Below are 58,538 nucleotides of genomic sequence, written 5' to 3'. Positions count from 1 at the left end.
AAAAAGTACATCCACTTATGAAAGTAATTATTTCAACCTTCATATACATATTAGTAAAGGCGACGGAAAAAACCTACGGGCCAGACCGATTTTCTGTTTTTAAATTTGTTTTTTAAATTTGCTGTATGCATGTGAAATCAAGAATAAGTTAATTATGCTCGAAAGAAAAAAAGCAAGGTGCACTAATTTGATGTGGGGAAACAAGTAAAATGCAGACTATATAGACAGTATGCAGGACAAAAACAGCAAATGTAGGCAGAAGTAGGCAAAGTTCGATAGCCAAAATTTACCAGTTCCAAGGCCCACAGAAGTAAGTGCTGAACCTGCAAAAACAACAAGGATCAATGGTAATACAAAACTGCACTAGAACAAGTGATGAAAATCACTGTGCATATAAACGGACACGCTAAACCAAACATCCAGAGTAGGCACAAAACAGGCAAAGTTCGATGGCCAAAAATTGCCAATTCCAGAGCCCACGAAAGTGTCAGGAAAACAGTACACTGGAAGTGATTAAAATCACTGTGTACATAGCAGTCAAACACTAAACAGACAAAAAACAATTATTAATTATGCTCATTTTAAAAGTGACGAAAATTTAGTTTGTTTACAGTAGTTTTATGCCTTTCTTTAAATTCCACAAAAAAAACCCAGCTTGCTCACATAATGCAGTAAATTATGTTAATGCAAATGGACTTGCTTAAAGGAGTATTTTGTGATCATAGCATCCTCTTTTTATGACATTTTTCGGTATATATCCACGAAAAAAGCTTATTCCCAAAATTTCAGTTGATTCTGATTTTGCGAGTTATACATGATAATGTGTATTACACTGCTCCATAGACAATGTGTTGTAATTACGAAATTCTAATGTTACAATCTTTGCTAAACGAATTAATCTTCAAGAAATTTTTTGAACATGAACATTATGTAGCCAGAGGCTTCCAGTGATATAAAAATGTCAACTTTTTTTGAGAAAAGTGGGGGTATGATGCTGTGGATCACGAAATGCCCTTGTAATTAAAAAATTTTGATGTTCGACTCACATTGTCATCGGAAGTAGTCTGCTGTTGCGATGGAAAATTCAAAGTTGCATTTTGTGTTACTTTAAATTTGTTTGCATTGTTAGCAGTGTACTGGAACTTACAGAGTTTGCTAAAGTTTGTTCAGCTTATATAAGGCGAAAATTATTCGGCTTTTGTTACTGCGCGCAGCAATCACGTAAATTCACATATGTGTCGGTTACACAATATGCAACGCACAACTAGAATGAACAAAATGAACAAAGGCTCACATATTCAGGTGTATTTCTATTCTTTTGTTGAACAGAAAATATTTTATTTATACCATCCCTCCTGATACTATACTACATGTAGTTGCATGCTATGTTTATGCAAATAAAATTATTTAAAAAAAATCTCTATAGCATAACTCAAAATAATAAAACTTAATTTGGGTACAAAATAATAATAAAACTTCATTTGGGAACAATAATAGAACTTTCTTTGGGTACAATAATAAAACTTAATGTGGGTACATGTTTTTTTTAAATTCAACTACTTTCATTCTGCTTTGGTGTTTAAATAATTCATAGATATTGCATATCAAATACAGGCTGTATCAAAATGATTGGTCCATATCAGTTTTGATGTTGATTGAAAAACCTGCTTCTCCCAAATGTAACATTGAATCCTCTTGAAATGGTCACAATTTATAGTTTTATGACCATTTATAACATTTGCTTATAAATTAGGTGAATCTGATGTTGTATTTTCATATTGCAGTCTTCTTAATATAATAAGTGGTAACTCTTGGGTACCAATCATTTTGATACAGCCTGCAATAATAACTTGACACACAGATATCAACACTATGTTTCCTTTTTAAAGGTATACAGGGTGTCCCAGAAAAAATTACCGGGCAAACTAATTTGGCTGTAAGTTGAAAATTAAGCATCCAAATCAAAATATTTAAAAAGCAGCGTGTAGCCCATTTTATTTTGCATCTGACATGTTAATTTTTCTTGAATCGGTTGACCAATTGCGAAGAAATGAGCGATTACATAATGCATGCGTCAATGCAGTTCATTCCAAGTTTGATCAACAGGCCCTTTTTCATATTCGCTCACCTCTTCCTAAGTTCTGTGTATCTCATTAAATCTAGTCCTCGTATCTATTTTATAATCAATAATGTTTTGTTATTCATGCTTTCACCTTTGAACGTGGACGACCTGAATTCAGTCAATGAATAAGGGTAAAGCTGATGAATGAAGACATTACATCTCAAAAACTAACAACAAGCCCAACAACTCATCCCGTATTCCAACAATGGTTTTTGATATTCCGACAGGTTGGTTGGAGTGGACATTATTTTATAAATGATGGTTTAACAATGGGTTTTTAATTAACATGATAATAGCTGGACAACCAGCATATAGACCTAGCTGTCAAACTCAGATTGTACTTCACTTATAGCAGCGCAGTCTATGCCCATTGCTTCAATGTTTCTTGTTAAACATGGTTGGCGAATAGTTTACTGCCCGTCAAAGGGCCTTCGTTGTCTTAAGATATGCAGAAACACACAGTGCTGTGCAGGCCCAGCAAGATTTCAGACGGCTATATCACAGAAGGCCTCCTTGTGAACAAACAATCAGGAACAATTTCAAAAAGTATCAGGAGAAAGGTACGAGACTCAACCTGAATAAGGACAGGTCACTGAATAAGGACAGATCAGGGAGACCAAGAACTGTACGTACTTTGCACAACATAGCCGCTATCAGACACGCCTTCCAACGCAATCCCAGAATGAGTGCAAGGCGGATCAACATAATGTCCAAATCCTCATTTAACAGAGTTACTCTTCTGGACATTTCCTTCAATCCCTACAAGATTTAATAAGTTTGTATTACCATTTTATTGGAAATATTCCAAAAATAAGAAAGATATTTTTAACCAGCTCGAATTCATTCTTTATGTTGTCCAATATGTTAATATTTTCTAAACGAAGAAAGATATTTACAAGTACTGAGTATCATGCAAGGTTTCATTTTAATATTGTAAAGTTTGTTTGTAAGAAACAGATTGTTTAAGAAGAACAAGACATTTCACAAAACAAAATATAAAACATGTTAAACACTAGTGCATTGTGTTGAGTGAACTTTCTTGCAAACTTGGAATGAAGTGAATTTGTGCATGTGTTATGTAATCGCTCATTTCTTCGCAACTGGTCAACTGACTCAAATAAAATTGACATATAAGATGCAAAATAAAATGGGCTACACGCTGCTTTTTAAATTTTACGATTTTGTTGCTTAATTTGTAAGTTATGGCCAAATTAGTTTGCCCGGTCATTTTTTCTGGGACACCCTGTAGTAGCACAACTTACAACTGATTCAGGCAACATAATTCCTTTGACCACAGATTCATTTCACTGACATTTACGACGTAGTATAGTCTTAAAAGCCCATCGTAAGTCCAATACTCGTCACAACTTTTTATTGAGCATTATTTGACTACTTGGCACTAAATATATATATATCACAATATTTAGTCATTTGAGTAAATGTATGATTATTTGCTGCTAATGTACAACTGTTTCCCGTCTTCGTTATTTTATGATTATTTCAGATGCAGGAAATGAATTAAGAATACAATATATACTCTATTATAATATGATCTTATTTCCCCCGACTCAAGCGAGGTGTAATATAATAATATAATGTCATGTTGTAATAGATGCTGCAACCGCAGAGGGAGGGTTCCTAGGACCAAAGTGCTCAACCCACAACCACCCATCCCAAGTCGGGGACAGTTGCAGTAGATTGAGAGAACTGACAACAGGATATAGTATAATCTGGGATTGATAATTCTAACTCCTTCAAGACTGTGCATGAAGTATTAAAAGAAATGTTGATGCCGATCAAGTCAGGCAGCGGCCACACCCGGCCATGGTATTCAATCTAATATATATCTCACTTTGAAATGGATGAAATATCAACATTAAATAAAATTAACTACTAACCTTAAGGGCAGAGTAATGGGAGAGAACATGGACCTTTTCGAGCATCATTATTTTTGAATTGTATGTCTAAAGTATATAAAACTATACATTTTTGGAAAGGAAATGAGTCAAGGAATCCCATGGTGACGTCAGATTTGTTCAAAAATCTCGAGTTTTTGAAAAAATCACAAAAATGCACTTTTTACCCCAATTTTTTTGTGACAACTTAAAAAAAATTCCGTTCGGAGTAAAAAAAATTTAGTTACTTTTTCATGGAGAAGAGACATGAACTTAGGGAAGGTTTTTTATTTTTTGAAATTGCGTCTTATTTTTGAAATATTGCAAAAACATGTGAAAAAGCAATTTTCTCACTCTATTAAGCTAAAAATTGCACATAATGGTGTATATTTTTGTTTAAAACAAATATTTTGAAAAAATGAGAAAACATTCCCTAGACTTTGATTTGCTCTAAACGATAGTGCAAAAAGTTTACCTTTTTCTTTCATATTTTTCGAGTTATCTTGTCACAAAAATCGTACAATATTGTCAAAAATGAACTCTGAGAAATCGATGTTTTAGTAAAAAAATGTCAAATTTATGCACAAAACGTCCTTATATTTTTAAACGGCAAGACTTTCACGCTTGTAAAAGCTGTATCTTGTGCGTGGTCTAAATATGCATCTTTTTGCACCAATGAATCTATAATGTCTGCTTTTAGTGCGCCTAAATCCAAAAAAAGTCTCATATTGACTGATGTCATGCTATGACACAGCAGATAGGCCGCCCTCTCTAATTATAAATCCAAAATAATTAAAAAATCTAAGTGGCTTTTTCACTGCAAATTTTTGTTTTGTTTACATCACATTTGCTGGCGTTAACAACATACCGAATGTGCCTTGACTGCGTTGGACATACGCGCAGAGTTGCGCGCGCGTAATTGGCAGTAATCACAATATTTCGAATTCGCGCATTTCTGACTCATTATTTCCCGCCAATTTACTAAGCCGTCTTGAGCCATGTGACTTTTTAGAGTTAAAAAGAGTGAAATAAACTCAAGCAAAAATACGAATAAATATTAGCAAGTTGTGTATTTTATCAGTTTCAAGTGAAAGAATACATCTTAGTGTTGATAAATATCGAGAAATCTCAAATTCGGGCGTGGACGAATGTGTCTTCCATTACTCTGGCCTTAATATGTATGCATTCTTTTACAAGTCACCAGTAAAATATTAAAATCCTGTACAGTACAAACAAAATGATGACATTCTTGCCACTCCAAAATGAAGTCACATGATGGAGAAATGTTTTACCTCTTTAAGAAGAATTGACTCTGCTACATCTAAAGGTTAATGATGTTGATGTTTCATCCACTTTCAAACCATGGAAGAAAGAGATGAGAAGGAACCACAACAACTTCGATCGGCCAAGTTTTAATCCGCTTATCTATTGACGCATGAAAAGAAAAGCTATCAATGGTACTTACTTTCATGTATGATCCATTTACCGCGATCGATGCTTTGCAAAATCATTACTGGAAAAAATTTATAACAAACCCATCCACGAACAAACAAACGCTACCCAGAAGTAAGATTATGGAATTTCACTGATGCTCTGAACATGTATAGTAGCTTTGTTTTGGGATCTACAGTCAAACTGTTTTCTTGATCGTGTTGTGTAGAAAATGTCCTATAAAACATCGAAAAGGTAATCAAAATCGGCCGTTTTTTTGCTGAGTTTCATCTTTAGCAAATAAGGTAAGATTTTGGTGACTTTTTCGATGAAAAATAGATGTAAAATGTTCTTAAATAATACACAATGTTCCAGTTGAGTCCGGTACATAAAACCTGTTTAATTTAATAGTTTATATGTGTATAATCGTAACTAGCTAACTCGTTTCAGTGCCAAAGATTGAAATTTTTAGAAAAAAAGTCATCAAAGTTCGGAAAAATTGGGCAAAATGGAAGAAAAGATGTAGGCCATCAATGACCGATGATCACGTCACCAAAGAAAATCCTATAGGGTGCTTGCACGGAAGGTCATTAGTTCAAATCATCCTTCACACACGCTCCAGAAGACATGCAAATACATGGAATACAATACCAATCACCTATTTAACGCGGGCTATTGATCAAAGTAAATCCTCATGAATAACAATGTCAACTAAATGTCGGTAAAGGGAGTGGACAAAGTGAATGCGTTCGTTGTGGTTCCTTCTTATCTCTTTCTTCCATGTTCAAACTAAGTTCTACTACAATCCCAATCAATAGTATATAGTTGGAACACTAGTGTAAAATTAGTACTGTTTGCAGCTCATGAAACTATCGTTATACTTAACATACTAAAATTTCACTTTCTTTGGTGTAAAGTTTGAAGCCTTGCCTACTAAGACCCTCCCCCCTGCTCCCCCAATCAATGCTGGGATCCATGACCAAATAAACAACTGACAACATTAACCGGGGGTACTGGGAGGGGGGCATATTTGAAGTACCCATATCAAAGTGTTCCAACCATTTTGTCCGGGATTGTAGCTACAGTATATACCATCAAATACGGCCTTATTTCCAAGTATTCATCTTGTTGATACAAAAACTATCAATCAAATTAGCTGAAAACATGTAGGCCCTAACTCACAAGCTTGCAAAGGAGATCATGATTGGGTTACACCTGAAGTGAGGTAATACACATACCTGCTTATACTCAATACATCACTAAATGCATCCAAGTAGGGCCAATGTATTCACTTTTATAATATACTATTTATGCATTTTGTTACATGATGATGCAGATTTATACAAAATTATGTAGTTTCTGTTATGTAATCCAAGTTATAGTAACATTTTACTGACATGGTTGTCAAAATAAAACTGCACTTGTGACAACACTATGAGTTTCACAAGGTAGTATATTTATTCAATTATCCTATAGTCAAATGCAAAACTGCTGGGACACTTAACACAGTTAAATGACCCTTCCTGCTCCCCTTATTCAATGTTGTATACCAAATGCCTCAATTTTGTAATGTGCTGTGTTTTTCAAACATTGGTTGGTGGGGCGGGATCGGATTCGAAATATAGATTAGAAACAATACAAATAGAATATCATATGGTGAATTTCATGGACGGTTTTATCTAACCCTGAGCGTGAAAAATGGCCAAAAATCTTTCACTGGGATCACCGATAGAGCCTTGGAAATTATTTGAACACATAATATGATCAATCTTGGGACCATAGCTTGGTAGACGCACTCTTAGTTGGAGAAATCAGTAAACATATTAAGGATACACTAGATTTTGATATATTCTGTCCACAAATGAGACCATGAAGTGATGAAAATTTTTATGTATTTCATAAATTTGCAAGGAAAAAAAAAGATGTATTGATGAAAAATATGGTATTACATAACCTTAAGGTTACACATGATTCTTTTAGACTATATGGTTTAGTGCATTTAAAAAATGTGAATTGTTAACATATGTGATGCGATCAAGCAAAATCAGTCGGAACTCGGAAATTGATTTTGAGATATATAATAGCCAAACAAAGGATATATTTACCTTAGCCAAATGGCATTTGGCTAAGGGTCTCTTTTTCTTAGATTCTGATTCTTTCTTTCTTTCTTTCTTCTACCAATCACATAATGAGCCATCGTAGCCATATGCATTTGTCAATTTTGATGAAATTTGGTCATTATGACCATTGGGGGGTGCCACAAATGTCACGTGAAAATGTCTGGCGCAAATGTCATGTCAAGGTCATTATAGCCCAAAACGTGTTTTTGACTTAAAATGCTACCCCTTCCCCATATTACATAGCACCGTGGCGTCACTGGCACACATGCATCGTCTATAGCCAGTGTCTAAAAGTTGTACACAGAATTGGGGTCAAAGGTCATTTAGGGGTCATTTCCGGCATGTAACCAAATACCTTTTAAAATCGGACATCGTAGCCATATGCTTTTTGCCATGTTGACCATAGTTGAGCACTAGGACCATTGGGTGGTGCCACAAATGTCATGTGATCATTTGCGGTCAAAGTTCTTCCACTTACGGACAATGACCAAAAACGTAATTTTCACTATAATTTACTAGGGGGCCCTATGACCCCCCATGATTAGTCTACTGTAGTAGACCATTTAAATGTATTATCCCTCTATCCCACCATGGAAAATACACCAATCCTGTTCTGATCCAACAGCTATCTATCCTTTTTTCTCTGGGCAGGGCAGTCACTGGGGATGTGGATGTGTTGTGTTTTAATGCATGGAATGGTATGAATTGTTTAAAAAAGGAATGTAAAGCAGTCTACCCCATGATAGATTTGCACACAAATATATCATCCATACAGCAAAGATATATAGTCCTTACAAGCCCATTGTGATTCAATGAGCCATGTAAACTAATAATTGGGCTGATCATTCCTCATTATGTGTACTTTAAAGTATACATTATAGTAAGAATAGGTATGTCCTTGCCAGGTTTTGTAAAGATAGGTAAACAATCTTTAACAGAGCCTTCAAAGGATATCTGTGTATTTACCTAGCTAAGCTAGGTCTTGTCTTTCTGTCTGATTCTTCTTCTTTCTTTCCCCAAATACTTTCAAAATGCTGCTGCTCCCGTAAATTACATAGTAGCCCTACAATGTCGTCAACACCATGAACCATAGGCTGGTGGTACAAATGTCACATTTTTTATTAATCTCTTTTATTGCTCATATCTTTGGAACTGGTTGCTCAATTTCAATGGGGTTTTCTGCAAAATGCAGCTTTGTAAATGCTTTTTAAAATCCTATTAGAAACTGAAAATTTGATATTTCCGAGTGCCGACTGATTTTGCTTGATCGCATCACATATAACAAATGAATGATGGCAATTATCTAACATACAAGGCACATGTTACATGTATGCTACAACAGAATATTACATACATGTACACCTTACAGACAAGGAAAACTTTTCGGTGTTTTTACTAAAAAAACCCAGTATACATAAAAATGTGTAAATTTTGATATTTAAAAAACATGAATTGGGCTAATTCATATAAAGTTCACCCCCCCCCCTGTTGAAATAGTTTTAACACTGAGAGTAGGAATTTAAAATGGAATGAACACATTAACCGAATCTATATGAAACTGACCCTCCCTCTGCTCAGAGGGTGTATGAAATTCAAATGGCGCTGCCTGTAAAATGTGCTGAGGCTTGTGGATCAACGTCTAGGCGTTGTGCCTGTGGGTAGCGCATTATAAATCACTTTTTCTTTATGTATTCATTCCATTGAAAATTAATACTCCCTGTGGAAGATATTTTCTAACATCTTCCCTTGGGGTAGTATGTGTATTGGAATAGCCCATTCAGGTTTAAACCTGAAATTCTTGCATCCTACATCTTGTCAAATTCATAATGCCTGACGTATACCCTTTGGAAATTTGGAAACACTATCATTATCTATTATTATAAGACACAGGATCCTAGTGTAGTGGAATATTAATTTGTTGGAATATCACAATCAAGGTTGTGCTTAAATACAGCAATTACGTTATTAGTCTTGGTCATGCATGCGTACAGACCATTTATGTGAGTGCCCCCCGGTAGCGTGTAACTTCTTGGTCTAGCATGGCAGATAACATCTCTGTGATTAATCTTAAATTGCATAAAATACACCTTGCTAATATCAATAGCTTACTCTATGAAATTATTTAGAACAAAAATTTGCACTATAATAAATGTCACAGACTACTACAGACTATCAACAGTCAGTTTCCATGCTTTGTGTGCTGTGAATTCTTGCATATTCATGACGGCTGGTTGTTCTATCGTGCATGTCTAACAACCACGCCAGAATTGCGTGCCTTCGTGTATACGTTATAAGAGTGTTGGGTGTCTTCGCGTTTACGCGAAAGACCATAAATTTATGCAGTATGTGCGTAGCAGTTTTGACTTGCACTTTATGCAATGATCGGCTCTCATTATCAGGTGATGCCGAGTCTTTGACTGTTGTGGTTAGTTTGTTAGTCTGTGGTTTAAGTGTTGTTCACTTGGGAAAACCAGTTTTCCTTTTATGAAAGTGACAGACATCAATCTATTGGCTTGAGGCTCTTCAAAATATGAAAATAAAGTAACTGAAGTGTTTGTACTAAACTGCTCTGGCTAAAACAATACACAACACATGAACAGCTTTAGTTAGAGTCCGAAGTTTACCGTTTTCGAAAATCCATTTTCCGTGTTGTAATCCGTGTTGTAAAATTTGTAAATCCGTGTCATGAATAAATACTTTAAATGTATAAACAATGATATTAATATCACAATAAAGTGTTCAATATCGCGATCAATATGCTCTGATTAGAATATTCTCACGATAATAGGCCGACTCTTACGATGTTTGGAGGGATATAGGGGTTCATGCATGGTAATATACCTTTATTTCAGTATTATTAAACAGTATTTTTATCATAAAAATTGACATACACAACTCATGATTGTTTTTAACATTTATTTCTCTTATCTTTTAATAATTTATGTCACATCATACAAAAATGTCATTTTCCGTGTTGTACCTCCGATTCCGTGATTTTCTTCCGTTTTCCGTAAAACGGAAAACTTTGGACTCTAGCTTTAGTGCATATACCATGTACAAATTTTGGTAAGTGACAATGTTATACATTATGCAAATGTTAGCACTACATTGCTGCAACTTAGTTTACATACACCATGGCATAATTATATACACCCTGAGTCTAAAAAGAGTTGCCTAAAATTTGTTCTTCTTGTGAGGAATCCATTCATGGATAATATCCATGAATGGATTCCTCACAAGTCTCACTGTATCTTAATTTCTGTCTGAAAAAAGATCAGAAGCCTGATGTATACCCTTTGGAAATTTAGAAACACTGTCACTACTATTAGAAAGGTCATACTTTAACCCTAACTGAAGCAGGTCTCACTAAATCTCACTATTAAAACCACTGCTCGTACATGCATTACACATGATGCGATGACGCAATCAGGAAGTCATATATACCCCGGCCAGCGTCACCCGTGTGGCTACATGTCAGTGATCTTCTGCGTGGCATGCGAGGGGTCCGAGATTCGAATCCCGGGGGTACCAAGTGATTTCTTTGTTCATCTTCTCTCCTTTTTCCTTTCTTCTTTCCCTTCCGATGGCAAAATAACCTTGTGTTCAGTTAGCGTTATAGCTTTCAGCAGAATTTTTTATATCAATGTTATCCAAATCCACACCCATTTGAACAAAGTAGCCAATTTTTGAAATTTTTGGTTACTCATTCACAATACACTGATATTTGTCCTGTCTTTTAAAGGAGGATTTCGTGATCCTATCATCCTCTTTTTATGACATTTTTCAGAAGATATTCACGAAAAAAAAGCTTATTCCCAATTTTCAGTTGATTCTGATCTTGCGTTTGCAAGTTATGTAAGATTTAGTGTATTACACTGCTCCATAGGCCACTGTTGTAATTTCGTTCTGGTATAAACTAAATTCAAATTTGGTGACATTTTTACTAAACGAATTAATCTGCAAGAAAATTTTGGTACATAAACATTATGTACCAGAGGTATCCAGTGGTATAAAAATCTCAACTTTTTTTGAGAAAAGTGGGGGGATGAGGCTGTGGATCACGAAATGCCCTTTTAAGTTGACAGCAATGTCACGTTGGATTTTGCAGTGGCAGATTCCAAATGCGCATGCTAACCTAGTCCAGTGTTGAAGTGAGATTTGTCCGATTCAAATCAATCACTGTGAAATCCACCATGGTGTTACTCTCAACTTGAGACGAGACACGCTATAACATGAGTCAACGTAAGATTCAACTGCAAACGAAATATGCCAAAAATATGAAATGCCTTCGATCAATAATTATATAAAGTACAATAACATGATATCTTTTAATGAAAATGATTAACAGTGCTATACAATGAACTACTATTATAGCAAATCATACAATATTTTTTCAACTTTAAGATATCACAATGTTACCCTTCACCAAAATAAAACTTGATGATCTTTCTAAAATCTAGCTATACTGCTTACGTCATATATAAGCTATGTCCTTTTTTAAAGACACACATACATCCATACAACAGTATACTAGCCTAGACATACGTTATTAAAATGGTGAAATGTATTTGTCTTATACAATCATGATCACATTTGCACAAGTTCATCTGTTTTGATACATTATTTGGAAGTTCCTTATACAAAATCCAGTACTAAAATATGATCCACTTGCTCATAAGCATTTTCTGTAAATTGATCATCATTACCAAAAAAAAATGGGTGTGGCTCAAAAATCACGCCGACAAAAGCTAGAAAACATTTTTCAATGTGATGGCGTACCTGTTGAACACTTATTGCTTGGAATGGTTTGGGCTATTCCAGTTGAAATCCATACACCCCAATGAAAGACATGACATTAATCTTCCACACAGGGAGTGTAAATTTCAAATGTGGTTACCTGAATGGTGGCTCCATCTGAAATATACACTCCCTGTGTGGGAGACTAAGGTCATGTCTTCCATAAGGGATAGATTTCAGCTGAAGTAACCCATTACCATTATAAAAGCCTCTCTTTTATAAAAAAAGATTTGGATACATGCATGATATATAAATATGCTTGGTGGCAGGATATGTTGTTTAAGATATATGTTAGATGTATTAGATGCACAAATCATTAGAATAGTCGCAAACTGCGTCAGCAGTACAGCAAATGAAAGTCTATTTCCAAAACGTTTTTCAATTTGGTAGTGACATTTTGGCATAGCCCTTCATTGATAGCATACAGCATTAGGTTTTTGTTAATATATGAATGATACTGATATTTTGGCATAGGCCTTCATTGATAGCCTACAGCATTAGGTTCTGTCAATATATGAATGACAGTGATATATTTTTAAAGCATATGGGCACAACATAGACCATGTACAAATGCCATGGTATGCTCACTTCTTTATGCCGAAAGCTTGAACAACTTATTTTATCAGTTTGTACACAGGTATGAATGAACATGGACTTTTGAACATTTAGTCTCCTCTCATTACGTGTGCATACTCAATACCAATTGCGTGTTTCAATTTTGAGGATGCTATAGACATGTGCCTTTGTGTGTGCCCAACACACACTGATTCTTAGTGAAATAAAGGAAAAAATTATGATAAAGGACTATAATGCCAGGTATATCTGTTTTCTGACTCTTCTACAATATGCAGGATATCAGATAATATTTCACATAGTGTCTCCAAGTGAACACCATAAGTGTTAAAACATTTCCCTGTATAAGTTTAAAAAAGTAGAATTTTACTGTGGGTACTGACCTTTATAGTGAATAACTTCTGCAAGTTAGGTACAATTTGTTATTTGTTATCTGTCAATATACAAAAAAACTTCAATTCAATAAATACTAATAAAATAGGGGATATTAAGATTCACATTATTTATTGCAAAATGTTGAACAAAAATCGACTCTTTTGAGAAGCCAAAGTTTGCATTATGATATGTCATTAATGATTGTAATATAAAAGACTCGTCCCCACAAAATGAGTTGTAAAATTTCATTTCTGAGTTATGGCCTAATTCATAAGATCACAAGTTTTAAAACGATATAGGACATGTCAGTTTTTGATTTTTCACTTTGTGTTCAAAAGTTCGACTGCTCAGTGCTAGAAGTGGTTAAGTGCAAAAGCTGCCCTGTGAACATTTGGCAATTTACATACAGTATATTGTACTCATATAGCACATGATAGCAATACATGGAAGCTATTGCATATATCCACTTCTGGCACTGAGCAGTCGGGTTGACTTTTCCTTGAGCTTTTCTTTTAATTTCTGTTGATAATGTATAATGGCCCATATCTTCTTATAATCTGGCGCCTTTTCTGCTCATTTTGTGGGAACAAGGTCTCATGTGCTAACTTAATTGATCAATCACTACTATTGACCACCATGTTTTCATTAGCATCTGTGCTATCTACACCATTACTCTTCAGTTCTTTCCACTTCTTATGGCGTCTTTGGTCTGACTCTTCGTGTTCTTCAACCTGCGATTTAAACGAATCGGGGATTTCGTGTTTCGTCTTTGATTGCACTGGGTGAAGCAGACCTGGTGCGTCTTGTGTCCCGTTGGTGATCCCGGCGCACGCTTTCAACAGGTCATAGTTGATCTCCTCTGTTACGACCGAATCGTACTGATACTTGGGGTGATCTCTGACAAATTCCCTCATCCAATGGGCAGTGGTCATTAATTTACCTGATTACAAAGACATAAAGAAAACAAACAAACATTAATGACATGAATTGGGCTATTTCAGTTGAAATCCATACACCCCCTATGGAAGACATGACCTTAATTGTCCACACAGGGAGTGTGAGTTTTAAATATGGTTATCTGAATGGGTGACTACATTTGAAATCTACACCCCCTGTATGGGAGATTCAGGTCATGTCTTCTATAGAGGGTGTATAGATTTCAACTGGATCGGAATAGCCCATAATCTGGTTCATTTCTGAAGTATGTATATGAGCTACTTAACCCTAACGTCCACTCCAGATGGTGTTTTTGCTATCATGAAGGGAGAGAAAAAAGGTGAAGATGAACAAAGAAGTCACATAGTACTCCCGGGATTCAAACCTTAGACCCCTCGCCAAGCGGAAGATCAGTACATGTAGCCACGGGGGTTTCGCTGGCCAGGCCAATGAAAACGTGCATGTGGGATGCATGCAAGCTTACAGGTTTTCTGTGTTGGATTCTGTTGGATTGGGCAGTGGTCAAGGTTAATGATCACAACCCTAACACTAGGTTAGTCGTGGATGGTCACATTTGTACTCATTTTAATGCATTTGTCACACAGCTTCCAAATATGGCCAAGAAAATGTACAAAATTGAAAATGTTGAATTAAAAAAAAACACCTGGAACTTGTCGTCTGCAGTCGTCGCCCGTGTGGAGATTGTTAAATTAGGGGAGACTGATCTTACTTACCAGATGCTCTGTCTGATATGAGTTTGAGGTACCTCTGCAAGGTACACATTGTATCCACATCTGTGCTCTCTGCTGTATTCAAGTATTGCTTGACAAGTGGTACCAAACCAGGAAACTCTTGGCCATCATTCAGGGTACCACCATTGAATATTGTGTCTATACTCATCAGAGTCACTTCTTCATCTATGTCGCCACATGTAGGACCTGCAAATATAAACATAATTGAGGTTGTGAAAACGCTTGTCTTTTAGGTGATGACAAAAAAAGAGGTCCGACCAACCCAGATTTTGCATTGAAAAACAGCTGTTTTTTTGGCCGAAGTGGATTGATTTTAACTGAAATTTTTGAAAAAAAAATCAGCAACTTTTCAAAACTTATAAATTTTTCAAGATTTTCTGTGATTTTTAAGGGTCATTTAGCTTCTTCCAACAAAAATACCAACCACCTGCAGAACAGGTTTTTTTTCTGGAACCTTAGTAAATCATGAGAAACAAATTCCAATCCAACATTGTCAGTCAATTTGGTTCTTGTAACTTTTTCAGTACCACGATGACAATGAAAATCAATTCATGATCCATTTTTATTGCGTTTTAAACTGATAAAGCAACTCTGAAAAAACAGTTCCCGGATACGGCATCTTTGTGTCTGAAGTGTTGACCCCAACACCCTTCGACTAAGGAAGAATACACTTGCTCAGATGCAGAGCACATACTACTAACCCAGTGACCGTGTGTTTTCTTACACTACTTGTAACCGTCAACCACATTTTTATCTAAACTGATACGAATCTCATTTCTTGACAAATAAATGTGTCACATGATACTGGACCACTATGACAGACAAGTGACTAAACTTGTTCTACATCAAGTTATTTGATGTCTTTATCCTTCCCCTTTCAATTTTTTGGTCATGTTAGTACCCATATGAAACACCTGTTTCAAACCTTAACCCCTTCATACTGAGGCAAATTTTGTAACACAGACTAAGAAAGTAGGGGGTTCTTGCAATCCCCATTTTTCTATATTAAACATCACATACTGTTATGATTGGTACCATTGTATAGCAAAGGATCTTCTCTATCCAGTGATAACAAATAAATGTAATCATACCCCACGTAATGTTGCTATGACGGCATAAAATGAGCACCCTCACAAAATTGGGAAATTCTGAAGTACAAACTTCTATGTACACAACTATATAATCCGAACATCAGATTTTCACCGAATTTTCTGCTAAATCTGAACAGAAATTTCTATGTTAAGGTTTAAGTTCATATCCCTTAGAATAATATTTCACACGAGCAAAATAAAAATCATGGATTTTACTTTAGCGATACATGTTGGGCTTCATCCCCCCTCCCGGTCTACTTTGATGATCTGTCTTACCCCCAGGTACAGTGGTGGCTTAACATTTTAATTACTATTACAGTGAGCACTGGCACTAATCTATGATTAGCTTAAGTCATTTGGGTGTAAACATGAGCATTTTTATGCCGTATAAAAAACATAAGTTTCAATAATGTTATAAAAGATTGTTTATCATTACTTACATGCTCTAACATCTTTGGTAAAGTAAAATTTGGATTTCCTGACTGCATCTCTCTTCTGAGCAGTCTTCATGTTGGCATCAACCTAAAAAAAAAAGGAAGCAAAACTTTTCAGAAAGTTGCTCTCTGAGCTGTCAGTATTCGCAGTAGAAGTGATGTAATTAATCGGATTAACTACCATAGCAATAGATGAATACAATTTTGAATATATCGCCCTGCACTACTACGTTCACACGGTACCTATGCATTGAACCATAGATGTCCAAGAAAGTCTGATCATTTGCATCTGTAAGATTAGTATCTTTGAAAAGAGCGGTATTGTATTCAATCTGTTTGCTGACATACACAGGTGATTAGGGCAATCTGATTGTAGTGCAGGGCGATCTACTCAAAAATTGTATTCATCTATTGCTATGGTATATTTGTGTATATTCTCAGTCATCCAGGTAAATAAAATATCAAGTTGATTTAAATTAAATCTAGTCAACTGGACTTACTATTTATTGACTGGCGACGTTTCACATCCTGTCCTGGATGCTTCCTCAAGCCGTCTGATATTTCGGCGGCGATTGATCAGTGACCCGTAACGGGGTCACAGAACTGAGACGTCGAGGGATCTTTAGGATAGCAGAACTGTAGGCCCCCGCCAAGTTGTTATGGTAGGCCCCCGCCAAGTTGGTATTGCTATGGTAGTTAATCCGATTATTACATCACTTCTACGGCAAAGAGAAAGTGCAGTGGGGGCACTACAGGGGGAGGGAGCATTTGCCCTTCAAAATATTTTTTCTTGCACCCAGTAAAAACCCAAAATTACGTAATTACTGAAATTCGCTTTGCCCCCAAGTGCCCCCCGAAAAAAAAAATCCTGGCACTGCCACTGGTCAAGTGTGCTTGTATGGACGTAAAGCAGCAATGCTTTCTAGCTGCAAATATATCATTGACCAAAATCTATAGGTGAAATATGTCAAAGCATGATCATTGACCTAGATAAACCAAGAGGTCCACTAAGACTAATGATGTAGTTAAACTCTTATCATCACACATCTTGCAGTTTACACATATGAATGCCTACTTTGGTGTCACTCTTACCTTTGAAAGTGGAATGAGCAAGTTCAGGTTGAAACTCAGGATTGTCCTTGTCAACAACACAATGAATACTACAAAAGCAGCATTCTCAAAATCTGTTAATTGCACCTACAAAAAGATAAGCAAACAAATCTAGTAGTGAATGAAGAATGGGCTAGTCCAGAATAATCGCTCACAACTTTCGAGAACTTGTCTCTAAAATTAGTTTGATATAACATATGTAAATTACAGGATCCACCAATCTTCAGAATATTTGCAGTAGTCACCTTTTTGAAATTTCATAAAAACTGACATCTTATTTTCCTACTTATTTGTATGGAGTGAATGCTTATTTAGGTACTCTTTGCTGATACCATGTTGTGTAATGGCTACACCCATGTACCCCGTGGAGAATTTATAAATTTGTATTTATAAATATGAAATACAAGACTGTTAACCCTCACATGCTTGATAGAAAATCTGTCATCGTCTTTCTCCTCAAACCACAACGAGGTCAGTCCATTTATTTTGACCTTCTTTAAACCATTTTTGTGCAATTTCACTGCCTCAAAACACATGATCGCCATGACAGTATGTTGTGATCTGGTTCATAGCACTTATAATGAGTTTTTTAATATTGTATAACTGTTTAGTGCTATCGGAAGCCGGCAAAATTCTCCTATCGAAATGAACCAGTGTTGCCGGTGCAAATATCCTTTGCAGTAAGGATGCGAGATAAAAATATCAAGGAATGTGGTCCGATTTTTTTTTCAGGTTATTCTCTGTTTTTATTAATGAACAGCCGGAAAAAAAACAGCTCTTTTTTTTTTATTTACTGAAAAATGGCACAAGAAACAAAGGCTCAGATAGAATGTATAATAAACTGAAGAGGATAACTAAATATCAGCTACTTACCTCTACTGGTCTAAACTCTACCCTCCAACCAATGTTGGAATTCACTGGGGGTGGTTTGAACCTCATTGTCTGCCAGTTGGTAGACTGGATGTTCTGTGAAATAATAGTAAGGAATAGTAATACAATGGCATGTCCAACAGATTGTATGGTGTTGAGTGCTTCAGCCTTAGTGTTTCTAGTAACCCCATAAATTAGTATCTTTTACCATTTAATTCACTTTTTTTCAAACCTTTTTTTGGCATTTTGTAATGTTTACACATGCCCCAACTTAACATCTAATTAGAATCGGCCAAATTGGTTGTGTTTGTATGACAACATAGGAATTTTGAATTAATGTCCCAAAACATTAATAAATTCCCCATAGTCAATCTGCCAAGATAGTAAGTGAAGTTTCATTGAGTGTACCTCGTTATTTCGGCTTAAAATTATCAGAAATGCCTTCCCAGACCTGCCAACCTATCGAAGTCAGAATGAGGGACATTGAGACCAAAACCTTGTACATGTACACAAACCAGGTACCAACAAATTCAAAGACTTGAAGTGTGCAATACTTTCAGAATTCAGAAGGTTTTGCAGGTCTGAATTTATCACAATAGACTAAAGAGAATGCTATAGCAAATTTTAAAGAGACGTTTTCATAATTTTCTGCTGTTCTTACATTTAAATTTGCCATCACTGAAATTTTCAGAAAACAGGACTGTCTCTCATTTTCACTTTGGTAAACCCCAAATGAGGGACAGTCCCTCAAAATGAGGGAGTTGGCAGGTCTGCCTTCCTGACAGTTGTTACTAATATTATTTCATGAGAATGATAAAATTAAAATTTTGAATGAAATCTTATATTATAGCTTTAAATCATGCAAAACTGCCCCTTTTGGTCATGTCATATCATAGCCACTGAAGTTTTTCGACATATGGGCAGGGAGGGTCCAACCCCCATTGAAATTGGACTCTTGTTTACAAAGTTATGAGTGATTCAGCAATAAAAACAAAGTAAAATATAAGAATGTATCATCTGGTTTTATCAATAACTTAAAGCCATATTATAACATTTGCTGAGGAAGACGCCCTCACTGAACTTTTATAATTCCTTTTTTTATACAATTAAACTTTTTAAACGAATATACCCTGCAAAAATCAAGACTCTGGGTGCTGTAGTTTTGTCAAAATCCGAGATTTTGAATAAAACGCCGGAACCGGCGCTTTATTATTACGATGGAATTATTAGTCGAACGCATACACGATGTTCATAACACATAGTACGTACATGGCGTGCGGGATGGTAATATACACAACAAAGGGTCGTACCACAACATGACCAAAGGAGTGGTGCGTATTGGCGTTACATGTGCGCTGGTAGTAAATTCCAATTTTCTTTGCTTTGCCGTAGTTGTTCGGCTCAAAAATAAAAGGGATATATCTGACAGTAAAAGCTAACATGGCAAATAAATGCCAATCTATTTTGTTTGAAAATGTTATAATATGGTTTTAACATCAATATTAGCAAACTTAAAATATCAGTAGAATTCAATTGGTACTTAGTATCATCAGACAAATACTGAATTTGTTGTTTCACGCTTCTCACCTCAAAGTGGTCCGAGTCATTCTTGTCATCTTGATGTATCTTCTCACTGAACAGTGCCACTGGATCTCTGATAAAGAGATGGGCTATGTGACGAGCCAATTGAATATCAATACCTGTGCAACAAGAAATAAGGATAGTGTCAGAGATAACCAAGGGCAGATCTAGGGGCTCTCTACAGAAAAAAAAAATCAGGCAACTTCGACATAATGTTTGAAACATTTTCCTACTGTGAGGGGGATAACCTCACATGTAGGGCTCCCCACGGGTAGGCAAAGACAATTAGAAGTTCCTTCCTCTGTTTAGAGGTTTTTTCAAGGCTGTAACCTTTCATTAGCAATTTTTTTTTTTTTTTTTGGTATTTTGGAAATCTTGTAACTTCAGCACACTTTCACATGCAAATTTGAAAGATCTGGTAAAAAGACAATGGCGCACGGCACTACGGGGAGGGGTTGGGTCATCAAATGCTCCCAGTCAGAACTTTTGTCCCTCCTCTGTTTAAACCCCAAATCACAAAAATTACACTTTTTGCAGCAATTTTGCACAAAATATGTTGATTTTGCCCCCCCAACTGAAATTCACTTTGCTCCCCCCCCCCCCCACCTCCTAAAAGAAATCCTGGTGCCATCACTATAAAAAGGTAATTTCCTATGGGGTGAAAATAATAAGCTCTCCACTATGTATGATTTGCCATTTGCACGGATCCACCATCTTGCAACCAAAACGAGGTTCTCCCTGCAAACTCATGTGCAAAATGTGCATTTTTGTTTCTTGCACTTTTCTAGCAATGTGCCAGAAGGCGTTTTGCAAAAGCATGTGTTTGAAGACGCAACACACATCACACACTTTGCAGGTATAACCTCGTTTTGAGATCACCATGAAATCGGCGAATAGGGCTAGCAAAGAGCATTTCTATCAATAGTGATACAATCTTGTATATTCAATAATACTATTCCTACCTGAGTCTACCATTTCTTTGCAAAGTTTCTTATCCAGTTGCAAGTCAATATCACTATACCTCTCGCCCTCCTTTGACAAGTAGCTATCGATTGAATCATAGCGCGATTTGGAGATACGGAACTTGTTTTCCTTCAATGGCTGTAATGGAAATGTGTAAATAAATTATGTGTTTTATTAATATAGAATCTGAACGGCCTCAAAAGCAAGAATTAATCAAAAAACAAGAAAACAATTGTGTGTTCTTTAGTTTTTTCAAACCTGTGAATGTTATGTTGGATTGATTCACTTTCTTTGAAGATGTATGCATTTACATTGCTTCTCTCCTCCGACTTTTGTATTGTCAAATTTACAATAAACTAGACAAAGCATCAGCTGCAATATCTCCACCTTGCTGCGTGTTAGCTTACTGGGGTGATTTCACTTATCACTATAATATTTAAATACTACAACCAACACGAATCATAGATTTACTACCCAGAGATGAATCTTTTCCAACCCAGAAGGGTATTTAAAGTTTTTTTCAGAGAAGAACAGCACTTGTTTACATTTTGAGAGCGTGCAGAGCGTAAACACAGAAGTGTGGTTCTGATTGGCTGCATCAATCGTCTGACAATCATAGCAACAGACCGATAATCTGATTGGCCGATTGTGCGTCAAATTGTCAGTCAGTGCAGATCGGCGCCCTTGAAGGGAACACAAAGCTCCGCGTATCACGGTCATTATCAGGGTGCTCAAGTCAATCTGAGCAAGGGACTGCCGTTCTTCTTTGAAACCCAGTGTAATATCCATCAACACTGTACATTCAGCATCTAAACCATCAAGCTTTGTTATCATACACCTTATCAGTTTCATTAGGTTGCAGTGTGATTAAGAGAGTCACGACACAACTGTATAGTGAGTAAGAAAGTGAGGCTCTAAGGAAGAGGCCTCTGAGGTAGTGATGGCTTCAAAAAGATCCTCAGGTGAGGAGGTGCACATGCTTTGCCCCAACAGGGGTCCATTTCACTAAACTTTTAATCTTTTTTAACTCAAGTAACTGTTCGTGAAGTTACGAATACCCAATACTAGAAGTAACTTTACGAAGGGTTCCCGAACTTCCTTCCCGTAGTAAATCCCTATTCATAAGTAAGTTGAGTGAAATGGAAGTTACGACTCGGATGACTCGTCGTAACTTACTAATGATTTCGAGACTTACGAAGCTTCGTAAAGTTTAGTGAAATGCACCCCTGGTTTCACTACCATACACCTAACCAAAATCCCAGTCATAAGTAGTTGGTACATTTGTGCTAAAGTAGAACTGCTTTCAACCTTATTTCTGTTATACTTGACATACTAAAATTTTGCGATCTTTGGTGTTAATCTGAACTGTTTCCTTCTACTACAACCCTACCCCTGCCCCACCAATCAATGTTGGATGTCTCTGGGGTGCATGACCAAAAAAAAATTGATAGGGGAATGGGTGGGGTGCCATATTTCATGTACCCATGTCAAAGTGTTCGACCAATTTTGACCAGGATTGCAGTTCCAAGAAATCATGCTCACAAGTTTTGCCTAATTCTCTAAATATCAATTATAAAGGAAAGAAACAATATGCAATACATACATAAGTACACAAGTTTAGCCGATCTAGAGAAAACCATGTGTATTACTTACTTCTAGTCCTCTCTCTTCTTTTGTCCTATCATCAACTGAAGCTGCAATGACATACCACCTGGTATCAATATCGCTCAGATAACCTCTATAGATAGGACCAGCTGCACTAAGAGCCAACTGAAATACAAGACAAACAACAATATTATAACAATGTTACGTTATACAAATACAACAACAACTCGGTGTTGGATGATTTGACTACTTCCCAATGCATCAAATCATCCAACACCCCGGGACCAGTAGTTTTGACTACTTCCCCAAAAAGGAACAGGTTGTATTTGTTTTACTATACCTCATAAATATTTTCACTATCATGGTAAAAAACGTAAACAAAAGTCAAAACACACACTGATACCAGCCAGCGTACCGACTGGCATGATTAATAAGCTTATTTTGCTTACCTGATTTTATTGGAGGATTTCTGTTCAATAAATTTAGATTGATATTTTTCTAATTTTCTTTTTAACACTCCATAAATAAATGTTTGTTTCATAAAACATCAAATCCGCGTGTTATTATCCATCGGTAATCTCTGCAAAATAACTGCAGCAGACGTCAATTTCACGATAATGAATATACAGATTCGCCGCTGTGCAGCATAATGTTACGTCTGAAGGAACGGTGACGTGCGGGTTGAGACACCGTGTGGTAGTAGGGATGCGAAGTTTTTACTACTTCCCCACGTGCGAGTAATTGCACAGGCGCAAGGGAAGTAGTCAAACTACTGTACATGGACGCTTCTTCCTTATAAGTGCCTCCCTCATATGTATGAGTATTATCGCACTGCGTACAGACAACCTGTACTTATTTTTACTCTGGAACCTATAGAGTAGATGAGTGTATTTTGAAGTACAGTCAACAGTACCGGGATGATCCCCTGCTCTTTTCGAATAGCCTGTGACGTTCTTTAACGTGCACAATACATTAATGTGTGAAAATATGCATGTACACGGGACCGACAGCTTAAAATGCCCTCCGAAGCACTAAGCAAGTAGAGTGAAGTGCCTTGCTCAAGGACACAAAGAGCCGGACCTGGAATTCGAACCCTTGACCCTTGGATTCACAGTCCTATGCCTTAACCGCTAGGCCACGCTCTCCCCAAGGTATAGCAATAGGTATTTCTGTGATGTAACACACTGTAATGTTTGTCAGGCTTAATGTTAAGCTGCCTATGAAAACTCAGGGTTACATGAATATCAACCTGGGTTATTCCAGTTGAAATCCATACACCCCTGGGGAAGACATGACCTTAACAAGGGGTGTAGATTTCGAATGAGTCACTTATGTAGGTACCTTGCACTCTAATTCAAAAATAATACATGTGTAACATGAAATTACCAAAAGTCGAATCTGGATTTGGCCATCTGCTGAATTCACAATGATGTGGTGCACGGCCCAACCTTTTATGGCAGCATACTTTCTTTTACCTTTTAATCAAAATTAAAAATTCACTATTTTGAAAAGCAAAAATTGGTCACAATCGAGGAAACTGATCATAAAAATATACAAGCTGCATTAATTTTACAAGCTTAAAATTTCATCTATGCGACTAGTAAGAGTTGGTCATGCCAAAACTCTACGGGAATCAATGTACACTGACTTTGCTTTGTGTTATGCTATCATGTAACCCAGGATCATTAACTTACCAAAATAGGGCACAATGGAGTGAGTTGATCATACAACTGCCTCGCTTCATCAATACCACATGCCTGGAATGTCATCTGTAAACACGAGTTGCCCATACCAAAGCCCATAGCATCCATGTAGATATGGTTGGGTTTAGATGCACCTGCACCTTCACCATCATGATCATTGACATATTGCTCTATGAAAGGAGATGGTGTGTTCTTATCCTTGAAAACTGCAATGGTGAAAAGAGGAAGGATTAAAGCTATCATGTACGATGTCCATCACGTTTCAATTTTGTTACTTTTGACTCAAAATGCTGATAAAATATTAGGTTTGTGATTATCATGGTTGTAAACATGGTGACATAATGGTTAGGCTGTGAGTTTTATAATCTAAAGGTTGCCGGATAAAGCGCCACCACGGTCAATGTGTAGCGTTCTTGGGCAAGACGGACTAGTTGTCAATTGCTTCACTCCACCCAGGTGTAAAATGGGAAGCTGCTGGGGTAATCACAATCTAAGTCGGCTGAGAGTACCTGCACATCATTTGCGGACTTGGTGAAAGCGGAAATGATTCCAACATATCCTAATGGCAGCAGAATAATTGTTGACGTCCAACTTAGGTGTAGCGCATGTTAAATTAACCAACATTTATTTCATCTCTTAGGGGCCAAAAGGAGTCCCATTTCAAATGACGTAGTTCATTGATCTCCATGAACAAGCATAGCTCAAAATGCTTACCTCAAATTGTGAAGTATCAGTTTTTGTATGCAATGTATTTAAAAGTCATGCAATGAATGTACAAAGATATTGGGGTTAAATGACTGTATCCTGGCTATAAGCATGTTTGAGATCCAGAGATGCCAGTTTCACTCAAAAAACCTGAAACTGGTCAGAAAAACCTAAAAATACAAGCAAATGCAGGCCAAAAAGCCCCAAAACGGGCTGAAAATAAATTTAAAAAAAACATGGGAATTTGGACTCACAAAAACCTGAATTTATGCTAAAACCTGAAAAGTGTCATCTCTGAAAATTCCATCATTCCAATGATACTTACCAGGTACATTTATCACTACTTTTTCTCCTCTTCTTTTCCTTATATTTCTTGTGAGTGTCCTGAAGAAAAAAAATGACATATAAGTCTCTGATTACTGGACAATTCCTACCTTATAGTTTGATAATTCGAAGAGTCATTAGTGAAAACCTAATATAAACTCCAATCCTTTTTCCAACCCTACTCAATGTCATCCTAGCCCTAACCCAGGCCGAATCCGAACCCTAAAGCTAACCTTAATCTAATAAACTATAACCCTAAATCTAACCCTGACTTTAATCCTAATCCTCTGATTCTAACACCAACAACTCCATTCCCAACACTAACAACTACACCAGGCACAAAAAGAAACTCGTCAGTTATATTCATCCTTGCTGTTCAATAACTTGATAATTTTGGATTATTCTGAAATATACATTTTGTTAATTGGACTTTGCTTTCTCATTTACCACCCTGTTCTTGAACATTGAGCAAGAATTGACCAAGATATGCGCCTCCAAACTCTCAAACCCCAAAATGAAAAGTTGCAATTTTAACGATTCAATTGTGCCCGTTACATTGTGTGCTTTATTGATTGGCCCGTGGTGCTTGTGTGCAATACAACGATGCGTTCTCATAGAAAATCATTGAAAATGCAACTTTTGATTTTGGGGTTTGAGGCTTTGGAGGCGCATATCTTGGTCAATTCTTGTTTGTTTTTCACAAACAGGGTGGTAAATGAGAAAGCAAAAGTCCAATTAACAAAATATATATTTCAGAATAATCCAAAATTATCAAGTTATTGAACATGAATATAACTGACAAGTTTCTTTTTGTGCCTAGTGTACATACCAACACTAACTCTAATGTTAATCTTTATTCTAACTCTAACCATATCCTTAAGGTGGTACGAAAGGCAAAATCAAGTTGCTCTGATTGAGATTAAAATAGACCTGTTGCAGAGAGATATGCAAAATAATCTTAATTCCAAAATTTGAGCCAAATCGGACAAACGGTTTTTGAGATATTGCTGTTGAAAGATTCTTTGTATTCTATTGTTTTTGCCAATATATTGATGAAGTTAATGAGGAAAATTGGCAAAATGTGCTCATTAATATTAATTTTTGCCAATATTTTCCCAATATTTTATGAATAAACCTTCATACTACTTTTACCTTTAAAATTTTGACCTGAAACTTTGCCAATGTGTCTCTATGACCTAAACCTTTAACATGTGATTTTCCCGCCCATCTAATTTGCATATTTGCATAATTAATTAATATTAATTAATTAAGTATAATGCTAATTAATTATGCAAATATGCAAAATAGATGGGCGGGAAAATCACATCTTAATGTTTTAGGCCATAGAAACACATTGGCAAAGTTTCATGTCAAAATCATATAAAATAAAAGTAGTATGAAGGTTTATTCATAAGATATTGGTATAATATTAGCAAACATGAATATTCATGAGCACATTGTGCCAATTTTCCTCATTAACTTCATCAATATATTGGCAAAAACAATAGAATACAAAGAAAATAAAAACATGTATATCGTGACAACTGTATGTCCGATTTCCTTCAAACAAAAACTATTTTGCTCCTGAAGTGTATTTAGCTTAACTTATTCAATCTATTCAAATGGTTCTAAATTCAGTTTCTGTTTTCCAGCAACATCGTTTCGAACCCCCTTAACCCTAATCATAACCTAAAATGCCCTAACCATAACTTTAAAACCCTTTTTGGACTAATTGACTTGTTCCCAATTCATATGAATTCATCAAATACTGATTTGAAGTATATTTAACATAACCTCACAAGAATCACTCAACTGTATACCGTTTCTTGCGTGATTATAAATGACTACCCTAAATTTTTTAGCCACATTATACAATAGTCAAATTCAAGTGAAAGCTGGCAAATAATTACTCTGTCATAACTACAAGAATCACTCAACTGTGTCTGCTTTTTATGGGACTAAATAACTGCCTTTTCATATTAATTGCATAACTGAATTTTTCAGCATGGTATACAACAATCAAATTCCAGTGAAAACTGCTTAGTCACTTCCCTGTCATTTCTCATACTTTCTGTTAAGGCGTCTCTTTTGGCTACTGTGTCATGCACAGAATTCCTTGAAAATGATATAGGATGTGTGTATTGATGAGAAACCCTTACTTGCCAAGTTTTAATTTTTTTCCAAAAAAGCGTTTTTGACTTGCGCAATTTTTTTTCATCTCAAAAGCCCACTGAATTACTAAAGGGAAGGGTTTTTGGCACTTTGCCAATTTCTCAAATTAGCCACATTGAAAACCATTTTATTAAAACTGATTTTTCTCTCTTTTATATTATAGCAGTTGTATATAAAAGTTTCATTTTGCTGCCAATATATCACAGAATAATAATAAAAATGCCTTTAAAAAGGAATGGGGCGCCCAATGGGAGCTTTGATGTGAATGTGCTGAAATCCGGGGGGTTGGGGGAGGGGGGAACTCCCACTTTGAAGGTGACGCGTATGTAGGGCTATTAAGACCCCCTTTTTTACCATCGCTGTCACCCAAAGACCCCATTACCAGCACATGCACTGTCACCCAAAGACCAGGCTATTAAGACCCCCTTTTTCACCCAAGCTAAAAGACCCCATTAACAGCACATGTCTGTCACCCGAAGACCCCATATTTTTCCTTTAGATCTGTCACCCAAAGACCTAGACCCTAATATTTCCATCTGAACAGCAACGAGTCGTCTATCACTGATTTTCGTTGGCCTGGTCACCTGGCAGTTTTGTGCAGGAACTAAATACCAACAATTACTAAATGTTTACACTAGGATTTGGGCAGGTAACCTTGGTGGGTTGGACACTTTTATTATCATGGATTATGTTATGCCATAAAATGCTGAGCTTGTGTAACACTTAATGAATAAAGCCAGATGTGCAGTTAATCCTTTAAGTATATATTTAAAAGGAATGTTGGTACTTTATTTTTTCTAGAAACACTAAATTACCTTAATTCTAAGATATTTTTAGGAACTTAGTAAGGTGCTATGGTTACCAAACTTTCAGGGGTGGTAAATAAGATTAATATCTAAATTCTCTCGCCAGCTTTCAAAATCAACCATAATTTATACAGTGAGGTGAAAATCCTTAACTCAAAAGTATAGTTTGTCACATTAATTATAATTCCATCCCCTGTCTAGAAGAGGGGGTGTAAAATCTCATAAATGGACAAGACATCTTACAGGAAACATTACATTTTGATATCAACTTTGATACTTAACCCCAAACCCTGCACCCTCCTCACCCTAAGTATGTCCATGTGATTTCAAACTCACCTGAACCTAGGATGTGCATCCATAATGGCTTCATCAGGGAAAAATAACGACTTGGACACTCCTGCATCTGTTGGGTTAGGCTCATATGCAGGTGTTGAAAACTGAGGACATCCGAGTCTGTAAGTAATTAAAGGGACACTATGTGTTATGTCAATAGTTTGTAAAGTACGTACATTGCCTTTAATGAAAACCTGTTCACTTTCCTGCTGGCAGAGTATTTCACCCATTTAAATAACATATTAATTTTGCATGTTTCCTTACATCCATACCAACTCTTACAGTCTCCATGGCAACTATCATGTGATTTTCAAGACGGCTGACAGCTCCTATGGAAGTTATATAGTAACCAAGAGTTATGAATGCCTTGTTTATCATGTTAAAGGCAACATGTCTTGCAAATATCTAATTTCTTCTGCAACTTGTGGTCCATGACCACAATGCTAAAGCAAAGGCCGTCAGCCTGGCAGGGCTGAGGATACTGCATGACTTCCATAGTAAAGTCTTGCAACTAATGGAGTTCCAATGTACACGTAGAAGAGCCCTAAGATACTAAATAGTGTTGTGGTCATGGACCACAAGTTGGGGACGGAATTAGATTTTCGCAACATGTCGTCTGTTTTGAGGATTGGGAAGAAATAGCAACAGAGGAATTCAATGGTTCATTTTATTTGGTTTCACTATTACTTTGTAAAGTCCTTGACACCCAGAGAAGATAGCTCACACTTCCCACAATGCATTTCTTCCATTCGAATAATCTGTACTGTTTGCTATCCAGTGCAACATGGGTTGATAGTGACAAAAGGTACCGCAATGCTTGCAAATGATGTTTATTTCATGGCTATCAGCCCTTGTTTAGCCAGTCTATTCTCAACATGCAAACAAGTGGAACATGTACAAAGTAATAGGAGCATCATTTGATGAAACAAGGTAATGTATTACGTTGCAAAGGATTCTGGGAAGGGTAAGATATCTTCTCTGCTTGACACCATTGTTTGATTTCTGTCATTAGCTGATCCCTGATATTGAATCTGTTCATACATAAACCTTAAGAAAATGATAATGTGATAACGCTAATCAATTATATATAGACATAATACAAAGGTCTGAAATGTAGAATGTAAAAGAAAAAAGGCAAACCAACTGATTAATAGATAATAAAACATGATCACACTGAGTGAAATGCCTTGTTACATGAAATATTCACTTGCTTAACAAAATAAACATTGCATTAATAAAACTTGAAGACAAGTTATGATATCTTACATTCAACAACAAACGATACACAGATATTTCTTTTTGTTACAGTGTATATATCTTGACCAGAACTTGTATTTGCAAGGGTCACATCATAACATGTCCATATCTCCGGCCCAGTCAATCTCAACTCAAGGATGCTCATGGACAGGAACTGAAAACATAGCCTTTCACATTTTTGGTGAAGAACAAAACCCACATACTTTCAAGTTTCATTTCTTTGGCATTAAAAAAATTCCAAAATCTATTCCATTCTGTTCTATGGCAAGTATCCAATAGTTTTGAGATCTGGATCTGTATATTACTGGGCTTAAGTGGGCTAGACATGGACCTTAATCTCCCACACAGGGGGTGTTGATTTCAAATAAAGTCACCCATTCAGGTATCTCTATTTGAAACTCCTCCATGCGTGGAAGATTAAGGTCATGACTTCCATAGTGGGTGTATGGATTTCAACTGGAATAGCCCATATTGGGATCTATATGTACATGTAATACGGTTCAAAATATTTCACTGTTGAAGTTTCAATTACACATTTGCTTGGAAGGAAATTTGTTTTGCTTGGAAAGCAAATGCCCCAAACATACCATACCAATACCTTTGTCCTTGCATGGCATTTTTCAATGATTTCCATCTAGTTTTCATACCTGGACATGAATAATCATGATCACAGCTACATGTAGCTTCAAAGAAAGAAAGGATGAATGTTGTTAACCATCTTTAGCTGCTCCTCGTAATCCGTCTTGTCCGTGATAAGCTGTTAGCCTGTTAACATTTACTTAAACACTGGATCTCAGTTTTCTTGCAAAGTCTTGGTTAATATGAAGAAACACAAAAAAAATAATGTATATTAGTATTCAAGCACCACTACTACATTTGGGCAATGTCATACTGAGTAAAAAACAAAACAAATTTAAGCTTATCATTGTTAACAATGCTTGAAATTAATATATGACCAGAGATCTGTTTCAAGACATGATCACACTTACCTGTGATGTCATATAGAGTTTATTAAATTTGTGATATAACCTCAAAAACACACGAAAATAAAACCTGCACGAAAATGCTAGAGTGACCATTATACACTTTCGCGATTTCTGACCCAGTTAAGACTTTTGGTGTGTTTTGATGTTCACACCACATTTTATGTATTGCCAATGTTATCATATGACAAAATTTCATATTCACATGTTATTGAATTTGGGAAATAACCACTGAAACTCGCAAATCCACTTATACAGTATTTGATTGTGTTCTAGTGTTGTGTTATTTGTTTTGCATGTGTTTTTTAGTTTTAGCCGTATTTATTATGACGACACCGATAGTCTAGTGGTTAGAGTGCCTGCCGAGATAACAGAAGGTTGTGGGTATGATTTCCATGTTGCTGCATCCTCTTGATTTTTACAGGCAGTTTGCACCAGCCGACACTTGGATTTGTACCCAAAAGTGAGTTCTGAGGCGTGAAGAGGCATGTAGCGCCGACATCGAGGCGCGTTAGCACCGAGTGCATCAGAAAAGTGAGATTGCTTGTGTATATAACCTCATTGCTGGTGTATTTATGGGTAGTGGCCCGGGGTAATGGCAGAGGCTCTATACTAGAGCTAGGTCAAGTCTAGTAAAACATTGGATTACATAAGAAAGTTTTATTTTATTATATATTCTATGTGTTTTTAAACTACTACTATAATAAACCAGACATTTTTCTGGCAACTTTGGCAGTTTTTTTTTCTAAATCCTGGTTTATGTACTTTACCTGAAACTGAGACTAGTTACAAGCAGTGCCTCTATCAACAGGAATCAAAGGACAAGTACTGTATAACAGGAATTTTTTGCAGTGGTTTTAATTTTCATGGTTTAATAGGGAACCATGAATTTAAATCCCGTGAAAGTATTTTTAACCCATGGGCTTCAATCTGCAACTGTTTGAAACTTCAAATAAAAGAAAAGCACAAAACTATTCTGAACAGCTCAATTTGTGAAAAATTAACCCAGCAAAAATACCCCTTTATAAAGTAAATAGGTGATGTTATGCATGCATTTTTCTGTTATTGCAATGACTCGGCAGAAATGTGTTGCACTGACTCGCCAGAAATGTGTCGAATTGACATTGACGAGAAGAATAATATACAGGCCCAGGGTTGCCAAAAAATTTCAGCCCAAATCGCGGGTCAAATAATTGAAAAGTCACCAAATTTTTCTCTATACCATTGGTATCTATGGGGCAGGAAACTATCGGAAGTTGCGACAGCCAATGTTGAAAAGTCGCCCAATTGTTTTCTTAACCATTGGTTTCTATGGGACAGGAAATTGTCAAAAGTCGCGGGAAGATTTTCAAAATTCCCCAATTGGGCTACCAAATCGCGGGATTAGCAACCCTGTACAGGCCCCATACAAAGTCAATCATTTGAACAGAAAATTGAAGTGAAGAAGTGAATTTGAAGTGAAGCATGGCAAATACATGTAGGTTTGCCACAATGGAAAAATGCACTTCCCATGTCAGACTAGTATGACACTGGACTTATCGCTTAGCAACAACTTGGATGTACCTTGTATAGGTTTAGAGAAATTCAAAGGTGATGGATACAAAAACACTGTTCTACAGGCCACAGTTCAGCCATTTTTCCTTAGCAATTTGCAAAATTGCTAAGGTCTGTTTCTGTCAAGTTCTTTCTTTGTTTCTTTCTTTCTTTCTTTCTTTCTTTCTGTCAATCTTATAATGAGCCACCGTAGCCATATGCTTTGAGCTATGTTGACCATAGTTGGTCATTAGGACCATTGGATGGGGGACAAATGAAACATGATCAACTTCAGGTCAAAGGTCATCCACTTCCGGTCAATGGCCAAAAGCGTGATTTCACTAAAATGCTACTCCTTCCACAAATTACACAGCACGATGATGGCACTTTGGTACATGCATCAGCTATACCCAGTGTCTAAAAGTTAATGTCCAGAATCGGGGTCAAAGGTCATTAAGGGGATACTCCGGTATATGACCAAATACCCTAAAATGCTGATGCTGTCGCAAATATATATAGTACAACAATGTTACCTGGTCATCAGGTACCAAAAGCTGGTGGCACAAATGTCACATGACCAACTCAAGGTCAAAAGTCATGGAAAGGTCATTATGGCCGAAAATGTTATTTCCTATTATTTTTACTAAAACTGCTACTCCTTACACGAATTACACAGCAAGATGACGTCACTTGACACATGCATTAGCCTTGAGGTCAAAGGTCATCTGAAGGTCATTATGGCTGATCTGATTTTCTGTTCTGTTACTAAAAATTCTAAGTCATTCCACAAATTATAATATAGCATGACATTACTTGCATACATCCATTGGGGTCAAAGGTCATTGGGTCAAAGGTCATTGGGGTCAAAGTTCATGTAGGTATTACTTCCAGTATGAAGCAAAATACCTTAGGAAGTCGCACTATAATAGCGCATGACCAAAGTTGCACAGAAATATTTACATGAATCTTGAATAATTTTTGGTTAGGCCGAATAAAAAAAATAATCATGTTTCGCGTCTTCTCCCGCTTCCTTTTTTGAGGTTTCTTCAGTTTATAATTTTATTTTTTGAAATTCAGTTATAACTTTAAAAAAAATATGTCTGGGGAGTAAAGATGCTTTCTATAGCCTTGCTAATATACCAGAAACACTTTTGGAAGGTTTTGTGATAATTAGAAGAGGCCTATCTCGTTGAACAAGATATAAAAAGAGGCCTCCTCCTTTTTCCGGGCATTAGGCCCCCTATTGTATCGCTAAAACAGTTCTAATTATGGGTATTTGCACCAATTTACGATAAAAAAGAAAAAGCCCCCTCTTCCTCCTTTTTGAAACATGTTTTTTTTATTTTACTTGGCCTTATCAAAATGATTTCACATACTGTAATATTATGGAAAATACTGTTCATACATGTATATTCCAAGGAATTATATATGCTGGACCTTTTGAACTTGCATATGCTATCTAGGTGAGCTAACAAATTAACCTTGGTCTCTAGCCAAATTCCAAAGTTATAGTGCATTTCCAAAAAGACCTCTCAGTAAAATCAGCATAATATACTACTGCTTACATGCATTCATGCTATATAGCTGGGCTAATTAGCTATAGGCCTAGTTAATTAGCTATTGCTAAGGTCGCGTATATATGTATGCGCAATTAGCTCTAGTTTAAATATGTTTTAAATATGTTTGCAAATATTTTTTTCATATAATGTTCAGGTGGTAGGCCCTATATGATTATTTTTTCCATACCTTTATTTTCAAGAGATGTTTATATTTCCATAATTTGGCATGTTTTTCGATTGGTATATTAGAGCTTACTTCAAGGGCGCTCAACACATAAACAAACATGCCATAGGAGTGTAATGATTAAGGGTGCGCAACACTTGATTTAGGTAAATGGCATCAACAGTACAGGGAAGAAATGCATTTATGGTTTGGCCTAATTTTGTATTAAAAATGGAGGTAAATTTAATTAAACATCCTCGCAAAGGGGCTATTTCAAAATGTGAAGAACAATCATGGTTACCCACAATATTTAAACCTGAAAGGCACTGGAACAAGTGAAGTGAACAACACAAAACCCATGTATTGTACGGAAGAAAAAGATATATATAACTACAATGTTTCAGCTTCTTACCTGGGAAATACAGTAAGGCTAAGTGGTATTTCTCCCTTGGATTCATCTAATAACTTGCATACTTCTTGACGTCTGTGTGAAAAATAAAATCATTTGATCATATAGTAAATTAATAATTTGAGCCTTTTTTTAGCTTGCAACAAGTCTTGGCGTCTGTGTGAAAAATAAAACCATTTGATCATATTAAATGTAAATTAATAATTTGAGCCTTTTTAGCTATGTTATCATTTTTAGTCTGTCATTTCAAATATTCCAATACAAATTTTATTTGGCAGTTGGTACTTCCTGAATTATTCTTTTTTCCCTGTCATTTCAAGTATTTTAAATCAAAACTATTTTTAGCACCTGCATTGTTCACAATAATGACTATTTTATCTGTGATTTGAAATATTTTCAGTATGCAATTATTTATACTTGTATATCACCCATCTTTCACGGTTCCTAATGCATAGACTTTGATGGTTGGTAAGTTTACGCATGGTTTGTTGAACTAAATGAAATTCTGCAATTGGCTTTTGTTTGTTTACGTTATTTGTTGTAAAATATAGCCCCAGGGAAGACCAGTTTAAGGACTGATTTGGGCCTTTCTGTGTATGAATAAAAATTGATTGAATTGAAAAGTAATCATAATGCCATTTTAAATCCAGTTGCCCATTGATCATACATACATGTCTTCCTGTGTTTTTTGGTTGACCAGCGTCAAATTTTGGTTGTCCAGTCCCAGGCAGCTTGGCAAGACATTTTGCGAGCCTTGCTGGACGTTATATAATGCACTTACTATTGTAGTAGTACTAGTATATAATATTGTTGACAATTAAATCAGATGTTCAGCAAAGACTGTATGAAATACCTAGAGATACACATCCATGCTCCACAGTCTAACACCCATCAAAGAAACTTAAAAGCTACAACCATGATTCTTGACCTACAATGTATAATTTAATAGGAATATAAAACTTCCTCATCATGGGAGCTCTACATACCTTTACTCAGTTTAGCCTGAGAATACTTAGTATTTTGTCATGCAGTTTTATACACTTTAATATGGTTTGAACACAGAGTCCATGTATGTTGACAAAGCACTACATGCGAAAAAGGCAAGCAACAGATAAATCCAATATACCCATGTAACCTACCTGAGTTTCATGTTGGATTCTATTGTATTGAGATATGCATGAAGACAACCATAGGGTTTGCCAGGGGTACCTTCCACCATGTAAGCTGCATACTCAGGTCTCCACAATGTCTTTGTATCTCTGAAGAGTATGTGAAAAGTTACACAAAATTAGCACTGTTAAATTTCAAAACCAAACATTAATAAAAATGGTGAAAACACATGATTTTATCTAAATTTGGTCTTGATTCAACAGTAAAAGTACTTCATATCATGATCTGCTCCACAGAGGCCAAAGAAGGTATGTTTGAAAATTGAATAACTATTACCTAAAAACATTGGACATTTGGCTATCATTACACTGAAAACACCACCAAAGGTTTAGCGTATACTTGGTTCTAAAGTTATGTGATTTCTACTTTCGTATGTATTTTATTGTTTTTCTACTCCATATTTTTCTTTTTATCCATTTAAAATGTGATGCCTTTGACCTCAATGGTCACGATGTCACATATGAAAAAGATTACAAATTGAATGTCATGTCAGTTACATGGCTTTAATTTGACGCCAAAAAGTTATCATATAGGGGCCTACTTATTTTGTGGATTTTACTTTTAAAATGGGTGTTTTCGGTAAAAAAAAAAGGTGCATTGCTTATTTTGTGGATTTTACTTTTAAAATGGGTGTTTTCGGTAAAAAAAAAAGGTGCATTGCTCAACCCTATGGCTAGAAATAGGTTTTTGAATTCAATGGAAAATTCTGATTGGGATAGACCCTGTAAGAATTGAAATTAAATCAATACTAGCTGATGGAGTATAAGGTCTAATAATCTAAGGGCCTCATCAATTTGGATCAAAATCATAAATGTATGCAACATTAATGACTTATCTCTGGGAAATCATTATTTTTTTCTCCTTTATGTTTATGTATTTCTAATGACAACATTTTTCAAGAGGGCATATCAAGTGGCACCATGAGGGAACAGTCCAATTTCTGGTCATTCAAATACACCAAACCAAAACAATTAGGCCCTGTCATTGACCTGATAGAAGTACTGTTCACTGTAGGTAAATACCAGCAGTGGCTATCTGTTACTAAATTGAGATAAAGACCAACAAATTTATTCATTTTGACCATGAGTGCACACAGCTGCATGTATTAAGGTTATTACAGTAATTATTTTAAACTGTTGTGATTTGGTAGTTCACAGCATCATACAGAATGGTAGTGAGCTTTGGCAAAAACTGCATTGCTCAATTCATAGCGAGCGTGCAGAAGAAATAAAATATCGCAAATATACTTTTATAGGTGCTGCGGTTCTTGAGTTACGTTGTAAAGAGGGCTGAAACAACAACACTTTTGTAAAGCGTACATAACTACATTAACCACAATAAATTAAGCAAGTTTGCAAAGTATACGATTTGAAGAATGAACTTTTGCAAAACATCAAGGTGTTAATTTTCAATAATATATTGATCTAGATAATGAAAATCAATTTTTAGGTTGCTTCGACCAACAATACCTCGTCTACCCTTAAGAATATAACTTATAAGTAGAAAGTTTAGGAAATATTAAATATTATTATATAATATGAAGCTTCTATCTATACCACTCATTTTTAGTACTGAATGACGTTTAAATCAAACTGTTCAGTATTTTTACAAAACTGTTCAATATATCTTGATACCATACGCTTCGTCACAATACCCAGAAGGCACGCATCACATAAACGCAGTATTCACGAGAGCGTTCACAAACAGTGATTGAGACTAATTTTGGTACTGCACGACTCCCTCTGATGTGCAGCAAGTCATGTTGTCCTGCGAAGCACACAAGCAGCACAAAACTGCAGCTAAAATACGGTGATTTCAGCGGGTATCTGAGTTAATCAGGATCAGCATCTTAATATTGACGGTGCACAGAGAACATGGTTACTCGTTTCACGGCGGTATTGCAGTAGTTAGGCCTACTAGTACAACATTTTCACGGTAAGCTTACTCAATTGTCTGCGTAGTGCGTGCGTGTGCATTCAATCAACACAATAGCAAGGCCAGCCTATCTTTGACTAGGCCTAGCCTACGTGTATGCCTAGGCCTGAGGCTGTGTCTATAAAAAGCTGTTCGTTTCTGATGCATGAATGTTTTCATTTATGAGTTTCAGTCAGCTTCATATATAATAATAATAATATTGGATGGCTTTATTTGGGTTGTATGAGAATATACTGCACTTGCCATGAATGATATTCAACTCGCCGTGCCGGCTCGTTGAATATCATTCATGCGCGTGCAGTATATTCTCATACAACCCTTAATGCCATCCAATATTATATAAATAACTTTTAAACCTTGATGAGCTGGTCATCTTTCCCACTTACTGTGGTCTTGTGTTCTCTATCTCTTGCAAAACAGGTAATACTTCAGCTGCTTTTAGTAAAACACGAGCGGTTTTGGCTTCATGGTCAAGTTTGATAAGTGTGTACTCCACCTGTAAATATAACACAAAATGATCATAACATAAGTTATTTAATATTTTGTTGTAACTCATCTATGACAATTAAAGGGGTGTGGTCCAATTTTTTCATGTTGTTTTCTATCTTACATTGAGGCCTTACCATTTTAGCAATATGTCATTTAGTACCAAATTTTGAGTTGCATTGCTCCAGCAGCTTTGAGAAGCAAAAACATGTACCGTACTGACGCAAGTATAGTCCCACCCCGTTTTTGGTTGAACATTTTTCAAAATTGGGGTGGGACTATACTCAATTAAAAAAAAAAATTATTGTAGGCCTATGTGTTTTGAATAAATTTGTACTCATGTCATACTTTATTAATGATTTCAAAATGCATTGAATTTGTATGCATTTTGAAATCATTAATAGAGTATGACATGAGTACAAATTTATTCAAAACACATAGGCCTACAATTTTTTTTTTTAAATCAACCATGAATGATCCTAGCATTTAGGACTAGGTCCAGGGACACTCCAAAGCCCAAAAAAAATTTTAAAAAATAATTCCTGAAATTTTGTGGGACTCTACTCGCGTCAGTACGGTACATGTATAACAATGCCCCATACCCAGCATATATGAAGGGTATAAAAACGTTTTAATAACATTCAGAAAACATTTTTGAAAATGTGATGCAAAACATTTGAACATAAAGTTATCAAATATTGACAAAATATTTTGCTAAAATGTTTGTCAACAAATATTTTACAATAACATTTTGACAACATTTTAAAAATGTTGTTGTACAGTGGCTTCTTCATACAAAATGTTAAAAAAAAATTCCCGACCTTTATATAACCTGACATTTTAATGTTATTAAAACACAGAGGAAAGAAGAATTACACATCTCACACTAACACAAAGTGCGAGTTAGCGCAGCGGTAGTTCCCTCGCTTTGCACCACTGAGGTCCCAGGTTCAAGCCCCGGCACGGCCCAAGGACTCAGGTGCACTTGGTTTATCCCGATTCCATGCTCGCTCTCGCAGGTTTTCTCCGGGATCTCCGGTTTCCAAATCGTTGATTAGTTGTTTGGTTATCAAAAACTTCCTTCACCCAATGGAATTTGGGGAGCTGCACAGAAAATTGGTGAATGTTACAATCTAAATGCGGATAGGTGTACGCCGTTCGGCAGCAACCTAGTTGATGCGATCTGATTGTGATGATTCATCATTGCAGCGAAATTACAGCGCTTTGAGTCCTCTAAGATCTTTAGAAATGCGCTTTATAAATCCAAAATTTATTATTTATTATTATTATAACACAATTAAACATGAATTTACAAATGGAAACATGACATGCATAGGCAGATATACCAGACATACCTGTCTGTGCTAGGACTTGAATCATTAATTTGATCTCATGCACTAGTTTGTAATGTTTGAATGTTTCCATGTTCCAGTTCCGAGTTTGCCGAGTACTACCAGTTGCGGTTACCAGAAGTCATTGATCACATTTTTATTTCCATACATCTTGTAGTTCTTGAGTTAAGGTCATGTGTCAAAACAAAAGTTTTGAGCATTTTTCCCCTCCAGAGAAAATCATGTACATGGGGCGGAAATGAGCCAAATATATATCAAGCCTTGGGCTCTCCTTTATAGAACCCATACCATTCCTCTTGTGTGTCAGCTTTATTTGTCTCAATATTTGAGTACAAACACTGCTAGGTCGTGCATGCTTCCCTCTGACCTGCCTTAATTTCATGAATTTCTTTTACTATATTGACCTTTTTTCCTCTATCCCACAATGCACTATTCCAGGGGGGTATGAAAAAGTTCATCAACCTCATAGTTCGTGTGCATCCGATGGTCTTTGCCAGGCCTTTGCAATTATTTTGTCTTAATATGGGCATACTGATTCCATATATGCGGATTATCGTAAAGGCCATCGATGTTACTAATTATGCAATTATTGAATACACGAGTGATGCAGTTACGGAGCGATGCAGAACATCCAGCCCTCGAATTAAGGATCTGAAGGGGCATGGCAACTTTTTTAGGACAAGTTGAAAATTGAAAAGATTTTCACTGAAAAGGCAAGGCAGCACGGCAGTTTGTAATATTTCAAGAGGGCACCATGGCAACTGTTGAAAATTTGAGAAGGGCACCAAGGCAATATCTCAAAAGTGAAGAAAACACACACAAACATAGTTAGATGATTTTATAATGAAGGGGGAGGGCTGGGGCACCCACAGCAACTTCATTAGAGGGCACGGCAAGTGACTGCCTTGGATAAAGGACATATTTTGGGGGCATTACGGCAGTGGGGATGGGCACCCACGGCAAAATGCCATGGGTGCCGTGGGTTAATTCGAGGGCTGAGAACATCTGTGTAAGAGATTTTGTTTACATTTTATTTTCATCTCCGCAAAAAAGTGAAACGGACACCGACAAAATATCACTGCGTGTCCCATCATTAGTTTTTCACCATTAGGTCTATAAAATGTATACATAGTTAGGTTTCAATAACAGGAAACTTTTTTTGGCGACGACACCATGTCCATAAGGCATAGAAATGTTGTTTTTTGCCCCCTGAAAGGTATTAGGGATCGTGCGCCATTATCGTGATTATCAGGGATTCCTTTTTTGTGATGAAGGCACCAGCCGAAATGTCCGTATTCCAGAATGTAATGAACGTAACTCTGTACTCCCCGGGAAAGAGGGAAAAAGGTCTATATTGAAACATGAAGACATACTATCATTGCTATAAAAATGCCATTCTGGTACTGTACTTTCTGTTCTTTTGTTCAGTTTTTTTTTTACAGAAAGGTTGACTTAAATTTCATCATAGACCATTGAAATATGTTTTGATATTATGGTCTGTGTCCTTTCATTAATTAACTTTCATTTTTCATAACAAAATTCAACAGAAGGCTTCATGATCTTGAATCCTGCATAGTAAAAAATATTGTGCAGTATGATTAAGTTGTACAAAAATGAAATTACAAGGGCAAAAAAAGCATAATTTGAAAAAAAAAAAAGGATTGAAAATTACTTTTAAAAAGCTGACTCTCTAACCCTCCCCCCCTTTAAAAAAAAAATTAATTGTTATCACTTCTCAGCACATAATAAAAATACCAAATAGCAAAATATTGAAAAATTATATAAATGAATTCCATCATGCCTGGGCCCCAATTTAAAATTGCATTTTTTGTGCTTTTCTCCAACCTTGGTATAGACACTGCATGATCCATAGATTTGCATGATCATAGGTAGCGCAAGCTGTTCTATTTCTGAAACCATATTAGTGGTGGAACAAAAATCATCAGGGGTGAATTACAAGGGAGGACCAATCATTTTATTGGCAAATCTGGGGGAGATGTGAAAAGAGCAATTTGTTTGTGTCAAATCTCCTTTTCACTGATCAAAATTTACTCCATGCACAGGCCCTAGAAAGATGTGGGTAAGGGCAAAAAGGGAAAGAGTAGACTTTTGGTGAGTCAAATGAGGAGCAAGAGAAGAGATAAATCACTCAAACAGGCTTTGGGAAACAGTACAGAAACATTCTAATATGCAAATATTTCCTGTACTATGCTCAAATTACATATCCATAAAATTAAAGGTCAAAAATTTGGCAGGCCGAGGGGGGGGGGATGTAATTTTTGACAGGCCGAGAGGGGCATTTTTTGGCACACAATTTAACAATTTTCCCCAAGGGACAAATAATTATTGCTTAGCCTCTTAGTTGCAGCGCAAGAGTACAGGGATCATGCCATATGATCAAGCATATTCCCATCTCTGATGCGCCTCACACTATGGACCATGATATCCTCATCCTAATGGCATAGTTCAATAACCTCAATTAAACTATCATAATACAAAATTTGACCTCAAGTTGCAGAGAATGAGTTTTAGTACCCGAATTTTCAAAGGTCATTCAATGAATGTACAAATGTATTGGGGTTTAAGAACTGTGCCCCTGATTGATGAGCATGTTGTGGGTCCTAGTGTCAAGTGTGAACATAGCAGATGTACATTTATTACAATCCATCAAATTTAATTAGTCAATTCAAGCATCAATAAAATTTTATTTGCAGGACAAATATGATATGCAAGTTTTCCTGCAAGCTGTGAATGCCATATATGTAAATACATACCACCCACATATTAAAATTAATTTCATAGTATGCGAATGACCATTCAATATGTTACAACTCATGTGATTTCCCAAAATTGTCAACCAGCATAGTTAAGGGGTCGGATAGCAACGTTTGCACAGTATTTTTTGTGGGACATGAGAGCACATCAGACATATCTGAATTCTGAATTTGAAGAATGTCCGTCTGATATCAAATAATTTAGATTTTTTGAAATTCGTGATATAGGCCTATACTAATTTTATGGCAAGTTATCAAAAAAAATAATTTTTGATATTTGATTTTTTGAAATTGGCGATATAATAAAAATTTTATGGCAAATTATTGAAATAGATATTTTGTATATTTAACCATAGGTATCCTCAAATACCAGTCCTCGAAGTAAAATTTATTATCTACTGATGTAATTTTCTTATTTTGTGTATGTAGCTAGGAGGAAAAGCCGACGATCATTTGAAAATGTTGACTTTTCAGTATTAAAGATCTGAGGGCTGTGCAATAATTATGAGCCCTGGGGAGGGTAAAATTGGGGGGGCAAGAAATTTTTGGCACACATTTATGGGACGCGTTTTAAATAAAACGCTCTAAAAAGGCTTAGGAAAACAGTATGGAACGCTTATATATGCAAATTTTCCTGCTCGCTGCACTCTCAACATGTATCTAGACCATTTAAGATTTGGAAATTGGGATCCCAAAAATTTGGCATGCGCAAAGGGGAGGGGGGAGGGGGCAAAGAATTTTTGGCAGGTCGAGAGGGGGGGGGGGGCAAGCAATTTGAAAGGGGGCCAAGCAATTTTTGGCGAGCCGTTTGGAAATTTTACCCCCCGGCTCATAATTATTGCACAGCCCCTGATGTGTACTTAAAAAGTATAAACTGTAGAAAAAAACCCAATGTCACAATTTCAGTGGGCATAAAAAGGATTTAGTCTGCAAAAAAGGCCATACTTCCAATGCCCCCATTATGACTGGTTGAATGACATCCGTGTCCCTATTCATCTATACAGCTTTTCCTTGAGGAAATCAATTCTGTATGACATCTTGGTCAGCTCCGGGGTAAGCCCTGCCCCCCCCCCCCCCCAAAATAGAGAGACCTGAAAAAATCCCTGGGCAGGACTAAAAAAGATGGTAAACAAATGCACCTGTTCCACCTGATAAATTACATTGTCCCTACAGGGCTATAAATGTAGTAAAATTCCAAATTAACTGAGCACAACAGGTCAAATTTAAATTTCAAGTTCAAATTCATTAATTTAGGAGATGTGATTCATTAATTTACATTTGGCATGTTTGGTGTCCTATATCTCAACTTGTTTGATGTTTTTACCAGTCAAGTGCAGAGTCATAAAAACAAGGCGGTTCTCGAACCACGAGTCTCGCCTGCTTTCGCAACCACTTGCTTTTGTAATTGCCTGCTTATGCGATGAACCTTGTGATGGAAGTGTTATTGGCAATATGGAAAAAGTGAATGTTAATTATAATTATTTGGAATTCCTGCATCAAGTGCCCATACAACAGTTTTTACTAATTTGACCTCAGATGACCCCTGCTGACCCTGAAATGACCTTCTAAAAATTTGGCTTTAGATGTTGATTGTACCCACCAAGTTTCATGGCCATATGACAGTTTTTACTAATTTGACCTCAGATGACCTCTGGTGACCTTGAAATTACCTTCCAAAAAATGGCTTTAAATGTTGACTGTACCCACCAAGTTTCATGCCCATACAACGGTTTTTACTACTGTGACCTCAGATGACCTCTGGTGACCTTGAAATGACCTTCCAAAAATTTGGCTTTAAATGTTGACTGTACCCTCCAAGTTTCATGCCCATACGACAGTTTTTACTAATTTGACCTCAGATGACCCCTGGTGACCTTGAAATGACCTTACAAAAATTTGGCTTTAAATATTGACTGCACCCACCAAGTTTCATGGCCATACGACAGTTTTTACTAATTTGACCTCAGATGACCCCTAGATGACCTCAGTGACCTTGACCCACTAACCAATACAAACCGGTTCTGTCTCGGGTCAAGTTTGAGGAACGTCGACTCTAATCTCCGAGAAAATAGGCGGAAGGCAAACTTTAACCAAAACTTTAACCAAATTTGTCACATACACACCCCCACACACCCCCCCCCCTACATACACACATACGGAAAAGTGATTATATAGTCTCCTGCGCCTTATCAGGCGAGACAATAACAATAACATTCATCAAGGAAAATGGATGATTTTGTTAGCTTTTATCAATAATTGCAGTAGATACTGAAACACTGAAACAATCAAGCAAAAATGTAGGCCTATGGGATAGAAATAAACTGGGTTTGAAAAAATGTTAATTTCCTGGGAAGCAAGCTAAAATTCCCTCAATTTATAGCATGTTTTTATATATATACAAAAAAGAAACAATTTCCCTCCAAAGTCCAAATACCAGAATTTACCTCCAAACACCAACATTTCCCCCAGACATTTCCTGGGAAGGAGCTTCCCAAATTCCTCACTTTTTCAAGCCATGGAAATGAACAAGTGTAGATTTCTTTTTTACAGGGGGAGGGAGTGGAGGTTGGTGTAAAATCCACAGAGCAAATTGAATGGAATGCCTGTTGCCCCCTGAATAATATTCCTGGAACAATTGTGCAAAAATGTGTAATTTTTAAAAGTTAAAAAGAAGAGAAATGTGAGGTTAAATTTGTATTTATGTAATATGATTGGACCATACCCCTCATCGGATATTGAAAGCAAGATGAATGTTCAATTTGCTCACTTGCTATTATTGTTAATACGAAAAACAAAATCAGTGACACTGCCCTAGTTTTGCCTGACATGTCTTATCTCCTTATCTGCACCCATGTTATCTCACAAAAATGTGACAAATGCACGTTTTGCACTGTCATACTCTGGAAGTATCCCTATGCTTGGTTACATTTCATTGATTGTGTGTAAACAGGTAGGCCTCTTGATTCAATCATAGCAAAACATAAGGTGGCATAAATGTTGTTCTCTTGGTAAAAGGATGGTCTGATTTTTAAGTTCTTTTCACCACAGATGAATAAATAGGGTATTCCGGTTGAAATCCATACACCCCCATGGAAGACATGACCTTAATCTTCCCCACAGTGAGTGTGAATTTCAGATGGGGTTACCTGAATGTGTAACCCTGTTTGACATTATTTACACCCCTTGTTGGGAAGATTAAGGTCATGTCTTCCATGGGGGTGTATGGAATTCAACCGAAATACCCTATTTATTCATCTGTGGTGAAAGGGGGCATATGGATTTTAAATTTGACTACACTCCCTGCTTGTGAGTTTCATTTCATTCAATTGGAGGGATAATTATACATGTTCATTTAAAAAAGTTCCACAAAATGCCACACGTTTTAATACCCAAGCTAGATATATAAGACCAAGACACATTGGAGTCCATAAAACACTTGAAATGTCGCACTGGTACCAAAATTCTCAGTTTGCAGGAGGGGGGAGGAGAGTGGTGGCATAGTGCAGGTCATTCGATATGGGCACCTGATTGAAGGGGTACCTGCCATTTCCAATGTGATTTGTCTGGAATTTGTAAACAAATTTCAATGTGATTAGTAAATTGCTCCCATCCCTCCACACCCCGTAGGCCCGTGTCCCACTTGGATGATACCGCTTGTCATCTTGGGATTTGTAGTGACATCAAGAATGCTATCAGGATGCATGTCTGCATGTGTACACCGAAGTGAACATTAATGTATATTATGCAGAGTCATGCCGCATCATGTGATAGCTGTGTTATGAGTTAGTGTTTATAACTAAATGTATGAAGCAAAGTCAGCTTTGTTTTGAGTAATGTCTATGACTAAAATAGTGCCAGAGGTTTATCTCTTGCAATGTAAATTAGCTTTACTTCTTCAGAATTATAGCTTGAAATTACAATTCTTATATATTACATGCATTTTGTCATTTTAAGATGACCATGACTGTGTGTTTGTGTAGGGATTCGATAAGCTTGGGTAATTGAATTAGGTCATGAATTATGGATTCCATTGGCCAATCGGAGATCATTTTTGGACAACCATGATCAATCAAGCAGCAGACTACCTGAATACTAAACCAAACAAAAACAAAGGGACAAAAAAAGCAATCATTCATGAATAAAAACTAACAAACAAACAAATATAAACAAACAAAAACATATTTTGTACTTCAAATAATTTAAGGCAAAATAATGATTGTATAATTATATCCAAATCTAGGTTACATTATAGCACAAATTGTTTCCTCTTGTCAAGTTTGATAGGTGGAAGTGCGCATACCTGTATGAAGAATATTGCATTTTGTAAAATTTATATAACAATTTAAGCTATGCCAAATCAAATCTCATGGTGTTCTTTGCCACTTTCAACTTGTTCAATCTCACAAGTGACCAACAATTTAATTTATGGATACTGAACTCGGTCAAATGGAAAATTACTGACCAAGTATTTCCTTTAAAATTTACAATACACAAAAAAGCCAAAAAAATAATACAAGGCAACTACTGTTTGGTATGGTGTCCATGTAGCAAAAAAAAATAGGGAGGCTTAGCCCATCTTAATTTAATAGTTTGTCTCAAAGTCCCCCCACCAAGTTTCATGGCCATACGACAGTTTTTACTAATTTGACCTCAGATGACCCCTAGATGACCTCAGTGACCTTGACCCACTAACCAATACAAACCGGTTCTGTCTCGGGTCAAGTTTGAGGAACGTGCGACTCCTAATCTCCGAGAAAATAGGCGGAAGGCAAACTTTAACCAAAACTTTAACCAAATTTGTCACATACACACCCCCCACACACCCCCCTACATACACACATACGGAAAAGTGATTATATAGTCTCCTGCGCCTTATCAGGCGAGACAATAACAATAACATTCATCAAGGAAAATGGATGATTTTGTTAGCTTTTATCAATAATTGCAGTAGATACTGAAACACTGAAACAATCAAGCAAAAATGTAGGCCTATGGGATAGAAATAAACTGGGTTTGAAAAATGTTAATTTCCTGGGAAGCAAGCTAAAATTCCCTCAATTTATAGCATGTTTTTATATATATACAAAAAAGAAACAATTTCCCTCCAAAGTCCAAATACCAGAATTTACCTCCAAACACCAACATTTCCCCCAGACATTTCCTGGGAAGGAGCTTCCCAAATTCCTCACTTTTTCAAGCCATGGAAATGAACAAGTGTAGATTTCTTTTTACAGGGGAGGGAGTGGAGGTTGGTGTAAAATCCACAGAGCAAATTGAATGGAATGCCTGTTGCCCCCTGAATAATATTCCTGGAACAATTGTGCAAAAATGTGTAATTTTTAAAAGTTAAAAAGAAGAGAAATGTGAGGTTAAATTTGTATTTGCGTAATATGATTGGACCATACCCCTCATCGGATATTGAAAGCAAGATGAATGTTCAATTTGCTCACTTGCTATTATTGTTAATACGAAAAACAAAATCAGTGACACTGCCCTAGTTTTGCCTGACATGTCTTATCTCCTTATCTGCACCCATGTTATCTCACAAAAAAATGTGACAAATGCACGTTTTGCACTGTCATACTCTGGAAGTATCCTATGCTTGGTTACATTTCATTGATTGTGTGTAAACAGGTAGGCCTCTTGATTCAATCATAGCAAAACATAAGGTGGCATAAATGTTGTTCTCTTGGTAAAAGGATGGTCTGATTTTTAAGTTCTTTTCACCACAGATGAATAAATAGGGTATTCCGGTTGAAATCCATACACCCCCATGGAAGACATGACCTTAATCTTCCCCACAGTGAGTGTGAATTTCAGATGGGGTTACCTGAATGTGTAACCCTGTTTGACATTATTTACACCCCTTGTTGGGAAGATTAAGGTCATGTCTTCCATGGGGGTGTATGGAATTCAACCGAAATACCCTATTTATTCATCTGTGGTGAAAGGGGGTATATGGATTTTAAATTTGACTACACTCCCTGCTTGTGAGTTTCATTTCATTCAATTGGAGGGATAATTATACATGTTCATTTAAAAAAGTTCCACAAAATGCCACACGTTTTAATACCCAAGCTAGATATATAAGACCAAGACACATTGGAGTCCATAAAACACTTGAAATGTCGCACTGGTACCAAAATTCTCAGTTTGCAGGAGGGGGGAGGAGAGTGGTGGCATAGTGCAGGTCATTCGATATGGGCACCTGATTGAAGGGGTACCTGCCATTTCCAATGTGATTTGTCTGGAATTTGTAAACAAATTTCAATGTGATTAGTAAATTGCTCCCATCCCTCCACACCCCGTAGGCCCGTGTCCCACTTGGATGATACCGCTTGTCATCTTGGGATTTGTAGTGACATCAAGAATGCTATCAGGATGCATGTCTGCATGTGTACACGAAGTGAACATTAATGTATATTATGCAGAGTCATGCCGCATCATGTGATAGCTGTGTTATGAGTTAGTGTTTATAACTAAATGTATGAAGCAAAGTCAGCTTTGTTTTGAATAATGTCTATGACTAAAATAGTGCCAGAGGTTTATCTCTTGCAATGTAAATTAGCTTTACTTCTTCAGAATTATAGCTTGAAATTACAATTCTTATATATTACATGCATTTTGTCATTTTAAGATGACCATGACTGTGTGTTTGTGTAGGGATTCGATAAGCTTGGGTAATTGAATTAGGTCATGAATTATGGATTCCATTGGCCAATCGGAGATCATTTTTGGACAACCATGATCAATCAAGCAGCAGACTACCTGAATACTAAACCAAACAAAAACAAAGGGAAAAAAAAAGCAATCATTCATGAATAAAAACTAACAAACAAACAAATATAAACAAACAAAAACATATTTTGTACTTCAAATAATTTAAGGCAAAATAATGATTGTATAATTATATCCAAATCTAGGTTACATTATAGCACAAATTGTTTCCTCTTGTCAAGTTTGATAGGTGGAAGTGCGCATACCTGTATGAAGAATATTGCATTTTGTAAAATTTATATAACAATTTAAGCTATGCCAAATCAAATCTCATGGTGTTCTTTGCCACTTTCAACTTGTTCAATCTCACAAGTGACCAACAATTTAATTTATGGATACTGAACTCGGTCAAATGGAAAATTACTGACCAAGTATTTCCTTTAAAATTTACAATACACAAAAAAGCCAAAAAAATAATACAAGGCAACTACTGTTTGGTATGGTGTCCATGTAGCAAAAAAAAAAAAATAGGAGGCTTAGCCCATCTTAATTTAATAGTTTGTCTCAAAGTCCCCCCCCCCCCCACATTAATAAAATTGTTTTGCACATTATTCCTGCTGGATTGAACAAATTTCCTTCTTTTTCCTCGGTTTTATTTTTTCCAAATTCAACCCACAAAAATCTTGTGTCAGATATTGTCTATGTGAAAATAGCCTAAATCTCAATCAAAGTCTTCATCTTGACCACAGTGAAACCTCCTTGAGAGATGAAAGGTGATCTATTCTTGTCAAAAAGCTTGTCCAACAGACAAAAAAAAATTAAGTTAAAAAAAAAATCCTAAAAAAAACCCTGCATTCTGCATTAGGTTTTCAACTTGGGCACAGCTTTAAAATTAAGATAGCCTTTAATATTGAGTGCATTTGTAACTAAAAAGGATCAGATTGTGACGTTTGCACAGTATTGTTTGTGGGACCTCAGAGACTCGGAGTACATCAGACACACCAAATTGCACCAAGTTTAATCATAGCACTTTACCGGTTCTCAAGATAACACGTCCACAAGCTTTTACATACACACACCCCCCCCCGACACACACACACCATAGTCACCAAGTCTCTCCCGCATAGTTCAGGCAAGACAAAAACACTAAAAACTGGGACTAAGAAAGGTTTTGAAACCTTTGCACACTCAACTTATCATGATCAACAAAACCAAGCCTTCGTGCAAACAAGCACATTGTTTTTGTCTTCGCAAATCATTCCTTTATTTTGAATACACACAACAAATCTGTGGGACTGTCAAGGGTGTGGTGGTGGGCATAGCCATATCACACATTTGATGGGTGTAGTACAGATAGTTTATGAAATGTTTTCTTTCGTTTACTTTTTTTGCTTTATCAATTGACATCATAAATTTGGTGTTATTGATCTCTCTGTCCACTGATGTACTGGTGCATGGTAATAAAAAAAAATCTTCTCTGGGTCAAATACAACACACTGCTTTGAACAAAAAAATTGCATTAGACATGCTCAAACTAGCAACAACTACCAATCCAACTTGCTTTTTGTGGGATTGGTTCACTTTTTTTCAAGAATGTCACAATGTGGTACATCACTAGACCAATGAAATAATATTAATTTTGACAAAACAGCAAGTTTTGCATTTAAATCATTGACACAAAACAGCAGTTTTGATGAAAATTATCAGATCTGATATACATACATACATGTATATGTATAGGCTACACTGTCCATACACTGTACAGTCTCATCAAGATAATTATGATCGATGCGAATTATAGAAACAGTTCAAACAATAAAATTACTACACCTTTATCTTGACACTTCCTCATTTGCTCGCCCTGTTCCTTTTTAAAGGAATTTTTATCAAAAATGTCACAATGTGGTACATCACTAGACCAATGAAATAATATTAATTTTGACAAAACAGCAAGTTTTGCATTTAAATCATTGACACAAAACAGCAGTTTTGATGAAAATTATCAGATCTGATATACATATATGTATTTGTCATCTGTCCTTAGACAGCAAACACAAAAATGTTTTCAAAAACACTATATAAATGTGTAAAGGTGATTTGGTTTTGGTCAAAACATTTTAAAATGTCAAAACATTTTAAAATCTTTTATAATGAAAAACACAACAACAAGTTCAACAACATTATAAAAATGCTGTCAAAATGTTAATATTGCATGTTTTTTGGCAAACATTTTGGCAGAATATGTTGAAATTTAAGTTTAATGTTTCCCAGTAAGCTTTCACTAATGTTTTCAGAATGCAATTATTTATACCCTAACATAACCAGACATATAAACATTTTTTGTAAAATGTTTTGTGTTTGCTGGGCAAGTGGTTATTTTCACAAGAATATTATTTTCATGAATTTCACCACAATAGAGAGAAGAAATTCTCTCTACTGTCTATGATTTCACGAGTGGGCAATCTGAAATAACAACATAGAAGAATTAACTGTATGTAAAAACATATTTCTACAGTCTATGGTTAAAATAACAATTTAAAGTTACAGTATGTTCTTGAATGATTGGGTTTTGGCTTCAAAATTCTAAGAGCACCCATGTATTATGTTGTTGTGCACTAATTTTGATGAGCAAAAACATCAACCTTAATTTTCTAGTTTTAAAATATACAATGACCGGGGGTCACTCCCATTGTGGCCTGTACACCATCCGCGATAATAAAAACGCGTAAAAAGGTTAGTTTTTCGTGGGTAGGCACGATACGTGCATATTGTGTTTAGGGTGTCAAAAACATGAAATGTATTTGGACATCGCATGATTGCGTGCTAGTGTGATTGGTCGCTAGCGGTATTTCCTGAATGGGCTATTCGATTTTTTACAGGGAAAATGACAGACAAGGCGGTTCTCGAACCACGAGTCTCGCCTGCTTTTGTGACCGCCTGCTTTTGTGACCGCCTGCTTTTGCGATAACTGTTGGTAGAGAGGTAAATGAATTTGGCGGTTATCGGCTGGGCACGATTATCTGGCTGATGGTAACTGTACTGTACCCACCAAGTTTCATGCCCATGCAACAGTTTTTACTAATATGACCTCATATGACCCCAGGTGGCCCTGAAATGACCTTCTAAAATTTTGGCTCTAAATGTTGACTGTACCCCTCGTGCTAAGTTTCATGCCCATACGAGTTTTTACTAATTTGACCTCAGATGACCACTGGTGGCCTCGAAATGACCTTCCAAAAATTTGGCTATAAATGATGACTGTACCCATCAAGTTTCATGCCCATACAACAGTTTTTACTAATTTGACCTCAGTTGACCCCTGGTGACTCCGAAATTACCTTCCAAATATTTGGTTTTAAATATTGACTGTACCCACCAAGTTTCATGCCCATACGACAGTTTTTACTAATTATGACCTCAGATGACCCCTGGTGACCCCAAAATGACCTTCCAAAAATTTGACTTTAAATGTTGACTGTGTACCCACTAAGTTTAATGCCCATCCGACAGTTTTACTAATTTGACCTCAGATGACCCCTGGTAACCTCAAAATGACCTTCAAAAATTTGGCTTTAAATGTTGACTGTACCCACCAAGTTTCATGCCCATACGACAGTTTTCACTAATTTGACCTCAGATGACCCCTGGTGACCCCAAAATGACCTTCCAAAAATTTGGCTTTAAATGTTGACTGTACCCACCAAGTTTCATGCCCATACGACAGTTTTTAATAACTTGACCTCAGATGACCCCGGATGACCTTCCAAAAATTTGGCAAAACCAAACAACTATTTCATCAAAGTAATAAATCAAAACAGAAAGATGCTTCCTTTACGAGTTATCACTCATTGAAAGTGCTACTTTGCTATAGTTTACATGGAAAGCGACTATCTGAAAGTCGTCATATTTCGTTAATTACATGACCGATCAAGCTGTTATTTGGATATGTGATACACAGTTGAAAATTAATTATTAAAAGATTTGGTGACCTCAGTTGACCTTTGACCTTGTATGTGACCTTTGACCTCACAAAATTGGATAAAGTATGTTGCGCTGAAAAATCAAATTGGCAATACCAAAGAACTATTTCATCAAATAAATCAAAACAGAAAGATGCTTCCTTTACGAGTTATCACTCATTGAAAGTGCTACTTTGCTATACTTTACATGGGAAAGCGACTATCTTTAAGTCGTCATATTGCCTTAATTACATGACCGATCAAGCTGTTATTTGGATATGTGATGCACAGTTGAAAATTAATTATTAAAAGATTTGGTGACCTCAGTTGACCTTTGACCTTGTATGTGACCTTTGACCTCACGAAATTGGATAAAGTATGTTGCGCTGAAAAATCAAATTTGGCAATACCAAAGAACTATTTCATGAAATAAATCAAAACAGAAAGATGCTTCCTTACGAGTTATCACTCATTGAAAGTGCTACTTTGCTATACTTTACATGGAAAGCGACTATCTTAAAGTCGTCATATTTCCTTAATTACATGATCGATCAAGCTGTTAGTTGGATATGTGATGCACAGTTGAAAATTAGTTATTAAAAGATTTGGTGACCTCAGTTGACCTTTGACCTTGTATGTGACCTTTGACCTCACGAAATTGGATAAAGTATGTTGCGCTGAAAATCTAATCAGGTCGAGTACCACTGGCCACGCAACTCCCCACCAAGTAACGTCACTGTACCCCATACGGATCTCCAGATAATCTGTTCATAAGGTATTTTGCTTATTACGCATATATTATGCAAATTAGGTACTTAATTACCATATTTTACGCTCAAAATCTAATCAGGTCAAGAACCTCTGGCCCCACTACTCCTCACCAAGTTACGTCACTGTACCCCATACGGATCTCCAGATAAGCTGTTCACAAGGGTTTTTGCTTGATACGCATCAAATACGCATAAATTATGCAACTGAGGTACTTAATTACCATATTTTGCGCTGAAAATCAAATCGGGTTGAGATCCTCTGGTCATACTACCCCCTACCACGTTATGTTGACCGTACCCACCAAGTTTCGTGCCCATACGACAGTTTTTAGTCATTTGACCTCAGATGACCCCTGGATGACCTCGGGTGACCTTGACGCACTAACCAATACAAACTTGTTCTGTCTGGGGTGAAGATGCACCCACCCACCAAGTTTGAAGAACGTGCGACCCCTAGTCTCCGAGAAAATAGGTTTTTGCATTTTATGCATAAATTATGCACATTAGGTACTTAATTACCATATTTTGCACTGAAAATCAAATCGGGTTGAGATCCTCTGGTCATACTACCCCCTACCACGTTTCATCATCATAGGGCTTATGGATCTTACGGATCCCCAGATACAACTCCATAAGGCGGATTTCTTCAGATTTCCAACCATATTTGTAGAATCGTTCCGCATAAATTATGCAAATTAAGAACTAAATGCGCATACTTTTCGCCGAAAAACTAATCAGGTGATCAGCAGGTGTGTATCATTCCTGTCACCAGGTTTCGTTACCATGCACCCGACGGATCTTGAGATAGTCTGTCCACAAACTCCGCTATCAATTTGCGCTGATTTTCACATAAATTATGCAAATTAGCTATATTAATTTGCATATTTTTCACCGGCTTATACGGTTCTGGAGCAAACTTGGATACCCTTCCTCCCACCAAGTAGCGTCGCCAGTAAGTCTTACGGTTCCCCAGATACAGCTCCGGACGGACACACATACATCCACACATCCACACACACGGACAGACAGACAGAAATAGTGATTACTAAGTCCCATCCTGAACAAAGTTCAGGCGAGACAATAAAGTTAAAATTGGGTTCTGTTTTCAAATTAAAAGAAGAAAATGTGACGCAAATTGAATTTAAAAAATGAAAAGTGACGGTTATGAATGCAGGGTTTCAAATTCGAGGAGAACCCGAGAACCGGTTCTCCTGAAGGTTCTCGCTTGATTACAACTAGGAGAACCAAAATTGGTTCTCGTAAGCTTCCAAGTCTCAGATCGCATGTTGTGTTATATTTTACCTTTCTGCAGCAGAAATATGATAGTGCAGGGAGATATATTAATTGTATTCATAAATTATTGCTCTGGTAGTTAATCTATCCCTTGTTCCAAGGCAAAAATTAAATCGGTGACAAAGGCAACAGTGGCGATTGGTCAGATGAACTTAGAACTAGTTTTAAGTTTGAGCATTGTTGTGAAAGGGTAGTGAAAGCAACATGCATTGTCTGTCAGAAAAACTGCACAAAAATTAAGGTTACCTATTTTTCTCAATATTTTGCAGGAATCAGAAGCCTGGTTTTGATGAGATGCGAAGGTTCTCGCAAGAGCCTTTGCGAGAACCTAAACAGGTTCCCGCAATTGATTGCGAATTTGAACCCCTGGAATGAGGTTAATGACTTTGCATCAGTTATTTTTCGGGTATTGTGAAATATCTAAACATTGTGCTTTGGACCTCGGAATATTCCTTGGTTCCAAAGCACAATGTTTAGATATTTCACAATACCCTCAAAAGAACTGATGCACAGTCATTAACCTCTAAACATTTTGTGGGAAATAATCAATTTTTTGTGGAACTGTTACAATATTGTTTTTTAAACTTAAAAGTGTTATAATTACCTCATCTCCAAACTTGAGCATATCACATGGTCTGTCTCTAAGCTTGTGGTAGAGATTGATGAATTGTTGGATTCCATGCTCCCTCACATGTTCAGCATATTTCTTAGTCTCTTCCCACTCCAATGGTGATCCTTCTGATAAGAGTCCCATAATTACTTACATAAAATGGGCTGCAATTTGATAAAATATGTGTTAGAGATGTACAGGTGTTTATACAAAGAGCATGGCTTTGTGGTTAGAATTCTCGTTTTTTTCTGGTGTATGAGGACCAGCCTCGATTTCAAGTGGTGGGAAACTTGCAAATAATGTAAAATCTTATAATTATGAAATTGGTTAATTTTATTGTTTTTAGACTAAGTTCTCAGTCACACCAAGGTATTAAATCTCATGCCAAGGTAGTAAAATCTCATTCCAAGGCAGTAAATGTTATGCATGCATAGGTTGTAAAAATCGCACAAAATGGAAATATTCCACAAAAAGTACATGTACGCTGACAAAACAGTGCGCAGAAGGTGTGTCCTCTCATGATCGAGAATTAAATATTTTGCCTGATACAACTCTCATGCATTACCCACTTTCTCACGGTCTCACTCCAGGTAGTATAATCTCACGTCTAGGTCATAAATCTCACATATAAAGCTTTCAATTCAAATGAGTAAAATCTCACGCATTGTAAAAATTATATGTTGTCCCTACACCCCCCCTCCCCACTTTTTAGATTCTTGAGCGCCGTGGGCCCGTGGCTCAAATGATCATTGGTCAAAATTAACATAGTAGGTTGCAAATAAAAATTACGTCCCGGTACGCCTCTGTTCGACAGTGTCTCACGCCAAGCAATTCCAATAAGTTGACAGCCCTGGTTATACTTCGCAATCAGTGTCGTACTAAACTAGTATGTCAGGGAACCTATACCAGCGTATACTATGATCAGCTTTTAATAGGCGGGAATTATTTGTTTTTTTGTTACTGCGCGAGTCAATAAAGTTCCAACTTACGCACGCGTAAATTCACAAAAGCACGCGTCATTCACACAAAACACAAAGCGCAGTTCGGCGTGGGTGCTGCGCCTAGCAAGTAACAATGCAATTTCATGATTTCAAATTCAATTAAAAGTTTGCATTAAAAAATATTTGAGGCTCCTATTATAGCTTAAATATTTCTATGTTTGTCATAATTATTAAATTGTACAAGTTCTTGTATTTCTTACCTAAACTCCTAATGCTTAAAATTGTAATTAATACTCCATTATTTATCCAGAATAAATAAAAATTAATTAGGACAAAATCCAAATCGGGGTACCAAAAATGAGATGGTTCTTCTGTGCAAACTTAAATCGGGCAGAATCAATAACGTAAATGTCATGTGACACGTCTGTTTTGCCTAGACTCGCTTGCCAGTCCTATATACACCGTACCTTTGTATAAGGACTGGCTTACGCCATTTTGGATGTCAATGGTAAATACACACTTAAAGATTTGCGCGGTTAGAAACTTGAAAAAAATCTTTAAAATTTCATCAATGTATATAAAAGTGGTACCAACCTTTAAGGCTCGGTTGAAACAAAATTAAGGATCGAATGCATTTTAGTGTCCAAAAGGCAAAATTATCGTCAAAGTTCTGCGAAATCGGCACCCTTGCGAAGGGTTCAGAATTGAATCGAAGCGAAAATATCCGATCTTTGCGATCAAAAACACAAAATTACAACTTTAAACATACTATTGGCAAAAGAGATAATTATTACCAAACAATATAGAATAGAAAATTTGACATCATTTTCTCAAAATATTGAAGAAATTTGTCACTAGACATCGAAAAAAGTACGCAATCTAATATAATTCCCGTTCAAACGCGTGGGAAACTGAAAGTGCATAATCCCCACTAGTTTTGCCCGGATTTTTAGTTTGCGTTGCGAACTAGAACTAACTAAATGCTGTTTTATATACTTTGCTATTCAGCGAAGATAACAATTTTGACATCCTTGTCTGTTTGCAAACAGAGTGGTAGACAAAAGACCAGACCTGTCAAAACTGTTCCTGTTGTCCAACCACGTACACTCAAGTATCAGAAGGATGGTACTTGGTACTTAACTTGGTAGTGCTTCCTCCTAAATACTCCAAAAAGAGTTTTAACTGGAGGTCGGAGAGAGTGGTCTAATTGATGTGAATTGCAGGGTCGGATTTGAGAGCTGTTTTGAAGGTCAATGGTGAAGGTCCCCAATTATAGATTTAATTGGTACCATGTGTGCTTCTATTGTCCAGTTTGCCATGAAGATTTTGAATCCAACAGTTCCAACCCAGAACACGATCATGTACATGTAAAATGAATATTTTGTTGAGTACAGTATACTACTAGTACATTGTAAGCTTACCTCACGTCACTCATGCACTGACTGGAATCAGCTCAGCTTCAAATTTAATAAAGTTCCAGTTCCAGCAACAACAACCAATGAATGCAGTACTGTCACACAAACATCAAGCTATAGATGTTTACTACATCACATAAAAACCCAACCTGCCTGCCTCATATGTAGTCAAGAGTATTTACCAAACATGAATGACTAAGCAGATTTCTTCTTGATTTATAATTTCAACACACACCAGGGATTTCTTATTTAGCCTGTCATTGTGTAATGTGTGTTTACAAAACTCTGTTCACGCGTGATAAATATTATTTTTATCCGTTTGAAGAATGCTGGTATTTTCAATCAAAAATACATCAAAATATGACATAGAATACACATAGAAGTGATGCAAAGTTTTTCTGCTGAAAATAATGATATAGAATGATTCAAATTCTTTGATATTCAATTAAAATATTAGTATTTTTGTAGCACTACCCTGTCAGAATAAAAAATAGTTAGAGACATTATAGTGACC

General features: G+C 36.4%; 1 protein-coding gene across 1 annotated transcript; it reads right to left on the bottom strand.

Moving 5' to 3' along the window:
* Positions 1 to 10,470: 10,470 nt before the first annotated feature.
* LOC140151068 (glutamate--cysteine ligase catalytic subunit-like) lies at positions 10,471 to 58,292 on the bottom strand. Its single transcript, XM_072173267.1, has 16 exons — positions 58,031 to 58,292; positions 55,663 to 55,832; positions 38,094 to 38,203; positions 35,742 to 35,861; positions 34,606 to 34,677; positions 28,702 to 28,818; positions 25,389 to 25,447; positions 24,350 to 24,564; positions 22,704 to 22,820; positions 21,050 to 21,188; positions 20,094 to 20,206; positions 18,510 to 18,602; positions 17,619 to 17,723; positions 16,533 to 16,614; positions 14,984 to 15,187; positions 10,471 to 14,253 (listed from the first exon to the last, which is right to left on the bottom strand). Exons 2-16 carry the CDS (start codon positions 55,810 to 55,812, stop codon positions 13,928 to 13,930), a joined length of 2,022 nt encoding a protein of 673 aa, XP_072029368.1. The 5' UTR covers positions 55,813 to 55,832; positions 58,031 to 58,292; the 3' UTR covers positions 10,471 to 13,927.
* Between the last annotated feature and the right edge of the window lie 246 nt (positions 58,293 to 58,538).

This window comes from Amphiura filiformis, chromosome 4 (assembly GCF_039555335.1).
Source record: "Amphiura filiformis chromosome 4, Afil_fr2py, whole genome shotgun sequence".
In the NCBI taxonomy this organism is placed as follows: Eukaryota; Metazoa; Echinodermata; class Ophiuroidea; order Amphilepidida; family Amphiuridae; genus Amphiura; species Amphiura filiformis.
This window is presented reverse-complemented; position numbering and strand designations above follow the sequence as displayed.

Bases quoted from the DNA above. Each gene is read 5' to 3' on its own strand.
- LOC140151068 (XM_072173267.1), bottom strand. From the start codon at position 55,812: ATGGGACTCTTATCAGAAGGATCACCATTGGAGTGGGAAGAGACTAAG. The intron at 38,204-55,662 runs GTAATTATAACA...TTATATTTACAG, and splicing joins TGCTCAAGTTTGGAGATGAG to GTGGAGTACACACTTATCAA. The intron at 18,603-20,093 runs GTGAGAAGCGTG...ATTATTTCACAG, and splicing joins ATGACTCGGACCACTTTGAG to AACATCCAGTCTACCAACTG.